This window comes from Rissa tridactyla, chromosome 7, assembly GCF_028500815.1.
Source record: "Rissa tridactyla isolate bRisTri1 chromosome 7, bRisTri1.patW.cur.20221130, whole genome shotgun sequence".
Lineage (NCBI taxonomy): Eukaryota > Metazoa > Chordata > Aves > Charadriiformes > Laridae > Rissa > Rissa tridactyla.
Genome location: NC_071472.1, coordinates 6,727,036 through 6,799,124, shown reverse-complemented (window position 1 = coordinate 6,799,124; position 72,089 = coordinate 6,727,036). Strand labels below are relative to the sequence as shown.

Below are 72,089 nucleotides of genomic sequence, written 5' to 3'. Positions count from 1 at the left end.
TCAACTACTTTTTTTTAAAATCAACAAATATTTCATTCTAGTTGTCTTGCCACTTGTTTAGTTAATTACATGGTGTTTACTGGGGCAGTGTGCCCTGGTTATAGTCACCTCGCGATATTCTGTACAAATTTTAATCAAAGGTACTTAAGCAGAATATTGAGACTGGCTCTCTGGAAGAATTATCCTGATTAAAAAATGCTTTAGTTTGGATGTTCAGGGGGTGTTGAGATGGGGGCTGAGCAACTAAAGTAGCACTTCGCAGGTGGCTGCACTTTTCCAATAAGGTGATACTTTGGGCAGTTAGAAAAAGAAACAAAGATGTAAAAAGTGGGGGTATTTTATGACTACTTTATGTTAAGAGGAGGTTTCGGTTTAATGTTGAGGAATGCTAAAGGTCTGTTTCGCTGTTGTTTTTTTTTAAAGTCTATAAAATAATCAGCTGTTGAGGGTACTTCATGTATAAAACGAAGAGCATTTCTGAGTTGGGTTGACTTGGTGTAAATAACCATCTCGCTATCACTGGTCAGAGTTATTCTGTGAACAGTCATTGTATTTACGTTAAGCCAGTGCTATCAGCAAGTCCATCATCTCCCCTCCTTGCTTGTTTGCAGTGAGCAGACTGAACGCTTGCTCCCGATTCCTCCAAATAAAGATGTGTAGAGGAAGGTGCTGTTGCACTGAGACTGTCTTTAACAATAATCCTTGTTTGTGTTTTAGCATGAATTACAAAGGTGGAAAGAAGTTTTTCCTGGTATGAATGTTTTTCTTATTTCATTCTTTTAAAAACAAACACAAACCCCAGGCCTGGCTCAGCAGTGTTCAGTGCCACTGAGACCACATCAGTAATAAAAATGAGAGGCTTATTTAGCTGTACGTAGAGATTCCTATCGCAGAACCATCAATAGTGCGGGCGTAGTTTTGTAATCTTTACTTGCTTCTCATAAGGCTAAACCTTGAGTATCAGAACTGGCTTCTGTTCCTGCAGATAAATGGGGTTTAAACATCTATAAAGGAGACGCCAGTTCCCCCGGAGAAACTGTGCTGCCTGGGAGGGAAGCGAAGGGCAGGGCTGAGGCATCACCGCTCATCTGCTAACAGTTAATATCCTTGTATGTGGCTCTGTCAAAGCTATTGATTCTGCAATTTTACCCTAAATAGTGAAGTTGAGGATGAAGGGAGGGGGAGGGCATTGTCCACACCAGTGCTCTCCATCTCCAGCAGGGCAGTGGGAACTAGCAGTTGAGCCCCGGTGACGCTGGTTATTTTCGCGGTGAGGGGTACAGCTTGTATCTGGTCTTCAGCTGTCGCATCAGTACTTTTTTTTCCACCAGTAGAAATGCTTGGATTTTTTCTAACCAGTTCTCTGACTGTAATACAAAGGCACTTGAGCATGCTGCATCATTGGAATTTGCCGCTGAACATCCTGTTGGCTTGATTCCGAGCTCCATGCATTTAGGATTAATTTCCCTGTAGCATATTTAACTCTGAGTCCATGTGCATGCACACCCAGCAAAGATGTCCACTAGGATTTGTTAGGAGCTCGTTCAGGCTTAATTCTTGTGTATGAGCCGCCACAGGTGGGAATGTCTTCTGCAAGCCAGGAAAAGAAAGGGGCAATTGCAGCTTGCTCATGTTGTGGAATTTTGTGTCTTAAGCAAATATTTGAAACGGAGGGTTCATCAAATAATTGATAAATAAGAGTGCGCATAGGTGAGGAGTGCTTTTATTTCCAGTGAATTTGAGCTGGAGGGACTTGACACCTTCTTCACGTCGTAAGCTAACACTCTCCCATTTGCACCTTGCAATTTTATTTTTTTTTTTCTTCCGCTCCTGGGTAACAGCTGCCGAGGGAGCAGGCGAAGAGAAATGATGGTAAGAAATAGATCCCGTCTCTGTTGTGAGCGTTGTGGTCGATAGCCTGGTTCTGAGTAGGCGTATGGCAGAGCTGCCCTCCCTGTGCCAGGGGAGGTCTGCAGGAGGAGCTGGGAGGGGAACGGGCTCTTCCTTTGGTCCTTGCCCAGGGACCGTGCTGATGTGATGTGGGTCCTTCTGGAGCCCCGTAAAGGGACTTGAACAAAAACACGTGCAAGAGCCCACATGTTAAAAGTGACGCTTGCCAAAGTGACTGAGAAACATGTTAGGCATGAGTATTACTGTCTTACTAGTTTTCAAAACTAACAGTTACAGAATCTATTCCTTAGATTTGCCTTTGCTTGGAAAAATCAATAAAAAAGAACCATTTTTCCTTTTAAAAAAAAAAAACCAAAACCAAAAAAACCATGTGCCAGTAGTACATGTTTGAAAATGTAGAAGTAAGGAAAATGCCAAAACTCAATCAGCTTCAGGGGATTATGTTTAATATAAAAAGTGAGCATATGCAAAGTGAAGGAAAGGAGCTCTTACAGCAGATCTTAAACCTTCACACTTACAGCTGTTAGTACGGGTTCAGAATTCGTCACACTCGTCGAAGCTTTGTTAAACACTTCATTCAAATGTCTGAAGTGGAGGAAAAGAACGATTAGAGCGCAATCGCAAGTTTGGGGGCTGCGGCCAACTGTTAAGATGCTTCAAATTGGTCAGATTTCCAATGAGTGATGATTGTGACCGTGCTGCAACGGTTTTGAAAGTCCAGTCGTACATTTTGCCAACGCCTGGGAACAGAGGCAGTTTCCAGCTTCCTTCAGCGAGAGCGGTAGCCGGCTTGCTTCCTTGCATCTCCTCCTTCGTGCCGGCAATGCCCCATTTCCTAACTGTAGTGCCCTCTGGCTGGGGAGCGCTTCTCTAGGGATGTAGAAAGAAAACTCTGCACTTCATGTTATATCTGTTACTAACATCTCTCGAAAGTAATTTTACAAGCTGGACTGACAAAATGGCTGTGAAGCATCCTTCATCTGCCTGCTCTTGTATATCCCAGTCATCTCATATTCTGTGATCACCTGAAGATCTGCGTTTTTTGTATAGAGGGTTCTACACACTGATGGAAAATTATCGTAAAGTTGTTCGTTATGGAGGTTTTAAATTGCTAGCATAAGGCGCTGCTGGTGCGGTTTACCGAATTGTCACTGGGTACATAAACCAGGGGGTTCAGTGAGGAAGAGGCAGGCGTGACGACGGTACAATTCGTTTTCTGCAAATGTTACTATAGTAGAATATCTCCCTTATTACAAAAATGCATTAGCCAAATACACACGCATATTTTGAGCTTCAGTATTATGCTTTTGTATCCTGCAGTAGATTAAAATGTCAGTCATATTCTCCATATTTCATAGTCTTCTAGAAGCCTCGGGGAAGGGGCGCGTGTCTAGTGTTACTTATGTCCCACCAATAAAACAGCCCTCTAGAAGGAAAACTCTGCAGGCCGTACAGCAAGATGTCAAATTAATTGTACCGAAATAATGAGTTAGCACCAAATACTAATTAAATATTGATGAAAGTCATACTTTCAATTATCTTCATTATGGTGCAATGTTTTATGTAGACATGCAATGCTGGGAATGTGGGCATGTATTATTATTAGTCTTGTCATGTAAGAATACTAGAGTTATTTCTCGTCTCCAAAATCAATTTTAAATGTACTGGAGGTCCACGTATAGTATCTTTTTGACATACTAGATTTTTTTACTAATTTTTTTTGTGTTTGTTTTTTGTTTTTCTTTCCATTAAAAACCCTGCGAAGCAATCGTCTTTAATGGTGTGGCTTTGTAAATAGAGGTGCTGCTGCCGCTAGCCCCTGGCAGCCAGCTGTGCTCTGCCCCCGCGGCTTTTCTCCAGTCAGCACACGAAAACCTGGTGACCCTGGGATGAGCCTTACAATGATTTTTAGCAAGGGTTTGAGCTGACTACCTAAAGTCCTTTTGGTTCCTGAGGAAGTAAGGGATCTATTTCATCTTCCAGAAGGTTTCTGAGCATTTATTCTAATTTATGCCCTCCCTGTCTGTCCACTCTCCTTCTTCAGGAGGTTTCCTTTGTTCGGCTGAAGTGAGGTGGAGACCAGGAGAGCTCGTGGCAGGTATCTCGCCGCAGTTAGGGTACTGGAGCAGAGCTGGAAGGGCCAACCTCGAGCTCAAAGAGGACAGTGGCTGTAGGGCAGCGTAGCAGGGAGAGGAATCCACGAGCGTGAGCCTTACAGCAGGACATCGAGCTGAAGCAGAGAGGGACCAGTAGGTAAGATGTACGCCAGGCTGCTGTCCTTTCCAGAGAATGGGATGGGTGAAAGACGCCCCTCTACTGGTACTGGGGAAAAGGCTTCGCAGCCTAAGAAATTAGAGGACAGTTTTTCAGGAAGGACTTAATTGCTCAAAAGCAAAGGTTCAGGACTATGAGTTGCTAGGACTTAATTGCCTAGAGACTAAGTAGGTGATAAGAGTCCCAGGAACGGTCCTACCACAATATTGTTTTATATGCAGTTGCCTTTGGGGAAGGTGGACAAATTTGCCACAAAATTCACGAGTCAAACACATACAGTAGCGTGCAGTCTTGTTCCTCTCAAGTTCCTTTGGACATTTCTAGAAAGACAGAAAAATTACTTCCCAAGACTTCCAAAGTTGTCTTGGAAAATGCTGTCCTAGAACTTTTTTTAAAAAAAAAAAAAAGTAGTGTGTTTTTTTGTTTTCGTTTTTTTTTGGTTTTTTTTTTTTTTAATCAGTAAATAGAAGGCATAAACTGAGGTGGAAATGAATCCTTTCTGGAGGGGAAAAGCCCGTATGGGACTGCTTGGGCGGGCTTCTTTCCCAAGCTGGGCTGGAGGAGAGCTCTACTGCCATCTTTGAGTAAGGCGATGTTAAGTTTGTGCTATTTTTTTTTCGGTGGGGGGGGAAGTTTTAATGCTGTTCTTCTGTCTCTCGGCCATAATTGGCAATCTTTGCAGCTGGTGAATACTGGGGATGCGTCCAGCAAAGCCTGCGTGAGGTACTGGTGTGTGTCTGTGCCTCCGCCTGGCGGATGGGCAGAAAAAAGCCCAATCCCCGAGAGCACAAATGCTCTTTGTCGCTTCTGAGGGCACTGAAGGCTTCAGAGTGGAGGCAGGTGGGCGATACGTAATTAGAAAGGAGGGTGCGGAGCTTTTTATTGTAGAGGGTGCAGCCTTAGTGCCGTTGTCTAAGTATAAAGTGTTCCTAAAAGATAACTCTGATATTATTCACTGTGGAATATCTGCGAATCCAGCGAGAGGCATTTGAAAATTAGCGGTGGCGAAGCACGGCAGAGCGAAAGGAGCACTTGAGCTGGAGAATAGATAATACCCAGCAGAGCAGAACTGCGGTACCAGCTGCTGAGAGGGTAATTCAGTGCTCATAATGATTTTCAACTTCACTCTAAAACTATCACTTTGGAAGTATCCCTCATCTAAAGTACAAAGTTTCCCCAGACCATCGGAACAGAATCTCTCCACACCCTGAGCATGTGAAATTAATGACTGAATATTATGCTGAGAGCCATTTAATTAAAAACACTTTCATTAATAATGCAGTTGGAGAGTGTATGTGTGTTATGTAATTAAAGATAGTACATCGGTAAATGATACTATGCAAAACCAATTCAAAAAATTCAAATGAGTTGGTGTAACATAAGGAACTTAATTCAAGTGGGAATAAAAGTCAACGTGAAATAAGCTCAGAGTTTTTCCTGGAAGCTGCAATTAATCTGCTCCTGGCAACACAGTTCAATACTCGTATTTTAAATAAGAGGCTCTGCTTGTTTTATAGATAACTGGTGTGGTGAATCAAAATATATCTCTCTCTCCGCTCCTTTTGCCAAATAAAATATGTATCCCTTAATGTCTGGACACACGGCTGGCTGTCCCTCCATCCCTCCATCCCTCCATCCCTCCATCCCTCCATCCCTCCATCCCTCCATCCCTCCATCCCTCCATCCCTCCATCCCTCCATCCCTCCATCCCGCGGTGCCGTTTGTACTCGGAGCAGTCGGGTTGTGCTTGGCTGTGGCAAAACCCTGTGGCTCTAGTATTTATGGTATATTTTCTTTAAAAGCAAGGAAGAGAAAGAGGGTATTCCCTCAGGACAGAGTAATCGCCCTGCGTGGCATTGCCTCCAGGAAGCTCTGGTGAGCAGGCAACTTGTTTTACTTTGGCTAATCCAAATCTTCAGTGATTGAAGTCAGAAATGCCACAGTTAAATATATCCGGCATAAGAAGTGGATTGGAATTAAGTAGTCTTAAATACTATGGAATAAATAGACTTGCTTATCATCTTCAATGTGACAACTTGAAATATTTTTAATCCTTTGGTTTACCTGCTCAGAAATCTGTGTTAAATATTCTGCACTGGCGTCCCAGGTGAGCGGTGCAAGTCCGCTCGGCATCGCACCTGCTCCAGATACTCCGTAAATGAAAAGGTGGTGGAAGAGGGGAAGTGCCATTGGCTTAGAATAGACGGAAGGCTCCTCACTGACCCGTTCTCGTACTAAGCCGAAACACACGTGCTCGTGCTCAGGTTACAGCAGCTTGACACACTTTGAAAATCTGATTTTTTTAAATTTTTGGTTTTTTTTTCTTTTAGGACAGGCTAGAAGGAAATAATGTGAATTGTTAGGCAAATAACTGTAGAAGGTAATGCTGCTGTTGCCACGTCCCTGGGTTAACCCAGAGCTTGGCCTTCCAGAGCCGGCACCGGTGTGGGGGGCTGGTAGCCCGTGGTGGGAGCCCTGCCGGCTCCTGCAGCTGGGGTCTCCTGGCCTGCACCATCGCCCGCTCCCCGCCCCCGTGGGGCCCTGGCGTCCACTCTGTGGGTCAGCAGGGGCGTCTTGTCTGGGGTGGAGAGCCCCACATCCTCTCCCGCGAGGAGATGCCGTTGTCATTCTCTAGAATGAGCTCGGGGTGAGTTGCATTTCATCAGGGGCTTTTGAAATTGGATGGAAGGGGGTGCAATCACTGCCCACCCACCTAAAAACCCCATAATTGGGACATTTATCTGGTCCTGGGGTTGCTTTGGTGTTTATCACTTTCATCACAGGGATGAAAACAAGGGTTGCAGGAGACCTACTGTGATGTTCCCGTGTCCCGGTTGGTAGCAAGAGGGAGGTGTTGGCTTTGAGCTTGCCTGGGGCTGTCTGAGCTGTAGACTTCAAAGAATTGTCGAGGTGTAGATAGGGACACCTGTGGAGCCTGGGCACCTGAACTGTGCCCTGGGCCAGGCTTTGGCACCCCTTACCCTGTGCCCCGATGGGACTCTGTGCTAGCGAGCACAGGGGATCTACTTCATCCCCGGCGGTTGGGAGCTGGCGGCATCACTGCTGTCTGTAGGATCTCTGGATCCCAAGTCTTGTTTCCTGGGAATTAACACCGGCTGGAACGGAGACATAAACCTGACCAATGCTAGAAGATCGAAGCAAACACCCCCATAACTTTAGGTGTGGGGGGTTTTTTTGGCCATTTTTAACTTCAAGGCTAATTCAAATAATCTCCGTGTCTCACATTTCGCTATTCTCTTTCCTGCCAATTTGGAACCAATTATAACGTATCACCTTTCAGGAAGATCACCAGCTTATTTGGAGCTGTTAAGATAAGGTAGCCAAAGCTTAATTGACTGCGTAGCGATGAAAGAGCCACGGACTGTCTGGGAATGAGGCAAGAGAATGGAGAAAGGGGATTTGCGTCTGAGGTGGCTGAAAAGTGGAGCTGCCAAGGGCAGATGCGCAGGATGATGATTGAAAGGAGATGTTAGTCTGGGATCGGGCTGGTAATAAAACTGTCTTGTTTTCCGACAACAGTTAAAGTGAGTGGAGGAGAGTGGTGGGATGTCTGAGAAAATGTTTCCGAGGTGGATTTTGCGCAGTTTCTCCTCCGTGGCTCCGTCCCGTGGTGTCCTGTGCGCTGTTCCAATGGCCCGTTTCTGGGTGAGATTCCCCGATCCTGCCTGCTCCCGAGCCAAAGAGACCCCGCTCTCCCCGTCTGCCAGCTCCATGCTTCCCGCATCGCTCCGCTCCCTGCAGGTAACGGTGGCTGAGCCTTTTGACTTAAGCATCCCTTAAAGCATGACTTAAGGGATGCTGGTCATCCCTGAACTCTCAGTATAACTGAGCTTCCCAGGGCTGGGTGAGGAATCCTGGACGTGCGTTTCTCGTAAGACGAAGAAAATATATTAAAAAGTCCCTGAACTAGTGTTGGGTTTTTTTCCTCTTTTCTGACTTTAGGACAAAACCCGAGAGCCGTGTAAAATACTGTCTGTTTGACCCGCTGGGCTCTTTATTAGTGTTGAAAAGGCAGGTGCTGGGATTTCTTTTGGAGTCTTGTTTAAGAGTCCTACCAATGTTATTTAGGTAGATTTTTTTCTTCCCTGAGTGAAGTGTTTTCCCATGAACATAGCTGCTTTTTAATTGGGCTGCAGCTGGATTTGTGCTGAGTTGGAGACTGAATTACATCTGTGGAAAAACAGTTTTTGCGGGTGGGTTTTTTGGGGTTTTTTTGTTTTGTTTCTTTTTTTTTCCCCTTCAAAATTCAGTCTAAACGACTGGGGTTCTTGCTTGAGAGTACCAACAGCTGGAGGCTTGCTTCTGACTGAAACCCCCCCCGGTATTTTGGGCGGGAGAGCTGTGTGACGTGGTCAGTGGGAGCAGTCCCGGCAGGAAGATGCTGTCCCGCGCTGCCGGCAGCATCCAGCAGAATCTGTTCACTCTGCATCGCTTCTGGCCGCAGATCTGAGCGGGTTTTGCAGACCTGTGCTCGGCGACCCTCCAAGTGAGGTGTGGTTTGACTGAAGCGGGATCTTCCATGACAATTCACCTCTTCTTCCCTAAAACCAGTCCCTCAGATCCCTCTTCCGTGGAGCCGGTGTGTTCCTTGCACCTGCAGCAAGCTGGGCTGCATAGGCAACAGGGAGATCACAGAACAGTTTGGGATGGAAGGGACCTTTAAAGGTCATCTAGTCCAACCCCCTGCCATGAGCAGGGGCATCTTCAACTAGATCAGGTTGCTCAGAGCCCCGTCCGACCTGACCTTGAATGGTTCCAGGGATGGGGCATCTCCCACCTCTCTGGGCAACCTGGGCCAGTGTCTCACCAGTCTCACTGTAAAAAATGTCTTCCTTCTATCAAGTCTAAATCTTCCCTCTTTTGGTTTAAAACCATTACCCCTTGTCCTGTCTCAGCAGGCCCTGCTAAAAAGTTTGTCCCCATCTTTCCTGTAAGATACCTGGTGAAATGTGGTTTAACGTTTGTTCAGTGACTCCGGAGACCCGAATCCACCAGGGACAGAATCCCAGATTGGCAGGGGTTGGAAGGGACCTCTGGAGATCATCTAGTCCAACCCCCTGCCAGAGCAGGGTCACCCAGAGCAGGTGGCACAGGAACGCGTCCAGGTGGGTTTGGAATGTCTCCAGAGATGGAGACTCCACCACCTCTCTGCGCAGCCTGTGCCAGGGCTCTGCCACCCTCACAGGAAAGAAGTTCCTCCTCATGTTTGGGTGGAACTTCCTATGTTCAAGTTTGTGCCCGTTACCTCTTGTCCTGTCCCCGGGCACCACTGAAAAGAGCCTGGCCCCATCCTCCTGACACCCACCCTTTCAGTATTTATAAGCGTTGATAAGATCCCCCCTCAGCTGTCTTTTTTCCAGACTAAAATGACCCAAATCCTTCAGCCTTTCTTCATGAGAGATGTTCCAGTCCCCTCAGCATCCTGGTAGCCCTTTGCTGCACCCTCTCCAGCAGTTCCCTGTCCTTCTTGAACCGGGGAGCCCAGAACTGGACACAGGACTCCACGTGATACAAATTTGTGATTTTGGTTTTTGTACTCCTGTGAGGGGGTTACCTTAACTCCTAGGGTTTTGGTCTAATATAGTGGAGGGAATATAGTGCTAGTTGCCAATCCGTAAGAAACGTCACTTTATCTGCTCTGTTTCGAACAGGAGGCTGCTGCTGGCGGCTGTGTGTAAGAGGTGTTCACGGGAGAGACGGGAATGGCAAAGTCTAGGGTTTTTTTCAAATGAGACACCCTACAGCTAAAAATCTACTTGATTGATGTGTGTTTCATTGAGCTACTTAGTATATGCGACTTGTTATTGTCTTTGCAACTGTGCATATTTGAATAGGGACAGTGGTAATGACAAATCATTATTATACTATAAATAAAACATTATCCAGATTATGCTGGTCAACAGAGTGTAAAACAAATAGCAAATTCTAATGTCCTTGAATTACAATTAAAAAAAAAAGGCAGCAGCACAGGATGCTGATTTGCACTGAACACCTTCTCCTGGTTCTATGGGAGGTTTTTCCGGTTGCATCGTGGGGTTGTTCTTTTAGCGCCATCCGGGAAATTCCCCCGAAAAAGAAAACGTAGCAACCCCAGGGAGCTCACAGCGAGCGATCCTCTGATCCTCTGCTTTTTGCCTTTTTTTTTTTTTTTTTTTTTTTTTTTCTTTTTCCCTGTCTCGAACACCGCTGCAGCCCAGCGTGGCCACGGGATGGGAGAGCCCGGGAACGCGCGCACGCAGGCGGGCAGAGCCCCGGGTCCTGCTGACGGAGGGGCTCACGGCAGCATCCCACCACCAGCCGGGGCTGAAAGGAGATGAGAAGGGTCCAAAGGATGAAATTATTGAGGGATTAAAAAAGAGAAACAAACAAAAAAAAAAAAAAGAGAAAGAAAGAAACAAACAAAAAAACCCCACAAAACCCCAAACCAAGTTATTTCCCTGTTTGAATGGAAATGATTAAAAAAGGAAATGCTGAGCGCGCGTGGTTCCCGCGGCACCCGACGGTGGGGCCGTCTGAAGGAAAAACGCTGATGCTTATGCATGGATCATGAATTAGCTTCGGGGGGGGGGGGGGATTTTTTTCTATGTCTATCCATGGAATGGGGAGAACAAGAAGACGGGTATTGAGTACGGCGGTTGAATACCTATTTGCATCGACATAAATGCATGCAAAACCATACTGTTGAGATTTGGCTTACATTAAAGTACAGGTATTAAAAACTTTTAAAGTTGCTGCGGTCCTAAGTCGTCGTTGCCCACTTGAGACACTTTCCAAAAAAATGGTATTTAATCTTCCACATTTTTATTTTAAAATCCTTTGAATAAGAGTCATGAGAGGAACAATCATTGAAATTTGAAACTTGTCTAAAGTAGTTAAATAGGAAAATGTTTGTTGTTTTTTTTTTGTTGTTGTTGTTTTAAATACAGCCTGTCCCGTGTGAAATCAAATTAAATTTAGTTTTATTTACATGGGCAGTGTGAAATTTGACCTAATGAACTCTGTCACTTCCTTCGATTCATCGGATTGTGTTTTGCTTACCTTGCTAGGTGTAAATAATTTCTTCATAATCTGATTTTTAACTGCAATAAGATTGCACGTGCTTTTTTACAGTGACTTTCTTACAATTGATCTGAAAAAACACACCCATAAGGCTCTTGAGCTGGGTTTTTTGGGTTTTTTTTTTTTTGCTTTTTTTTTTTTTGCTTTGTTTTAAATATGTTGATTGGGAAAAGCGTGGTGGTGAGTTCTCTGGCGTTGGTGGGTTTGGTACCGAGGTTCCCTCCCTCCCTCTCCTCCTGCTCCTCGTGCCAGGGCTCGGTGGGAGGAGAACGCTGCGACCTTCTCCCGTGGCCCCCGCACCAGCCCCTCACCGCAGTGGTTGGATGGTGCCGCAGAGGCTTCGCTTCTCCCTGGGGAAGACACTTGGACTGTGTTAAAGCCAACAGTAAGTCTCCAAAGGCACCTCTCCTGGCTGCCCGGGCCCTCCGTGCCGTTGCTTCTTTCAGCAAACTTTGGCTTTTGACAAACCGGTTTGTGTTTATGAGGCGCGGAGGAGCTGAGCGGGTTTGAAGATGGTCGTTCCTTTATCGTTGGGAGGTTTGATGGTCGGTCCTGTATCATGAGGAGGTTTGGGGGTGGGAAGGCTCCTCGGTGGGACTCGCAGCTCTTCCCCGTGCTGTGCTGGAGGTCAGGCTGCGGCTGGCTCCCAGGGGCAGGTCTGGCAGGGCCCGGGGCTCCGTTTCTCCGCTGCTCTGATGGCACGGCGCCGTCCCGAGCCTGGCTTGGAGCCCGAGAGTTGGTTTAGGTCAAAAGCTGCGAGTTGGGTCCGTGTCTTCTCCGTGTTCAGGGGTTAAATCTATTAAAACGCTTGTCCCTTGATTCATAATAGCTTTTCCCTGTGAATCTCCAGGCGCCTCCAGAGTGATGTTTCTTTGCTCAAGGTCCCGGGTTGTCTCCCTGAGGTCTAGAACCCTCAGCCCGGGCCGTGGCTGTGGGAGGATGTCCAGGGGGGAGAATCCAGCTCCCGCTTCCATGGGAAACTCCAAGCAAGGGCTGAATCGGCAGCGGCTGCCCCGTCTTGCAGCACCTTCCTGCTTGGGAGGAGCTGAAGCAGGTTTGCTCACTTGGACTGAATGTGTCGTGCACAGTTATTAAACAGTTCACGATTGTCTCCGTTAAACCATTCACTTCATTTCTCGAATATCCCGACTAGGGACAGCACAGTTCACTGCAGCACGTACCTAAATATCTCCCAGAAAAACGAATTCCAGCTGGGGAAGCATGTTCAGTCAAGTGTGGCAGTGTCTTAGTTCTACTTTGTGTCTTAATATATATTTTAAAAAAAAAAAACAACCAAACCTAAAATAAAATATTCCACAAGCAAGTGCCAGATTTAGTAAACTCTCTTTATTTACATACAAATACATGTACGCATATATTCTGTATATGTACACATATTTAAGTGTATATACATACATGATTTCCACATACTCTACAATAAATAGCATGTAGGGTTTTCTTTGAATTGCCTACAGTGCCCAGTAAAAATACATGGCAATAAAATCATGGCTTACAGCTAAGTTACAAAAGCATCAACCACTGAACTCCTAGCAATAAATCCAAGCTTATATACAGCCGGAACGAGGACACGCTATACAGAATACAAAGTAGACCATCTTGTAGGAATCGACAGTAATAGACAAACTAAAAAACGTCATTTAGACCCGGAGAGACTCTGTATGAAATAAGATGAAGGAAAACATTTAGATTATTGATCAAACTAAACCACACATTTAAATATGTCACCTAAAGAGAAAAACAAATTAGCCGGTTACTTGTAGTATATTTTTAACGGAGTAATTTTTTTATTTTTTTATTTTTTTTACTTCACCAAGGAAATCGGAATTAATCTCCTGAGTGAGTCCTTGCGAGCTGTCAGTCGCTCGTCTGCGTGCACACCGCTTGCATGGGGTATTTTAACGGTGTGTAACCTCTTGGGCCCTGCGCGTAAGTTTGGTTGGAGGCAATAAAAAGCACTTCCTCCGCCGGCTTCTTCCACGGCCCCTGCGACACGGCGCTGTCACGGAGAGCTAGGGGAGCACATTGGCAGCAGCGGCAGAATCGGCGCCCGAGGAGAGCGCCTTGGTGTGGGGCCTGACGCCGGGAGCGGCCTCGCGGGAGCCAACGGCCGCAGCGGGGTTACAGCTAACGGCGGTGCGATGGTGCTGCTCTGTGCGAAGGGGAAAGTCTGGCTGGGTGTTTTTATGTTGATGGTAATTGTTTGAAACCGGCTCTACGACGTGAGGACGCATAGATTTTTGTTGTCCTCTTAATTTGTGGTTGCTTATAATTTGACTTAAGGTACACAGTGCAGTGCTAAGGAAGACAAGGGGGTGCCGTTAAGCAGAAAGCTTGCGCAGGTGCTGTCCTTATGCTGTGATGTGTTCTCGTTACTGCAACACAGTGCTACGAGGGGTAGACAGTAAGATAATGGCTGCTTTTACGCGGCAGCCAGCCCCTGTTATCGTCGGACTTAAACAGAGATTATCCGTTTCCAAGGTGTGTATGTTCCCTGTCACCGTCAAACTAGAACTGGTGTATATGTAAACAGTCGAGAAGAACCGAAACCAGTGGTGACCACAGAAGAAAGACGTGTACACCAAACCTGCACCCCTGGTGGGCCTAATAAACTAAAGCTCGTCCATGTCTAATTGTATCATTGCATATCCATGGGTAAGAAGTCTGAAGGAAGAACTCACTCTTCACTTCACTGACTACCTACAACTACTACAACTCATAGAAATGCAGATTCCTTTTTTTTTTTTCCTTTTGTCCTAGAAATAGCTCTTTCTCTTAGTATTTGGCCTTGATTCCTTGAGCCCTGTGCATGTAACATTCTTAATGAAATTAGTGGCAGAGCTGTTTATTTGGATTTTGTATATAAGCAGCTGGGAGTCTGCTCCACCGTTTGTTCCTTATATTGTCATCTTCTACAGTTCCCAGTGAGAAACAGGATCCTGCAACGTGCTGTCTGAGTCAAGTAAAAGGCAACCTCTCTGCCATCGAGTCTAGTTTAAAAAAGTGATTTGCAAGACCAACGTTCGGTGCAGACATAATTTTGTTTGATTTTTGTCATGTGCCTGCCTGGTAGTTCCCTTATTAATGACGAGAGAGCTAAAATGCGATGGTCTCAAATGAAAATGAGCGTGATTATTTACGATACAGCACATACACAGCTACGTTGGGTTTTTTTTTAAAGACTTTTTAACCTGATAGGAAAACATATTCTTCTCCAAAAGGTTAATGGGAATGCTTATTTCTATGCCTGCTGCTGTATCTCTACAGTTACCCGCGATTGTATCAGCCGGAGGACAAGTACGGAGTCTCACTATGGTAATTGTAATCAGGACAGACCTTTTGCACCAGTTTGTAATCTACGCTGTAGAAAGCAATGTAAATGCAGATAACTTTAAATGGTTTGGAACACAACCAGGAGACATGGCTTTGAGTCTGCTCTTGATAGCAGATCTTTGAAGGGTCAAAATTGCACAAGGCAGTTTTCTTAGCGCGGTCTGTTTTTTCGTACTCGATTCGGCAATTGAAGGACTTGGATTCCTTGGTCTCCAGTGTTGACTGTGGAGATGATTCGAACTCAACCACTTTGGAAGGTGGCACCAGGCTTACGGAAACGTTTCCCAGACCTGTGGAGTTATGTCGGAAATAAACACTGAAGGTCCCATTGCCGTGATCGACGATTTTCCCTGTGATCAGGAGGTTCAGCTTAACAGTTTTGATGTTAGAGTGGAAGTCGCCCCATCCGAACATTTTCTTGAATTTCCCAGTTTTTACTATAGGCCTGCGTTTAGTTCGTGCGAGAGATTCCTGAACCTCCGTGATGTTGGACAACCAATCCCAAAAATTTTCTATGCTGTCTGAGTAGGACACCTGGCCGTGTTTCAGAACTGGAGACGGTTTAACAAACAGGCGCAAAGGATTGATGATCCTGGAGTGGACCACGTTGTCAACCAGTGTCTCTGCAGCATCCTTGTCTTCCCACTCCAGCACGTCTGTGGCTTGTACGACCTGATTAGCGTCACAAAATACCTGTTCCGAAACAGAAAGAAAGAGTTTATGTATAAAGTGTGAAAATAAAACGGTCAAAATACAAAAGGAGCCATTAATATTTATTTTTATACCAATAAGGGTGACGCAGTGCAGTCACTCGGACTACTGTAATGAGTAGCTTCTGCTGCCCCATGAAAGCTTAAGGTTTTTACTCAAAATAGCTTACAGAAGATGCAGAAAGCTCAATGGGAGCCATCCATGGTGAGAAATGGATCAATCTCTGGACAGGTTGAGGACTGGGGACAGACACCTTTTGCTCGCACATTTGGTAGATAAAATCATGTCTAAGGATGTTGGAAATCCTGAACAGCAAAGTGGCACCTCTGCTAAAAGATGGCGTGAAATAGAAAAGCACAATTTTCCATTCCCCTTTGTTGGTTTTTTCCCCCACTTAAATTCCCAACTACTTTAAGCTTAAAGTCCTCTCTTATTCAGCTGCTTCTGGTGTTGTAATTAGGTACGAAAATGCTTATTGTACATTTGTCTTTTCTGGTGTTTTCCATTTTTTCCAAATTCAACATGCCCATTTGTGCTCTTAATTTGAGACAGGCCACCCAAAGAGCCACGTTTTTGGTGTGTTGGTTTTGGGTGCCAAATTGCCTGTATTTAGCAAGGCCCAGCCTTCAAGACGCGCTGAGCGATCCCAGCCCCAGAGCACAGCTCAGCGTTTTTCAGAAACGTGACTAGGCCAAGCTAAGCCTAATGCAAAATTGTTTGCGATCAGGAAGCAAATAACTACTTCTGGTAGCGACGGAATGGCGTTAGATTTCAGAGTCAAACACACAAGTTTCAGTGAAGAGCAGATTTGCAGTTTAATGTAGAAACACGTTGCCCACGTACATTCTTCCTGTACGCTGTGAGAGAGGTGTCTTGCTGGAAATGCAAGACTTGAACATGTGCTCACGAGGTCAGAAGCAGGATCTGTGTTTCAACAGGTTAGAAGTGATCACCTAACTTTTTAGGCCCTTTAAAACTTGAATATAAGTTTTGGAGAATGTGTAGAGCAACCCCTTTCAGGGTTTGTTCTCTTCAGGACTGTCTTATGCCATCATAGACTCATTATGGTTGGAAGAGACCTTTAAGAACATCAAGTCCAACTGTTAACCCAGCACGGCCAAGTCCACCACTAAACCATGTCCCTCAGCACCACATCTACACGTCTTTTAAATACCTCCAGGGATGGGGACTCAGCCACTTCCCTGGGCAGCCTGTTCCAATGCTTAACAACCCTTTCAGTGAAGAATTTTTTCCTAATATCCAAACTAAACCCCCCTGGCGCAACTTGAGGCCATTTCCTCTTGCCATAATGTACAAAGAAAAACTTTTTTGGCTGCAATTATTCCTACAAAACGTGTGAACAGAACAAAAAGGTGCTTAAAATGGAAAGAAGAACAAACAGTGTTGTGCTGCCCTCATCCCCAGACTTGCCCCCTTTTCCTTCTGGCAAAATGCTGTTCTCGCAGTGCCAGGGTCGGGGTGGTGGGCTCCCAGTGTTCCTACCGCACAAGATGCAGATGATGCGCTGATGCTGAATTCATGGGATGAATCCCCCTGTCTTGCTAGGGAAACTGCAGTGCTGGGCTTGCTTTTCCTTCTGCTGACCCCAAAGGGGTCTTCTACGCCATTAGTTCCTAGCAGTATTCCCTTTCTATAATATTCAATTGCTTCTATAATCTTCAATTTTTCATCTCATCATCTGGCAAAGATCAGAAACTCCAAAGCCCTTAATCTTCACTGGGGCTGGTTTAGAGCAATAGGCCCTAAACCAGAGCCCAAACCCACGTCCCTCGTGTTCTTCCTGATCGTCCCTATCATGGTAATTAGGATTGAATGTTGAGAGGCGGCCATCACTACTGCTAAATAAATCTATGGCTGGATCGAAATGTAGGGGTGAGGTGTGTCTCTGCAGAAATACATTATTTTCTATTTCAGATTAGAAAGGTGGGGGGGAAAAAGACAACGATCACTCCCAGCCTAAGACCTTACATGTCAACTTTCTGCCTCTACGCTAGGTTTTTTTATGGCTGAGCTATGAACCCAGGAAAATAGGAGATTCTAATGGAAATGGTGACAGATGCTTATCTGCACCAGCACAAATAGCGCTGTCATAACGATGCTGGGGGAAGCATCGTTTCCGCTGTGATGGAAAGCTCCTGGTGAAGCAACGTCATGTTTATGCATGCTTCTCCAGCTGCTTTTAAGCCTGCTCACAAGCTCCAAATCGGCCGGGTGATGCTGAGAACAGCTGGGCATCCCCACTGCCGGGGAAACAACTCCCCTGCTGCAGGGCGGTGACTCTCTCCAGGTGAGAGAAGAGCTGATGCACACATTCACCCATCCTTCATAGAATCATAGAATCATTTAGGTTGGAAAAGACCCTTGGGATCATCAAGTCCAACCATCATCTCCACTCTACAAAGTTCTCCCTTACACCATATCCCTTAACACCACATCTAAACGAGTCTTAAACACATCCAGGGATGGTGACTCCACCACCTCCCTGGGCAGCCTATTCCAGTGTCTGACCACTCTTTCTGGGAAGAATTTTTTCCTAATGTCCAGCCTAAACCTACCCTGTTGCAGCTTGAAGCCATTCCCTCTTGTTCTATCGCTAATTACCTGTGAGAAGAGACCAGCACCAACCTCTCTACAATGTCCTTTCAAGTAGTTGTAGAGAGTGATGAGGTCTCCCCTCAGCCTCCTCTTCCTCAAACTACACAGTCCCAGCTCCTTCAATCGCTCCTCATCAGATTTATTCTCCAGGCCCTTCACCAGCTTCGTTGCCCTCCTCTGCCCTCGCTCCAGCACCTTGATATCTCTCTTGTATTGAGGTGCCCAGAACTGGACACAAGACTCAAGGTGTGGCCTCACCAGTGCTGAGTACAGGGGGACAATCACCCCAAATCTGACCAGAGGCCTTTAGAAGGACAAAAAAGAGGCTTTTTCTCCTGCATTTCTAGATTCCAGCTGGGACCGGGGGCCTGGCAGTGTTGAAATACCAGAAACTTTTCTCTGTGTTTGCGCGGCTGAATGATCTGATAGCTAAAACGCTAATGACCACTCAAAGCCGTGGGCACCTATAGTTGGTATTTTTGTCGGTAACTGAGCCACAGGGAACCGCGGTTGGAAATTTTAGGGAGAAATACATAGAACCGAAGCCGCTTCGTTCGCAGGAGGTTGTAACCTTGCTTGTGTCTGCCCGCAGCTCTGCCTGTCCTCTGGCAAGGGCGCAGGAGCATGCACCATTCTCCTTCTGGGCTACTTTTCTGCTGCAATGTTTATTGAAATCCGCACAATGGCTCTTTGGCTTTTCTCCCCTCTGCTTTTATGAAGAGATCTGGAGAGCATCGAGTCGTGTGTTACTGGTAATACTCAATGTATGTCTCTTCAGGGGGCTCTCACTCCAAATGAGCTGGCAGAGCATTGCTTTCGGAACTGCTTTTTTCAGAGGGCTCTGATATCGAAAGAAGAAATATGTGGGTACAAGGTTCGGGATGGCTGGAGGGTGGGAAACGTTAACGCATGCTAAAACCAGGTGGGTTTGCTGGATCAATAAGGTATTAGGGCACAATTCATTCAAAACGGCGACGGAACTGCAGCGTTGCATCACGCTAAACCACTACCACTTTTACTAAGTACTCCAATTGAGGTGTACTTATAAGTACACATGTACTTACTACACGTAAAACAAGTCCCCAGAGCTACAGTGACACGGACTATTTCCTGTGGCGACGAAACAGCTTTCGTCATATGGGCATATGAAATCATTAATGTGCTGAATTACAAGGATGTGATAGTCCTGTGTAAGGGCTAGATAGCAATCGCGAGCCGCTGCTGAAAGTTGTACCTTACGCTTAACCCAAGTCATTGTTTCTTCCTCCTCCTCTTTGAAATAGTTTGCAGGCTGTAGGATTCATAGAATCATAGAATTGTTAGGGTTGGAAGGGACCCTAAAGATCATCTAGTTCCAACCCCCCTGCCATGGGCAGGGACACCTCCCACTAGATCAGGTTGCTCAGAGCCCCATCCAGCCTGGCCTTGAACACCTCCAGGGATGGGGCTTCCACCACCTCTCTGGGCAGCCTGGGCCAGTGTCTCACCACCCTAATGGTGAAGATCTTCCTAACGTCCAGTCTGAATCGACCCATCTTTAGTTTTAATCCATTCCCTCTAGTCCTACTATTACCCGACATCCTAAAAAGTCCCTCACCAGCTTTCTTGTAGGCCCCCTGAAGATACTGGTAGGCCACTATAAGGTCTCCTCAGAGCCTTCTTTTCTCCAGACTGAACAACCCCAACTCTCTCAGTCTGTCCTCACAGCAGAGGTGCTCCAGCCCTCTGGTCATCCTTGTGGCCCTTCCCTGGACACGTTCCAGCACGTCCATATCGTTCTTGTAGTAGGGGCTCCAGAATTGGATGCAGTACTCCAGCCTTTCCTTAATTCTTGACTGTGCTTTATCCTACTGCTGCCTTGTTTCACTGACTTCATTATAGGAGTGAGCTTCAGAGGCCGGCAGAGTTGCCAGCTCGCTCGGTTGCAGGGAAGGGGACTTTGCGGGCTCTCGGTAGCTCATGTCTTGTGTTTTGCAAATATTCAGTAAAAGGGGTGTCAAACAAAGAACCGCCTGGTTCTGCTCAGTGCCCAGCGCAGGAGCAGGAATGAGGGTGCATTGTTCAAAAATGCGAATAATATTTGTGCTTTTTTAATGTAAAACCTTCTTTGTGCGTGTGCAGATTTTTTTTTTTTTTCTATTTTGAATAAAGCTTTCTGCAGTATAAGAGAACCGAACTCTAATGCATCATTCTCCTTTATACATCGCAAAGGCCCTTCGCTTGATGGCAGCTTTTCGCTATTAGCACGGATGGGCCCGTGCTCTTTGTTCAGCTGTTTATTCACGTTGGTTAGCAATTTCCGGGAAATAAAAAAATGTGTATTAAAAGAATGCAGCACATGCTGGAAAAAATGACTTCCTCAGCATCTTCCCATTTCACTGTAATGCTTCTCTATAGCGGAAAATATTGCTAGTAGGGTATTTGAAAAAATACTAGCTTAGGGAAGTTAGCGTATACATTTAAATAGATGGCTATTGCTGCAGTTCTTCTCTGCTGCACCTGCATTTTCCCATTCCCTCCAAACCATCAATTGCCAAACAGAAGAAATCACCTAATCTTTTTCCATATTACAGAGGCTGTAAAATGTCACCCAGTTACCCCCAAATTTCCATTAGACTGTAGGTATTTTCCAGTAAGAAGCATAATCTTGGACCCATCGAGATGCTCAGAGTCCACAATGTGCTTTGCTGTTTTCTTTTGCCACGTTAACCGCAAGAACAGCTGAAACCAAAGTACGAGGTGCTTTATATTTATGTAGTTTTAAACTTCGAACCATTGGTTCTTCCTGTGCCCTTCCCTGAAAGATTAGGATTGCTCTTCCAAGCCTTCCTCTTCCATGGCTGGTCCTGCCCATGGTAGAGCAGCACAGGGTTAAATAACGTTCCCTGTGAATTATTTTTGAGCAGTGAGCCTGCGCTGATGAGATGCTGGTATCAGTAAATGCTGCATTTTCTCTGTTTGCCCAAATAAATTTGGAACTTGCTCCCACGCCTTTCTCAGTGGGCGAGGCGCTACATACAAGCAGGTGTACCCGAGCAAGAGTTAATCATTTTGATGCTTTGGGAATTTTATCCAGGTTATTCATCAATCACCAGCAATCATTTCTCTAGCTTCGCTCCTGCCAGGAACCATTTAAAAACTCTCGGCAATTAGCTGAAATAAATAGGTCTGTTGGGATAAACAGCTCTGAAGCACCTTTTGGCTGCTGGCTGGTGCCGCTGTGAGCTTTTCATCCCAGCGACGGAGAGGAAGGGGTGGTAGGAGGGAGGTGGTACTCGGTAACCTCCTCCCGCCCCCAGTTTCACCAGTGAAAAACTCGTACGGGGAGGCTTCCAGTGGCCTTCAGGTGCTCTTCCATCCCTGAGGCTGTATCTCCTGGGTTTATATTCATGTCCCTGCCGCAGCAGCACAGGATACTTCTCTGTTTTCCTCCTGCTAATTCCAGTCCCTTACGAGCCGTGTGCTGCACGGATAACGCAACATCACCGAGCGGCTGCACAAAAACCTCCCTCTGAAGGGGGCTGGTGGGGGGGAAGAGAAATAGCTCTGCTTTGTCTGTTTGAAAATTCAATGATTTCAACACATTTATCAAATTTTAAATAATTTATGTCTTGACAGGCCTTATCAATTTTGCAAAGCACACACATTAACCAGATACAATGATCTCATATTAGCTTTTTCAGCATCTTACACTGGAGCCCAGAAAGATTAATAAAAACTCAGCCCGTCATCAATTAAATGGAAAAACATAAAATTGTATTCCGTTATAGCCTCTTTTTTTTTTTTTTTTTGCTTTTGCAAGAAAATGATGACGGGTTCTAATAATTCATCACAACAAGCTGAGCTTGAACTTTACTGATTATTAAATAGGCTTTTCCCAAAGGCAGAGGCCGTGATGGGTTTTGTGGCAGCAGATGTGATCGCTGTCAGGAATGCTTCAAGGAATTCAGGAATTAAGCAACGTCTTCTTTCAGCAGGACTGCATAAAAGAGTCCATCTAGTCACGGCCTTGTTTTTCGGCATGTTATAAACTTGCGTGCTTTTGTAATTGTAAGGTGGATTAACCTTCATTTACTGCTGCAGCTTTTGCTAGGAATGAAAGCTGTGACTTAACAAGTTGGGTTACCACGCAGAAAAATCCTTAAGGATGCCAAGATCTTCAGATGCCCAAGCGTATGCTCAGCTTTGTGCTTGGAATTTTTTTGATTTTTGATCCCTTCTCCCAAAAATTCTGCTGGGAAGCTTTTGGATTCCCTTTGAGAAAACAAAATAATACAGGTCAGACTGCCCTGAGAAACAAGGAGTTGCTTTGCACTGAATTAAAAAAAAAAAAATCTTTCATTTCCAGGCAGGTGAAAAGATTTGTTACTGATTCCTCCTCCTGCTGACTTTGCAATCAGCGCCAGCTCCCAGCCAAGTAGCCCCCAAGCCAACGGGAATCACAGAATCATAGAATGTGTTGGGTTGGAAGGAACCTTTTAAGGCCATCTAGTCCAACCCCCCTGCAGTCAGCAGGGACATCTTCAACTAGATCAGGTTGCTCAGAGCCCCATGCAGCCTGGCCTTGAATGTCTCCAGGGATGGGGCCTCCACCACCTCTCTGGGCAACCTGTGCCAGTGTCTCACCACCCTCATTGTAAAGAACTTCCTAACGTCTAATCTAAACCTGCCCTGCTCTAGTTTAAACCATTGCCCCTCGTCCTATTGCTACATGCCCTTGCAAACAGCCCCTCCGCAGCTTCCTTGTAGGCCCCCTTCAGGGACTGGAAGGGGCTATAACGTCTCCCCGGAGCCTTCTCTTCTCCGGGCTGAACAACCCCAATTCTCTCAGCCTGTCTTCATAGGAGAGGTGCTCCAGCCCTTGGATCATCTTCGTGGTCCTCCTCTGGACTCACTCCAAAAGGTCCATGTCCTTCTTGGACAAGGGCAATCAGACAAGGGCAGCTGCAGTGAGGGAAAATGTAGTGAGCACTCTGCTTTGTAGGATGCGCGTAAAGTCCCGCCACGGCTTAGGGCTTGTGTTTTTTCTCAGAAGGTGTATTTTAAATAAGTATAGAGGAGTTGATATAAGCTACTTATTAGAACATGGTTTTGTAAGTTAAAAAGTGTACGTGATTACCTGAGGCCCTGACAGCAGGGCGTGTGGTTCTCACACTGGGAAAATAACAAGAGAGCTCCAAACAAATACAGCAAACTTCTGTGTTTTATTTCGATTATGGAGAAAGTGCAAAAATGGCTTGAAAGGTTTGAAATGAAGTGGCTGCAAAAACTTGGCCACGTATTTGGTTGCTTGTTTTACTTCCTGAGCTAAATTCTGCTGTGGTTATGGTGTGGTTGTTGAGAGACCCCGAGGTGCTCAGGGTGACCGTCCCCTCCCCGGTGGGTGGGCGACCAGGGGGCTGGGGGCTGCCGATGGTGCTCCCCAGGTCCTGCTGATGGCAACTACCTGCCTGGCAGCCTGCTCTGACCCATGGGGAGCCCAGGAGCCATCCGTGTCCTATACAGTCCTCCAAGCACTGGGCTGGTGGGAAGGAACAGAGTGAGCAGGGATTTAGTCTTGTCAGAACTTCAAAAACCAAAAGAAATGACAAAAGACATCTCAACTGGAGGCTGAGAGCGGGGTCTCTGTGTCCTGTGTGTCTCTGGAAGCAGCACCTGCAGTTTGCAGCCTGCAAGAGAGGAGAGGTCCTGCCCGATACCTTGATCAGTTGAGCATCCCCAGTTTCATTATGCATTTGTCAAATGCTGGGAATTAATTATTTCTCCATGTAAATGAAGAGACGCCACAGAACTTGCTGTCACCACTTATCCATGCTAAGCGGGGTGGTGGGATGTGAATATTCGGACGCCCTCGCTCTCCAGGCACCCGAAACGCTTCCCTGCGCTTGTTCAACCTCTCCCTTGCTAAACCGTAACTCAATAAATACCTGCTAGTTGTTGTGACTGCCTTTCGCTCTCCTTTGGGCAATGAGAGGCTCTTTGAAACACTCTAGTGCAAAGATAAAAAAAAGTAAGAATTGGTTGATTTCTGTCACATTTTAAAATGGACCAAAAAGAGGGACTCTGGGGTTCACCATACTAATTTCAGCGAAGACAGCCTTTACGGGGGGAACCTGCAGAGCCAGGGGTGGATTGTCAGAAGGGCCGAACTGAAGCTGGATGTTAGCAGAGTACCCAGACTTCTCAAAGTCCCCCAGTCCCAAGTGACAAGCGATAGGACAAGAGAAAATGGCCTCAAGTTGTGCCGGAGGGGTGTGTGTGTGTGTGTTAGATTGGATATTAGGAAAAATTTCTACACCAGAAGGGTTATCAAGCATTGGAACAGGCTGGGAAGTGGTGGAGTCATCATCCCTGGATGTATTTAAAAGACGGGTAGACGTGGTGCTGAGGAACATGGTTTAGTGATGGTTTTTGTCCGGGTTAGGTTGGTGGCTGGACTCGATGATCTGAAAGATCCCTTCCAACCCCGCCAGTTCTATGATTCTGGGTTGGTGGAGGTTGCAATTTGGAAAATTTTAAAGGCTAATGCAGCTATTGCTACTGTCTTTCACTTGGGAAAGGTGGACAGGAATCCCCTGTTCAATAGCTAGTATAATTGGATTGCTTTAACAATTTTGTCCTGTCTCCTGTAGTTAAAACTAAAATGACAAGCTGCTTCAGCAGGAAAAAAAAAAAAAAGCCTTCACGACCGAACCTTGCAGCCCATTAAATTTCCTGCGTGTAAATGAATCCTACAAAGAAATTCCCCCCTGCAGAGGGATGCTGTACAAGCATCCCTGCCGGCAGAAGGGAGGCGATGGTTGCTGTACCACGTCCTGCTATCAGGGAGTGGCGATGGGGGATGCTCCAAACCCATCGCTCTTCAGCATCGCTGGGAAAGCGTCAGAGCCGCGTAATAGGAAAGTGACAGAAAAAAAATGAGGGATGACAAGAGAAAACTATATATCAATATATTAATTGTGAATATTAATACTTCCTGACATACCGTTGTCTGAAAGTCAACTAATACTGCTAAACACACGCACACACTTAAACACCCGACAGAGACACGACAGTACGGGTGAGCCTGAAGCTTCCTCTCACTTTTTAGCCTTTTGCCTTTCAGGAGTTTCAAACCGTCACAGAAGGTAAGTCGGAAAACATAAATTGGAAACATGAAAGCCAACGTGGGACTCAGCACTATTTCTCCATCCTATAACACGGCAAGCTCCTCGTCAGCTCTGCCGGCAGGCGTGCGGGGAGCTAATGAAGTGCGGTTCACAGCGCACTGCTGAAAGGTGCTTTGCCATTTTTCCTCAAAAGATCTGAGAGAAAAGGAGCTCTATCTACATCTGTACATACCTAAAGGCTGGGGAAGGTAACAGGTAGAAATCTTTGCTTTAATGAGGATATGAGATGATAACGTTCAAATAACCCACAGACAAAAATACAAATCTGAAATGAAGGGGTATGTTGGGAGAAGTTCCGATTCAGGCTACGATTTCATTGCGTATTTTTAACCAAAACAGATACTTCAAACTTGGTATCATATTTTACAGAAAAAAAAAAAACAACTTAAAAATTCTCCACTTTTTGTTTGTGAGAAAGCAAAATAGTATTTTACTAAAACAGCACTTTAGTAAAGAAAGAAGGAAAGGAAGGAAGAAGAAGCAGAAGAAAAAAAGAGTAAAAATTAAAAATAAAGCCTGCACGGATTTCCTTTTTTGAAAATGCATTTGTGGAAAGTACGTGCCGTCTTTCCCGCAACCCTGATGAGGGGGGTTAGGTTATCCGAAGTGTTCCTTCCAGCCTCAATTGGATAAACTGCTTATAGCACAGACAGCTTTTAATTGATACCCATGCATTGACTTGATCTACCTTTTTGCTGAGGGAACAGACAAATTGTTCTGAGAAACGCTTCTTGCCAAAATTGCACAAATTCTATTCTTGAAGACTTCACCTCTTTCTACTTTTTGGTCCCCGCCCCCCCCCAAAATCTAAAATAGAGATCTCTGAGGTAGAAAATAGGTATCTTATTCTGTTTGTAGAGGAACGACTCCTGTAATTTGGTCTGCTATAACTAAGTAGTTTTTCTCTTTACTTTATATGAAGCATCCAGCTCTTCTTGAAGGCTGGAGAAGTAACATAAACGTAAACCATTCTGTGAATAATCCGAAAAAAAAAGTCCTGTTCAAAAAGATCTAATTCAGTTACGATAGCTATGGAAAACTTAGCTTATATATAAATATATTAAACGTTCAAGAAGAATTTTTGGTTCATAACAGGACAGAGGAGGCAATGGTGTCATGGAGTGGGTCAGTGGTGCCCCTGTCTTGAACTGTGTTAGAGATTGACTGTTCTTCAGCAGAAAAAATAAAAAGGGCATCGAGTCTATGACATACTAATGGAATAATCTAGGTGGTGGGACTTCTGAAGGACTTCTGAAGATAGATGGCTAAAAGCTGAAACTCTGACTTCAAAAATCAATGTGCATTTATTTCAAGAACAGTTTCTAACCCTGGTAACTGGAAGGGAGAAGATGCAACCTGAGCTGAGCGTGTGGGTTCCCTTTCGGTGATGGCCTGTGTCTTCTGGCCATCTGAGCGCGTGTCCAGGCTGTGGTGTGGAGGATGTTTCATTTGGTACCTCTCCTTGTTTGCTCCTGCCTCTACACAACCCCCTCCTTAGACCTGGCATGACCACGGTGCCTGATGCAGACCAGTTCAAGGTACTTGTCCATCTTTAAGAAGAAAACACAGTTCATGCTGTGACAACGTATAGACAGGAACTGATTTTCAGGTGCTTTTTGAGTCACTGTGTACACGTCCTTGAAATTCAGGTCGCACTCTTGCAATCTGTTTTGCACAAGTTATGGACACGCGTATTGTGGGACTGAGACTTGTGCTTTTAGGATGAATCTGGCATCCAAAATAATATCCAGTCATTTTAAGAAGACATTTCTGGTCACCTGGAAAGCTTGTGAGATGCCCCAGATGTTTTCCATCTCAACGGAAGCCACCGTGCCCCTGGCAGAGGCTGCTCAGCAGCTTGCAGGACCCAAACCCGAACGGGCCTCCTCTTACCGCAAATTGAAATGGGAACGGTCAACTCCTTTGCCAAGACAGCACCTGCCCACCGTCCCTCTCTTGAACTTTACAGTTAATAATGTTCCCTCCCGCTTATTTCTTTAATGCCTGGGAGATTTCGCTTTACATTTGCTGAGATCAGTTCATTAAAATACTAATTTGAAACTGTAATTATCTGTTGGTGAGCGTTGCTGGTTGGAGCGGCGGTAGCACCGGCGCGCTCCCCGCTGCTGGAGATTTCACAGATGCTCGGGACCCTGGAAGCTCCGAGCGGGAGTCACGCTGGCACTCAGCTTGCAAGGATTTTTGGGGGGGGAATGTTTTAAGAGTCATAGTTAACTATTAAAATTATTTTATGGGGTGCGGAAAATACATTAGCAGAAAACTGCTGTATCTGTTAGAAATGAACCTGATTTTACTGAGGCTGTCATCGAGGTTTGGTATGCCTTGTAAATTTTAAATTAAAAATCAATTACGGAACAGCCCTTAATCTCGTCTTGGGAGTTGATTCATATTTGGACGTGAACTCTGAGACCCTGAGTGACCTCCCTCCCCGCTAAGTACGACACAGCAAAGGGTGATTTTCTGTCTCGCCACTCACGGGCCATTATTCAATTTTTTTTGCTGCATTATGAGGAAGAGAGTTTTAATAATCGAGCCAGATTAAACGAATAAAAGGATGCTTCTGACAAATTAGAAACCGAGAGAAGCGGCGCATTTCTAGCAGCTTTCAAGCTCTGTATTATTACAGCACGTAAGAGATGATTAACAAAGAAAAATATTACAGTTATCTGCTGCCTTTGAGAATCTAACTAATGAACCTCGAACAGCTGCTGTTGAAAAATCAGTAACACTATCACTATCAATTTCAAGACAAAGCACAGCTGACAGATGTTTGAGGTGATAAATCAGGCTGCGCAAGGATTAAAATAACAAGCCCCAAATGGCCTTTAAAAGACAAAGGTGCTGCAGCAAAGTATTTCCAGCCATTTTGGATACTGTCAAAAGTTAGATCATTGATACAATTATCTTGCAAAACAGTAATGACCAGAGTAATACGTTACGAAAAATCTAACAATGGCGATACTTGAGCCAAGTTTTTGAGAAGAACAGGTTTTATAGTCATTTGTGCTTTTAATGGCAGAACTGAGAATGCCGTGCTGCCCCGAATATTACTTCTGGGAATGAGTTATGAAAAGTATGCACGGAGCTGAAGCATAAAACATAACTGAATTGCATTCTTGTACATTTTAATTAATCCAATTCTAAAGCAAGAAGTTGCATTTTAATAGGCAATGAACGCCATTATTTAAATAAGGCATCAGTTTTTTCTGTTGCTTCACTGCAGGCTGCATCTTCTGTCACAGCCGTGATAGAGAGAATTAAAAGAGCCCGTTGCTGGAAGATAGAGCGAGCTTGCAAACTGCTGCCTTGCACGGGAGACAGCCGTAGTGAGCTGCAAGAAATTCCAAGTTTCTGAACTTTATCTCGGCTTCCACTGTTCAGTGCATCTTGTCAGAGGGTGAGTAACTCTCTGTCAGGTTAGGGAGGAAACGCGCAGGTTAAAGAATAAAAAAATGGTGGGTATTTTCCTGGCTCAGAGAGGGTGCTGCGCCGGGGAGGGATGGCAGGATTTGCCACGTGGCTGCGGTGCCAAGCTGGATGGAGGTGGTACCCGCGGAGAGCTGCCGTGTCCCTGGCTGGGCACAGCTCCCACCTCCTTCCCACCGCGGTTTAGGCAGGGCTGAGGGACACCGCAGAGCTCAGCCCGCGAAGCTCCCAAAGAGCTGCCACAAGTGCTTTTTGTGCGGACATCTTGGGAAAGCTGTGGTCACCCCAAGTCCCTGGGAAATGCCCCTCTAGCAAAGAACCTGTTAATTTGGGTTATTCCGTGTCTCTTAGCAATTCCTCCTGGATCCTCCTGCTATTTGAAGAATGTGTGTGGATGTATCCAAGAGGCCATCAGCTGAGCAGGGACTGGGGGCAATGACGAGTAATCTCAAGTTCAAAGCTTTCTTCCAGAAAACACATTTCATTGGTTACTTCAAGGAAGATGTTCCTTCCTGGAAATCCTACTTCCCGCATGCGCTTTTGTTAACGCACCGAGAGGGGGACAGTCAGACCCAAGCCACTGCAAACTGTGGGAGTTATTGGCATGTCCCTAAGAAAAATATTTCTGCTGAAAAGCTTGGTGATAGAAACACATGGAAATTGCAAGAGCACACTGGATTGCTACCAATACAGAGGGAAAAAGGTGACCTACAGCTCAAGAAGAAATGCTCTGTGTTGGGGGTCGGGCTGCCTGGGGAGGGCAGGGGCACAAACACGGGGGCCAAGGGAGATGTGAGGGTCACACACCGAGGAGAAGCCCCTCCATTTACATCTTTTCAATGAAGTGGAGGTCATTTAGGAACATTCCCAACGTTCCCAGGACTGCCCTGAACACACATCCCTTTCCGAGGGGTACCGAGCAGCCCATTCTCCCTGCCTTTCCCCACCTGCACCAGCAGGGACGAATCCATCGCACCCATTCGGGATGAAGAAAAGGCTGAGGCTTGTCTTCCTCCCCAAGGCTGAGGCTTGTCTTCCTCCCCAAGGCTGAGGTTTGTCTTCCTCCCCAAGGCTGAGGCTTGTCTTCCTCCCCAAGGCTGAGGCTTGTCTTCCTCCCCAAGGCTGAGGTTTGTCTTCCTCCCCAAGGCTGAGGCTTGTCTTCCTCCCCAAGGCTGAGGCTTGTCCTCCTCCCCAAGGCTGAGGCTTGTCTTCCTCCCCAAGGCTGAGGCTTGTCTTCCTCCCCAGCACGCAGCCTGCTGTGGAAGCTGGAGCTGGGCTGGGAGCTGCCTGTGCTCACGCCTGGCTCACAGCTTCTCTCCTCCCCGCGGTACGTGTGAAAGACCACGGCAGTTTTCTAAATTAAATTAAAATCTTTTTCCTTTTCAAACCACTTAGCATGAGGTAGCACATTGGGGCACTTGAAGATATTTTATTGCTGCCTACACACATGCATGCACGCTGCTTTCCTAAATGAATTACTCTCTTAAAGAAGAGAAAATCATTGACTGAAGCTGCCTTGTTATTAAGTTTTAAGGTGAAACAATATTAGCCTTTGCCTAGCAGCAGCCAGCCATGCCTGCAGCCATTGTGTGCTGCATAATGGTAGAGGAACAGTGACTTCATACTGTAAGGTCCTATTGAAGGCCCATTTTAATCCCTTTTAATTTATTCAGCCATATTTTATGTCCCCAAGAAGAGAAAAAAACAGAACTCCTTTCAGGCTGAATTTGTTTGTGCTTTGAAGATTTGGGGAAAAGTTTGAAATTGGTCAAATCCTGTCTGAATTAAAAACTTCCTGAAATAGAAACATTTTCCTTAGCGTTTTTTAGCTACTTATCAATTTAAAAACTCACCTTTTTTGATTAAATTTTTATAGCAAACAAAAAAAACCACCCAAAGGAATCACAATTAGTCCCATTCAAGACTAGTGTTAAGTACGTGGAGTGCTAATTCCAAACCAAAATGACAGGTTTGAGACACGTAAAAAACGGTGAGGTCCAAATTTGAAATCCAGTCACCATGTAAGTTTTAGCAGGGTTTAATTAGAATTTGGTTAATCATCTGTCCTGATAAAATAAATCCATGACCAGGGTTTAAAAAAGGGAGAAGAGATGAGTTTGATATCCAGTTGGACTGGAAGAATGCCACGACACACGCCTGGCTTGTTCCCTTTCGGTAATTTACAGAGATATTTAATATCTAGGATCTTCGTACATGCCGTGGAAGAACAGAAAGAGGATGTGAAGAAAGAAAGGCTTACATCAGATGAAAATGTTACGTTCTAGCACAATAGGAGTTAATACAAATTGCTGTCATTTGCATATAAAAATATAATTTCAAACCTATTTGCTCCACATATGTTGTATCTGTATCAAACAAAAAGGGAATACATTCAACACATCTTTACATCTTTCAATCTTTCTTTCACTGTGAATTACTGTGCACATAACCCCGAGTATTAATTTGGTCTCGTCCCACGATGCATTTGATGTGTTTCAACTGGCATATAAAGAATAACATTTTCAGGTTGTATAAAAGAACTGTACTAGCAGGGGGCTTGCAGTTGGTGAAACAAGCACTAAAGGCAGAGAAATCACCCGCTGGAGGGCTGGGGGCGGGAGAAATGGGACTCTCGCACGTTGCTTTTAAGGCGCACACGGCTAAGACATATACCTCAGAAAATGTACAATCCTAGAAACAAGACAGCAGGAAGCATTCTCTTCGGATGCATACTAAAGGTGTTTTAGAGGAAAGGCTATAAAAAAGCATAACCTTAAAAAGTCTTCCCTGTGTTATCAAGAATAATGCAAATTAGGATGCAAATTTCAGTGGATCCATGTGTTGTAGCAGCAAAGAGCATCCCAAACCTTTGACTGCAAAACCTCCAAAGGCCTAAATATGAGGTCAGTTTGGATAAGCATTCAATGAGAAATCTCGGCTCTGTTGACTTTGTTGACTTCACTCACAGCAGACCTTTTTTCACCAAAAAAGTTTAGATACTGCCTACATTATCCACATTCCTCTGTTAACAACCCCTCTGAATCTCTTCCCTGCTCCTGCACTTGACCACACACGATAACAAAACCAAAGTGTTCCTTTTGCACCTCCGTGTTCAAATTTCTTTTGGGATTTTTCTCTTTCAGGGATCATAGTCTTGAGCTCTCTGGCAGATAATGCATTTGCTTCCAAAATGGAGTTTGCTAATTTAAGGTTTACTCTGAAAATAGCCACTGTGCAGTTTTTAAAAGCAGAATGAACCAGTTCAGAAGAATCCATAATTGCAAATATGACTTACAGGTCACTGCTTAATTCACGCACTCTCTGAAAGGGTTTAATATGAAATAGATCTTTTTCATTAAATAGCCAAGTCTGTGTAAGAAACCTAACCACAATTTATGAATGGGCTTAGGCATGAATGTTAACAAGTGGCATGAATATCTCAAACCCCAAACAAATTTGGATTAGGAAGAAAAACTTTCTAAAGCAAGAGATAAGAGATGTGAGCTGATATAAGCAGAAAGTACAAGGGCTGATGGTGTATAAGTGATGTCAGGCTTAAAAAGTCAGACATTCCTTCTTGTTTCTAATGCGTGTTTTCATACGGATTGTGGAGATCAAAGGAGGAAACAAATCTAAATGCAACTGCTGCCTAGACCAAAGCTGGTAATAAGCACATGACAGACAACGAAGCAACTCTGTTGTAAATGTTTTAAACTGCCTCCTGTGGATGCAAAAGGTGGTTCTACAGGGACAACAAGTAATCCCTGGTATTAAAATTGAATGTGCTGCCCTACTTGATCAATTACAAAGACTTTCTCAGTTCTATAAATATGTATGTGCGTGACTGAATCGGTAATAAAAATGTGATTTTATAAATCTGAGTCTCCATGATCAGGCCAATAAACTGTGTTACAGCAAATAACATTACAGCCTCTGATATCTATGAAAGTGCCATTGGCTTGTGACGACCCCTTTCAGGAAGGGCTTGTTTGTCTGTCCTACCTGCCCGCAATGCTGCAGGGTAAGGATGAAGGGAGCACAGCCCCGTGCCAGCTCCCTGCGTGCCTGGATCACCCACCGCTACAAACTCAATCTGGACCAGGCATGACCATCAAATTAGGCAATGTATACGCACACTAGCGTGCTAGGGAAAATTTGTAAATCAATCTGGTTTTCCTGTTCATCTTGGCTGGGACTGAAGCAGGGGACCTTGCAGCTCCTGTTTGAGGCACAGCAGCTTCTCCATCCACAAGTCGCGCACAGAGGGGAGCAGGATGGCTGGACTCACAGTGAGAAACAAGGATTGTTATCACCTACATCCAGAGAACAAGAGGCTTGAATACGTTATTTCACTGAACAGAGAGTTGGTATTTCCAAATCACGCTCCACAAAAGAAAATCTTGGCAGATCTCCTTCCAGTCAGCAAAGGGCAACACCTCATAAGCGTAGATAAGATGTACATGGCTTGTGGTCGACTTTGCTTAGGGCTCAGCTGAATTTCAGCCAAAATTCTGATAGCTGAATATGGATCAAAATGTCTAAACAATTTTGATGTGCACTTCCTTGCTGCTCAATACTCGGGAGGAGATGTTTTCTCCAGGGTGCCAACAGCATGCTTCACTTAGCTGCTTTTTTGCCCCTTGTCTTCATGGTCGCCACACAGGAAGAACGTTGCACAGATTGGAGGGAGGAGGAGAGGTGGCTACGCTGCTGCTTTGCTCCACTCCCTGGTTTGGGATGATGCTTCCCTGACCCCGTAGCCAGACCATCATGTTCCTCACCCCTGTTCCTCTCTTCTCAAGGTACAAGAGCTGCTCCCATTCAGGTCTGGCTTCAGGAACGCAGGGTCAGCCACTTGCCAACAGCTTCCCTGCTCCTTGTATTCCTCCCTGGTGCCATCCTGCCTGGTGCTGTACATTGGGAGCATGTCACTAATACTGGGCTTTGCATTAAAGACAGCCTGTCTCCACTTCTGTGTCCTGGCTTGTCACAGAAACCCTCTCATTGCCCACCATCAGTGAAGGGGCATTCAGGCATGCACACACAAAACAGAGAAAGTGTTTAATTTGGAAGAACGTAAGAACTAAAAGGTCAGATGAAGTCAGATGTTCCACATTTAGAGACGTACTTAATTTCCTGTACATTAAGTCCAAAGCTAAATGTACTACGTCCAGATCATTTTTTGTAATAAAAATCTTGTGTTTCGCATGACTGTTTGAAGAAACATCCCCTACCAGAAGTCAGACCCACGCAGCCATCCATGAGTTTCAGAAAGAAGAAGCTGGAAAGCATGTTGGCTGCAGATTTAACTTCTCCTGTCTGATAGCTACAGGCTAGACTCGTGCAAATAACTGATAGGTGTGATTGTGACAAAAGCAAATTATAATACCAGGTAGTACTGAGACAACATAAACTGTTGCAGGTCAAGAATGGCTAACCACTGTCTTTGGTTTTAATTAGTCATATTACATGACAAATGACTGAACGTGTGTTTTTTATTGCTCCACCCACGGCTTCAACCGAGCATCTCTTATTTTTTGCTGTGGCCAATATTGAAATTAAGCCTTGGTATACAATCTGGCAATCCATAAAGAAACCTTCTCAGCTGTGCTGCACAAAATATTTCTTACGGAACCGTTCCTTTTCTGGTTTCCTTCACGCCTATATTATTTACAGAGCAAACAAATAGAGGGAATCAAATCACACAACCTACAAAAAGAGTGAAAAATGGGGCCTTACTTGCTCCCAGTAGTAAAGAAATGTAGCGTTAAGACTTGAAACTCATTTCCAATTTTCTGTGTTCGTAACACGGTCTCTAAACAGTGCATTATCTCACATACCAGATGTGCAGCAGTATCTAGGTACAACAGGGTGCGATAAGTACGGAATTTCAGCCCTATTTCTTCTTTTATGTCTTAAGTCAAATCCTTACTCTGATTTTAATTTAGGTTTTTGTCTTGTTTTCAGTGTGCTTTGGCGGGTGGAAGAGAAGTGGGGAGTTTGGCATTCAAGTATAGAAATGGAAAAGAAATCATCTGGGACTCAGAGTATCTTAAAAACACAAGAGAAATCAACATCCAAACCTCTAATTTTATTTCAATTGGTGTAAAACTACAGTATAGAAACAACTTTTGCTGATGTGATTAACTCCACTTAAGTGGAATTTGCCCCCAAGACAGCAGTCCCTTGGCTGACACAACAAGCTGCATTTGGAACTGAAATAAAGGGGAGAGATCTTGAAAGTTATTTGAACCACTGTCAAATGAAATATCCAAATAGCACCGAAAATGCTATTTGGATATTAAGGAATCTGAACGCATTTCAATAAATAGCTCCCTTACTTTTGTGTTCCTAAGAGGTATAATAATAATAGTAATAAATATTACTGTTCTGTCTCAGCTGAGAGGTGCTAACCTTGTAAAGCAGTCAAATGGTGTTGCAAGAGCATGTTTTTCATGTGTAAGTAGTCATCCTGGAAATACAGGAAATAAAACTTTGCACCAGGATGAATATAAAACTTGGATACAGCACACTAATTTTCTGGTATGTTAATAGTATTTGGAAATTGGAAGGTGGGAGTTTCAGCTCAAGGGAAAAAAAAGACCACAGCGGGGGAAAATGAGCTTTATTCTTCAAAGCACATTTTTGTCTTGCTGTTTCTCCAGGAAGGTTCCTTCGCCTGCAAGGAGCCATCGAGCGCTCTTTGGATTCAAAGGAAACTTCTTACTGGTTTCTGTGGACTTTGACTGGGGCCCAATGCCAGAACATCAGCGTGGTGCTGATGGTCCTGTAGGTGTGAAGATGGTTTCTATGGAAGCTGATTCCTTGCAGGATCAAATGGCTGCACACCTTTAAAGAAGCCGAGAATGATGTGCAGTGCTTCCAGTCATCCACAAATGAATGAGCTAATTAATTTTTTTTTTTTGCTCTGATATACTGCATAGTCCAATCAAGTTGCTAAGCCAATCATCTTGAAATAAATCAACCATATTGTTACATAATTCTTTTTAATAAACAGAGATATCATTATATGAACTAGGTTCTAAGGGTGCCAGATGCTCCTAAACAGGGAGTCTAATTTATGTAATTGATTTGAAGAAGCAACCTATTCATGTGTGATTGCTTTTATCATCCAAAATACTAATTCTTATCTGAGTTTGAAGTACATTTCTGTCTTTCTCATATATAAATGAGAGCACAGAAGAGCTAAATATGGACCTTCCTTAATTCTCCATCACACAATCACATGAAACTGTTGTCCCAAAACACTGAATAAACATCCTTTTAAACACGATTAATAGGATTGCAATAGAAAAGAGGCCGAAAATCCCTCTCAGAATTATTCAACCCAATATGAAGAAAAATCATACGACCTTCGAAAACAAAGGCTTTGCTGAAGAAAGAGCATGTGCTGGAAGGTTCGCACCCTGTAATGGGAAAAGGGGGATGAACTGGGCTCGTTGCCAGCTGCGGTGCTGCCCAGAGCAGAGCATGCTGGTAGCCAGCGGGGACTGCACGGGTTTAGCATCTCAGACACTGGGAAACCTAGTTCCCTCTGTAAAAATAGAGATTACGTGCTTTAGTTTTGATTAACGTTTCAAGGGTACTATTAAAGGAGATGGGAAGTAGAGATGTTCCCTTCAAATACTGTCAGTGACGTAGGCTCCTCCAGAGGAGAGCACAGTGCATGCATCTAACCCAGTAATCAAGCAATTTTATCCTTCTGCCCTTGTTTTTTGCCTTTTTCTCCCATAAAGAAGTTTATGCAACACAAAAAATATTTTGCTTGTTTTTTGTTAGCTTCATTGAAGGGTTGAATGAGTCATAGAGAAGTCAAGGCATGCAAAGTAGGTTTAGTGATAGTCCTCTTCTAACCTGCCAGCAAGTGCTTCCTGAAGAAATTGCTACTGAACATCGACAATCTCCACCCCTCAAAGATGCGGGCCAACAGAACACCATTGAGAAGAAAGAAATGGTAATTACTGAATTTTTGCTGAAGAAATTGCTACTGAAATTGATAATCTGCACCCCTCAAAGTTGCAGGCTATCAGAACATCATTGAGAAGAAAGAAACGGTAATTACTGAATATTTTTGGTGCACCTGTACCTACCACTCCGATTTGTTCCTGTTTATTTCAGACCTCAACAAAACAGCTTTTGCTTTGTATTTTTACTTGGACAGTGATGATTGAAAGCTATTTCTCTGGATAAAAGTTGAGGGAAAAACCCCTGTGGTTTCCATTTGGACATTAGAGGGTTGATGTGTTTTGCTGTCACGTTCTATTTTTAAATGCATGACACTGCACAGGTGTTCAGACTCCAAATCCTTAGCTAAATCTGTCATCTCTCCACAGCTTGTCACTACATCAGCTAACAAACTGAGGGGACAATGAAGTCCCCGTATGGTAGAAAACTGCAAGTGCTTGACAATGGTTAACGATAATTTCTTCCCATAGCTGAAAAATATCACTACACTTGACAAATTTTCAGGTGTTATAATTGCTTTGAGGTTCGTTTGCCTATGTAGATTTTCTCAACTTAATAATTTATCTACAAGTCCTTAATATGTAGGACACAAACTAACAGATGATTAAAAATGCAAATCGCTTTTGCAGGAGCAAAAGTTGTTAGTCTGACTCGAAGCACAGGCTGGCAGTTTTACCTCTGTGCTTGCTATCCATAAAACCCTGGCTGAATTCAGAAATATGAGATTTAAAAAGAATTACAAATCATCTCCCTGTGTCTGCCTTAAGCGTACATTATTCCTCTATCTGTGGGTATTGCTAAAATGTAACGCAGCAAAGAATATAAGAATCAGTATTGCTGTTCTTGAAATTTTTGCTGAATCTTATACACTGCTGATGTAGACTTCAGGGAAAAGTCTAGTGCGTTCAAACTATATGGGGATAGAGAAAGACAGGAGAATGAAGCAGTTCTTACGGGGCTGGTGCTCCAGAGTCACCAAGAGGATGCAGGTTGCTGCTCCCCCCTGGAGCACCCTCATCCACAAGGAACATTTCCAGTGCCCCAGAAGCACTTTTCCTCCTGCCTCTACAAGGCCGTTCTCTTTTGCAATATTGGAAGACCAAATTCAACACCTACCCTTATAAGTAAAGCTTAGATCTCCTAAAGAGACCAGATGGAACCATCATGTCCTTCTAGTTAATTTAGAGAAAAAATTGTGAATGGCAACTATTCCTTTGCAGATGTTTATTTAAATTTTGGGTTAATGATCATTTAGCATCCATCACTAAACAAAAACAGTGGTGCTTATCTCAGTGATATTGTATTGAACCTTAAAGGATGTATTTGACTCTTGCACAACTAAGCACAACTAATTCAAGTCCTCTGAAGTTTTGATTCTATTCCCTACGTAATCCTTACTATCGGTCGCAGAGGAGAATTGAGTCAGGGATGCCCTGCGCAATCTGATCCCATACATAGTCCACAGGGATGGATGGGTACCATTCAAGTGTGTTGAACGAGCTGGCTGATATTGTCATGAGGCTGTTCACTATCAAGTTTGAAAGGTTTCAGAGATTGAGGGAGGTCCCTGATGACCAGGAAAAACTCAAATATAGTGACCTTTTTTTAAAAAAAAAAGAAGGCTAAAAACAATCCGGGAGATTACCAGCTGCTCAGACTCACTTCAGCCCCTGGGGAAATCATGGAGCAAATCCTCTCTAAAGTTCTATCTGGGCACATGAAGGGGAAGATGATGACTGGGAATAGCCAGCATGGATTTACCATGGATTTACTAAATTTACCATGCTTGACTAAACTGATTGCCAAATATTTATCAAAAGACTAGATCTGTGGCTGAGGGGAGAGCAGAGGAATGTCATCTACTTTATCAAGGTTTCTGACCCAGCGTCCCAAGCACCTTTGTCTCCAAGTTGGAAAGTTCCTGCCTTGACGAATGGACGCAGCTGGATTCAGGCTCAGAAGGTAGTGGTTAACAAGTCATACTCGTACCGGAGGTCAGTAACAAACGGAGTCCCATTCTTCTGTAGGACTATAGAGTGAATTCACAGAGGGATTTTATAGGCTTAAATTTTCGTAATCACTGTGATTACTAAAAATTTATGACGTAGTTCACTGGAAAACACAGTATAAACAACCCCCCCCCCCAAAACCTAATCTTCCCAAAGAAGATGATTTAAACAATCTTGTTTGCTTCAAATTTCATTATAAAGTTATTTTCAAAATATGTTGTTGAAAGTTGTTGCTGTTGGGTTTGAAGAATGAGGAGGGGTCCTATTAAACATGCAAAATTTCCATATTAATGAAAATATAACTTTCAATTCAACAGACACCGATGGGTGCTGAGTATTTAGGTTAGCTGCTGCTTCTCAGCATGAGTAGCGTGCTTTTACCCCTCAAAGCCCACTCTTACGCCAGCAGTGCAGTGTCACTGGGAGGGTGGACTTCCTTCACCAGGTTAAGCAGGCACGGCTACCACAGAAGGGACTGCTGCTGCCTTCCTCCCACTCTTCCCATACACTGTCTTTCCTTCATCCAAGAAATGCTTGCAGTAAAAGACTAGATACGACCCATTTTAAAAGAAAAAAAAAATTCCTAGCAGCTTTATTTTTTAAACATGATGACTCAAGGTCAATTATCTCAATTATAGGCTTCAAATGGCAGTATATAAATTAATTTAGCAATTTTTTTCCCCTCGTTTCTAATGTATGCAGACATTATGTATGCAAAGACAAGTCATATTTGTATTGTGTGCTAGACTTAAAGGACAGCTTTCATCTGCTAACTTCCCAGGACACTGTCTTACACAGATATACTGAATGTCTCATAGGATGAGATGTTCTTCCTTGCTGGCTAATACAGCTAGACACGGACTTCTTCCTATTTGAGTTGTCTGGAAGACAGTGCACTTCTTGAATAGATGGCTGAAAAGCATTTTGAAGAAAACAGGTATTTTTTTTGTGCCTGATTGATAGACTTAAAAATGCCCCCAGTGCAGACATACTACTAGCACCATATGAAAGAAGAATCTATCTCAAAAGTTAACTTTTGAGAACTGTATTTCTATTTACAAAGATAAAAAAATAAGATTCATTGTGATCTACTGACATAGTCTTTCACCCTAGACATGCTTCCAGGATTGTGACACACCACAGAGAGAGCTTGGTCCCAGAATTGAGACAGCAATCAGAAAATGAGCGACCAGGTCGGAAAGAGAGACACATTTATTTACTTTTATGAATTACCTCAATCAGTTGTATTTATTTATATTGTCTTACAGAACATTAGTAAATGCATAGAATGTTAATACATTTTTAGAGCAGTGTACTTTATAAAAGGAAAAAAAATTTAGGAAAATCTCTGATGCATCTACTATTAAATTTTTGCTGAGGAGGATGAGTTAAACTACTCCCCTTGCAAACACTACTTAAAATTGACAAAGTACAGCGTAGGAAGGTTATTCTGTATCTTATCCCCCAGGGTCAATAATTCTATACTTGGAGCCTTCTCTGAACCGATTTGTCTATATTTCAGATAGGCATGCACCTTGATGTTTCTAACCAAATTGATGAATTTCTCCCACACATTTATTGTTCTTAGTTCTGACTACTGCAAGAAAAACTAGCACCCTGTCTAGCTCTTAATGGAAAGTTTATCTATTAAAGATGATGACTTGTATGAGAAACTGGAGGTGGTTCCCAGTAAAAGGACTATTGTACAGACTACTCCAAATGTATTTCTTTCAGAAATAGGAAATTATATCAACAGAACATGTGATTATTTTTTTTTTATAGCATCTTTCAACAGAAGCTTGTCTTACACACTGACAGTACAAAGGTTGTCACTGCTTGCAAAGAAACACGTCCCTCAGGAATTCATGGGATATTTCTTTAATCAGAAATTAGAGACTGACCAAAATATTTAGATATACAATCTGTTTATGTGCAATTCCTGCTGTTATTTTTCTTTTCAGCCACTACTGTATTTACTCAGAGCACTGATGTGTGCTCAGTCCTGTACACGAAGCAGAAGGCACCCCTGAAGAGCTTGCAATGGAAGTAATACGTCAGGGAGACTGGTAATGTTTCTAACTGGATACGAGAATGTTCTCCCGGAGCTGATCAAAACCTGTACTTATCCTGCCTTTTGGTGTTGTGCTTGTTAACCTGTGCTTAGTGCTAGTATAGTCCCGTAGTTCACCTCTTCAGAATATACACATAGCACGCATAGTGTCCCATCCACATGGGCTGACTGCAGATGTCCAGAAAAAAAAAGGTACCCAAACTGCCGAGATAGCATGCCCAGAGACAGATAAAAAAAAAATATTTGGTAGTGAAAGCATTGCAGTTTGAAGTAGAAAAATATTCCAAGACAATTATTTAGAATATAATGTCTTCCTCCCGAATCTAGCCCATTTTCTTCATCTGCAAAATTGCCATATCCTCCAAGAGTCCTCTATGCTTAGACGGTATCTTTTAACCCTAACAAGTTGGGTCAGCACTGCGGGTATCTTTCCATTAAGATCTTCTGTGTAAACCAACAGGAAAAAGGGAAGAAAAAAAGATGTAAGTTACTCCAAACACGCACGATCAGGAGAAAAGATCAATAAAGAGACAAAACTTGCTGTGACTCACAATGCTAACATCATAGTTCTTTGAGGAAGAAGTCCCCAGGAACAGGCAAATGATGCAGCCTAAAGCAAAGTGTCTCAAGAGTGATAGAAAAGAAGATAGCTAAGCACAACAGGAAGGAATTAGGAAGACTTTGTGTATTAGGAAAAACTTACTAAACAATATGATACCGTCAGCTGTGAAACTTCCTAGGGATTATCATGGGACCTTCTGAAAAAAAAAAAATGAACAAACAACTAAGGAAGAATACTAGGAAGCGTTCAGTATGAGTGATCCTACATCACAGGAAGGTACTGGGTAGCTTTTCCTGGTATCCATCTGCTAAAGAAAACAACAAAAGAGCAGGGAGCGCTTGAGAGATGGCAAATACAGTTTTTCCACAGGCTCATACCAGATGCCTGGATCCTAAATCTATAACCTCTAAAACCCTACTGAAAGACATGACCCAAGTAGACCCAAGCAGTCATTATGTTTTAAGAATGCAAATTCCCTTTGCTTTGGTTTGGAGCATGCCTCCCAGAGCACCTGGGCTCCTAATCCATGTATGGGCTCTCTCGGGATACAAGTCTAGGCATTCCTTCATCGATTTCTGCTGAAGGGTCCAACTCAGGATGTGGTTTTCACATACCTTTGACTAAGGTCAAAGAAAGAGGAAAAAAAAATCCTTGCAATGATAAAATCATAGAATGGTTAGAGTTGGAAGGCACATTAAAGGCCATCTAGTTCCACACCTCCAGGGATGGGGCAGCCACAGCTTCTCTGGGCAACCTGTTCCAGTGCCTCACCACCCTCAGGGTAAAGAATTTCTTCCTAATATCTAATCCAAATCTCCCCTCTTTCAGTTTAAAACCACTTCCCCTTGTCCTATCGCTCCACTCCCTGAAAAAGAGTCCTTCCCCCGTTTTCCTGTAGGCTGCCTTTAGGTACTGGAAGGCCACTATAAGGTCTCCCTGGAGCCTTCTCTTCTCCAAATGATGCCTCCATCACTTTTTTCTTTTGTTTCATTTGTTAGTTTTGTTTAACCCAATGTCTCCTTGCAGGAGCAAGTACAGCTTCTGGTAGGTGTGAGAGGAAAGCCACTTTCCAGCTCTCACTGAATTTGTAGATACATATCCCACCTCAAAATAAATAAGTAAAGAACAAATTTGTACTTATTCTCTCTCTTCCTCCAAAAGGTGGATCCAAGCAGCTTTCAGTCCCTTTGAGAGCAGGGACTGAGCACCCTCCTGTAGCACACTGCCTACCCTGATGAATATGATACTGCCTTGAGAGACACAGGCTCCTTTCCCTTCCACTACCCTAATTAGGGGATAAGAGCCGCCTAATTTGCAAATAGAGAATGGTGATATTATCACCTATTTATTCATTACTCTTTAAAAGCTGTTCTATCTTAGGCTAACCAGCTTCCTTTAAAAAGCCTGCTAATGGAAGTGAAGGAAGGCATCCTGCTGCCCAGAGGAAGGCTCTGAAGTTTCTAAAAGGGACACATTTTAAGCTGCTGCTCCTTTCTTCTCAGGACCTTGCTAGGTTTCTCCCTTCCTTCTGCATAGGGAGCTTGCTGAATCTCATTCTCAGGCACCGTATGCAAACTGTAGGTGTTTAATTCAAAGCTCTGATACAGGTAATTTCTGTGCTATTTTTTAATGAATTTGAATTTTTCCAGAAATGTAGAAAAATTCCTGACCACATTTAGTTGTTATTCTCAAACTGAAGAAGTAAGAAAAAAGAAAACACAACTTGTATAGGTTTTCTTATCCCACTGAAATTGATTACTATTTCTTTTCCAGTTGAGTATTTTGAAGAGGAGCCTGAACCAAACGAATTACACAGTAGCCCACATTTTCATTACAGCCAAGGAAAGACTAAAATGTCTTTTGCAGCCTCTGCATGTTATACAATAATGACCAAAACCCTGAAATGTGGCCACCTTAGGAAGTCCTGGTGAACTTCTGATTGAGGCAGGTGTGTTTTAGTTTTCAGACTCATTTCTGTTTCAAATATTATTTTCAAATATTATTTTAACTCTTTTCTTTGCTTGCTATGATGCTGTTGCCCATCAGCTGTACGTCAGTCCCACTCAAATAACTGTTCAACCATTCTGTGCACTTCAATCGGATCTGACAGAGCTGGTGATCTCAAGGATAATCAGATTTCTATTAAATAATTGTAATGGGTAAGAGAAATCGCAACATAGGGTGCATCATCATAGTAGAACAGGCTTTATGAATACCAGCTCACAGACCAGTTTACCTCAATATTACCTGAATGCACAGAAGGATGTTAGTATCACTGGTATGGGACAAGTCAGTGAAGCGACTACTCGTTTGTGTTACCAGCACTACAGTTTGAATACCTAAATAGAATCATAGAATGGTTCGGGTTGGCAGGGACCTTAAAGATCATCTAGTTCCAACCCCCCTGCCATGGGCAGGGACGCCTCCCACTAGACCAGGCTGCTCAAAGTTGAACATTAAGTTGAACCTCCTTCACAGTTACCAGCTTTATTGTCATCAATTAAAAATAGATCTAGTAGTTAATCTGAACTGGACAAGACAATCCATTCATCAAAACCCAAAACCTATTATATTTGTATTTTTCATCATATTAATCTTGTTATTCCACCAAAAATACAACTGTGCTGTCCATTGAAAGAATATTGCAAACTCATCAGAAGGCAAATTTCTGCAGAATGGGATTCTTAGTCATTGCAAATACAAAGTCAGCTATTTCAAATTCCTTCCTTCCCCCATTGTTCAACATTACATATTAAAAATGGCAATGCTGAACCTTCAGTCTAAGCAAGCAGAGTAAAAGATCCCATCCAATACCCACAAAAACGTTTTGTTAAATAAAACGTGGAGTTTAAATTCCCTAGTCACAGCAGTGTTAGGCTCTCCATTGCTGGTAATTCATAGGTCGTGCATATCTGAATAAAAGGATTATGGGGTGAATACCATAAAATGGATCTGAGTATGAGGTATGTCATGTTTTTTTCATTCTTACGTTTAGAGCCATTTCATTTATTTTAAATCAAATTGGTCCTAACTCAACAATGAATTTATTCTCCTGGCAGACACTCAGCTACCTTGGTATTATTTTAAGCTTGCTTCAGTAAGGTGCCAGGATCTGGATACTGCATTTTAGTAAGACGAAAAATAAGAAGAGGCTCGAAGAGCGAGATGGATGAGGATGGCTCTCCTGCTTTTTAAGGACTTTAAGGAAAAATATCAGCCGTGATTTCACCAGAACTTCTGTAGAAAAAAAATAATCTGGAATTTGGGGTTCTAGGGGGAAGGAGAGAAAGCGTAAAGAAGAAAAACACACCTTCTGTGCCCCCAGAATGCAAATGTAGTGGAAATGGAGTTTGTTTTATCTCTTGGACTTGATCTAAATTTTACACAGCAGAGCTCACGGCCACAGCAAGACCTTGATAGTGAGAGGGTGTCAGAAGGGAAAAATATGCTTTTTAGAGATATAGTGCAGTGTCTACAGCATCTGCAGTTCTGTAAAACTTGCTTCTTAAAAAAAAAAAAGTATGACAGCCCCCACATTGTGTTCTAGTCTTTTGCTTGGATAGTGAATATCCACTCAGATTTTGCCTTGTAACAACTGAGTTAAAGAACAGGCAATTTTAAATGGAAACCTTCTAGAAGTACTTTATACAACCTAAGACTCAAAACCGATAAAGCCTTTGGATTGATCTGCTACCAGAGAGTTCAGACAGAGAGCTGTCAGCCAGGGGTGAACTAAAGACTACTAACTGTTCCTGGAAAGGTGGCTCTAACCATTTAATTTGTTTCCTGTGCAAATACAGTACGATTTGCTTTAAAAAACAAAGTTGAATTATTTTTTTCTACTGGGCAGTGGAAAGGAAGGTAGCCCTCCTAAGTGGTCCTGGCTACCATGCTTTGGATCAGGTGGGCATCTCCAGGAGGAAAAGGAAAAGTGAGGAAGCTGCTGCTTCTCCCAGAAGAATGGAGCATCCTCTGCTTGGGGAAAAAAAAAATTCCAGAGGATGGAGCAGGGAGGGAGAACAAGAGGTGGCAAGCAGGGAGCTCACAGCACAGCACGGCTTGCAAAAGCTCTTTGGAGGGCTAGAGATTTCCTTACAGACCCTACACGGAGAAGACTGATGGATTTGTCATTCTGCACAGAAGACCGTGCAGCTTGATTCAAAATTAACTCAAAAATGGACGTTTCCAGTACTGGAAGACTAATTCGATGACTGTAAACTACACAGCGGCTCAGCAGTGGGATGACGCAGAGTCTGGCATACAACTGCAGCTGTATCACAGGATTTGTCCCAACCCAATAAGGAGTTTAATATCATTCTTTTCCTTGCCCTGAATGGCCACAGAATTGAAATTAGCCGATGGACAAAATTTAATCTGTTTTAAAAGAAGGTGAGGTGCAATATAGTGAGTGATTGTCACATATAAGTATTTCAACCATTTAATTTAAAGTGGCTCAGGCTAACACACCCAATAACTCTTCAGTGGTGCCACAGTGACAGAGGTAACATTATCTACTACAAATTTTTCCACAAAGCTGATTAGCATTTTGTTAGTTTAATAAATGGAAAACAACACGGGCCTTCTCCCTGGCACACTGGTTGCACAAGAAACTGAAGAACTGGCTTTCGTTTCTCCCTTGCTTCACATTCTGTCACTTCGAAAATGCCCTCATCACCAGCCAATGATGAGTCAAGACTCAGCAGCTCTTTTCAGCTACTATGGTGCTTTAATATTATTTTTTTTGTAATTAAAAAAAAGGTTTTAAAGATTGAAGTTTCAATCTTTAACTTATTTAAGATACTGCTTTCCAACTTTTTCCTTTATGTTGTTGCTGAATATCTTAGAGATTTTTATTTGCTTTTAAACCAAGCAGGCTCCAAACTAAAAGTGTGTTTTAAGAATCCATAACAGACTAAAATATAAGAGGGGGATTTTATAGTTATCCCCAAATTAAACATTAATATTTGTGAAATAAGGAGTTTAGTTTCTCACATGCAATACTAACATTCCTGACACATGGGAACACATGTCTACATGGTCTGCCACTAGCAGTCGTACAGCTGTTTCTACTGTATTTGAATCTACATATGTACCTGCAGGTTGCTTGGACATATTTAGGTTTTAACCTCACCACTCTGGTCTCTCAGCAGGATTTAGTGGCACTGAGTCATGCTACTGTATTTGCCTTCCATACTGAGTTGGGTTGAACCCCATAAGCCAAGGAGCACAGTGGCGTTTGTACGTGCTCATGTAGACCACAGCCTCATAATGCAACCTCTGCCCCATAGTATATAAAATAAATATATTATAATTATACCTTGACCTGAAATTATATTAAAGTATATTGTAAAGATATTCAGGAGGGTTTTCTCTATTTTTTATGTTTTTCTCCTCAAAGTGCCACTGAAGGGTAGGGATAAAGCTATTTCTTTATGCCATTCACATATTCTCCATAGTACAAACCCTGAATTTACTCAGTTTCCAAATACATGGCTCTAACATGACTATAACCCACATACAATATACTGTACTTTAAATCCACACTCTTAATTATACACTTTCTTGTCTATTGCAGACAAAAACAAACAAACAATTTTGTAATTATATTACAAGTGTAGATATATTAGAATTTTATCTGAGAAAAGCATGTGGTACAGCACTAAAATCCAACTTGGAAAAAATATGTGCTGTTTCACCTTAATAGTCATGGGTTAAAAATTGTAAGCAGGAAGTCACATTAATCAACCTATGGTGTTTTACCATGAATGCAAACACAGCACAGAAGTCAGCTTCTTCTCTGACAAAGTTCATCCCTGCCTCTGTCTCTGTCTCAAGATGGGCCAGTGAAGGAGATGATCTGTTCTGTTATGCAGAATATTCTTCTGGTCCATAGGAGGTGAAGCTGAGAAACATACCCCGAAGCTCTATTTTGTTATGCTGAGCCAGCCTTTGTTCCCTTGGTTTCCCAAAATAATGATGGCACACATGTAACACATCTTGGCTACAAAATACCGTGAAGTCCAACTACAGAGTACTATAAAGCTACTGTTTGTACCTATTCCTGCACTACAATCTCTGGAGGTTTCTTCTTCTAAGAAGAAACCCAACTGCTTGGAGTAAGGAGAAAATTCAACTTAGGAATACCTCGTATGGTTAAGGCTGTCAGTGGTGGAGGAACACACTCATTAGTAACAGCTACAGTTGAAGGCTGGAGAACAAACCACTGGCCATGAGATCCTCAAGCCTCACGGGAAATGGCAGTTCCAACTTTCCAAATCCGTTTAACGAAAAACAGAAGCAATCAGCAGGTGTTTGCAAGGACAAGAGAGCCAGGCAGCCTCAAAGGAAAAAAAACTTCAAAGTCCCATATTTTATCCTCCTGGGGTGCCAAGCTCTGAGGTTCCCTATCACCCTTCACGGGATGAAAAAAGTAACAGCACGCAGAACCGCTCATGGCAGTCACCAGATTCTTGCACTTGTACAATCAAAGAGATGGACTAAGCCAGAGCGTTCAAATCTTCCTTCTTTTTGCTTTCCCCTACTGAGGGGTTGGTTGGAAAAATCCCACTTCCAAATTCGCTCCAATGGGAAGAAAAACAGCAGAAAGGACCTACCACAGCCTCTCACATGCAGAACTTGGTGTTACTGTGGGAACATTCCTTGTGACCGTTAGTCAGTCTGTCTGTCCCTCTCCTGCAGTAACTGCTCAGGCTCACTCCACCTGCCCGCGGGGCTGTTCTATTTCCATCATCTTCCTCTCTCTCATATTCACCTCTTGCTCCCTCAGCCAAGTCCCAGCACTTTTTTTTTCTTCAGTCAGCTTCAAGCACAGCTGGCTCCTTCTCCATCAGAACCATAAAAAGCCCTTAAATCTACATAATAACAGAACAAATCTAGAAGCACTTCTATGCACAGTGGTTTATTTTCCTAGAGAATGGGTACAGTAAGGTGAAATTAAGGTTGTGTTTATACTGGTGATTCATGGTATTAGAAATCACCAAACCCAAGTATTACAAAGTCAGGAAATTCTTGACTGATCACTGATCGTAAACATAAACCAAACATGCTGGATCTGGAAAAGCAGAATTAGGGCATTCTAAGTAACTTCAACTCCTCACTGTAACGACACAATAACCATAATTGGTCCCAATGCACATAAAAACTGATTTTAAAGACATTAGATTCTTAGTTTTATTTTTTATTTCTCCCTATTCTTTCATTTTCACTTCCCTGCTAATAATAGCTTCTATTACTACCAATCGTTTGGAACAAAGAGAAAACCTATCTCAAGAACTACAGCGCTTAAAGGTCTTTAATTCTACCTTAAATTACAGTCAAGTTGTTCAAATTCTGTATTTACAGCAAGTACTGCCGTTCCAGGGAGAGCAAAGTACTATACCAGCACTGAAATCTCTGCTGCAAGAACAAAACTACTTAGTCTTAATTGCAGACCCATCTTCATAGCCCTTTATTTCCTCTCCACTCTTAATTTGTTTCCTTGAACCTCTTCGTTAAGTGCGACTGAGCTTATAGCTGACACAGAACACCAGCCCACAAGGAGATTCCCTACAGGAAAGGGATTAACATTGTTTTCCAAGTTCTGACCCACAGACCTCATAGCTGTTGTGTGAGATTCATACAGAAATTCATCCACCCACCGTCCCATCTCCTGCTCACCTGGCAGAGTGCTGACAACTCCCATATTTCTGCACAGGACCCACAGCTTTTCCAGCATCCCAGGCATGTGGAGTCTGGGAGCAGGTGAATGTCAGGGCTCCAGCCCGTGCTCCAGGCTGCGAGGAGTCCTGCCGCAAGGTGCAGACTCCTGGGCTGCAGCCTTATGTTGAGGCTCCTCCATCGGTTCATTTAATGCAGGGTGTATCCCAAGTGCGTGACTTGATGTGCGGGCACGACCGCGTTGCATGACTCCGCACAGATGCTAGCACATTTTCAGTGCTACAACAGTTCAGTAATAGTTTCTGAAATATGAGCCGCCAGGAAATAACTGATAAATGGGATTAATATAGATAGACTATCAGAGAAAACCCGCAAGTGCGAAAAGCGCTAAATTGGGGGAAAGGGACTCTAAGAGGGTAAAACGTGACGGTCATGGACTTACTTAACAGTCGTGATGCTCTGCCGGAAGCAGACGCTACCTAGCAGCTCCACCTATTATTTTCTTTAATTCCGATTGATTCTTTAACAACCTAAACAAACCACAGAAACTTCAAACATGGTGGGAAATGGAGAGAATTAAAACAAAATGGGAACAATGAATGGAGTTAGGGAAATATACACAAGTATATTTAAGATTTGAAGTGAAAGGCCAACACTGCCCCAAAATAGGATGTTTGGAAATCAACTTCAAAATGAATTTAAAATGGTCACGTGAATGAGAATTTTCACTTTCCTCTCTTCCAGTTCTGCTAGATTTGAACCAGTTCTGCAAGGTTTGCTCTAGTAAAAATTTCAAGGCCGGTATCTTTGCTTTATAACAGGTAGAGCAAAGCAGTGAGTTAGAGAGGTGGGCAAAACCAGGACTAGACAACAGATTAACAGAGAAAACACACAGTCCTGTGAAGTACACGTGCTTTCAAATAGTCACTTATCACAGCAATTTTGTGATAAAGGCAAAAAAAAATCTTCCTTTTTCCTCATGGCATTTGGTTTCGATACCTTGACAAGTACGTGTGAAAGACTCAAAGTGACAGTCTTCCCTGAGCACCAGAACAGCTCGCTCGGTTTCTCATGAAGGTGCAACCCGCATCTATGGTATTACAGCTTTTGTCTTAAAACCATTCAACATTGACTAGCCCTGACCTTCTCTTCTTGCCACTATTTACCAGAAATACCCCAAAATTACCATGTCTTATTCGATACTTGAACCAAACACAGATTAACATGTCACCCACAGACCACAGGCTACAAATGACGGTTACTGCCCAGTGCTCATTTCCCATGCCGTGCCATGCCAAGTAGCTCTTGCTTCTCCTCATATATTTTTGTTTGTGAACTGTTGATTAAGGTTAAAATTTTCAGCAATACAGGAGGAATTCGTGCACCTAGAGCAGAGTTGCACCTCTCTGGGTCCTTACGCCCTGAAAGTCCAGATCAGCGAGTGGTTTCTGCTGTTGCACCCTTTCAACACCCATGTGTGAGTTCCCTTCTCGCAGAAGCCAAGGCTCAAAAAGAGCCAAGGCTCCAGGCTCAAAAGAGAAAGGTGGGATCGATCAGCGCATCCCAATTTAGTGTTTGGGCTCCACCGATCTTTCTATTTCACTTCTGTGTCAGTTATACTGTGCTACTGGTAACAAGATGTACTTACAGCACATCTCTGAAACAAATCTCTCAACACGCTTTACAATGGCAGAAAAATACTTTCCATGTTACAGGTGGAAAGACTGAGACTTGGATTTTACACGCCCTGGGTTATGGAAGCCTGGAGTATCTTGCGGTCTAATGGACATCAGTCAAACAGACTTGCTGTAGAGATTTTAAATAGTAAGTATAACCTTTCTGTGCCCCAGTCAATGTACAAATGAACTGAAAAATACCCGTCACCAATTCCACAGAAGTAGGTTACAAGATGTGACGTAAGGACAAGTTGAGTTTGGTGTTGCATATCAGCCTCCTGTGTAAACTAAACCTAGCCCCATCCACCTTAATACAGAACCCCGCATTCAGGATAATAAATTCTCAAACTGCTGAAACCAGCAGTTGTTGAGCTGTCTTCAACGTCAAACTGCCAGCATTCCTTGGGTTACTTATATTACTTTATTACACAAGAATGAGATGTAGGCTTACAATGCCTACAGCATCGAGAAAAATACCAAAATAAACTGAATGAAATGTTGGGCCCAATATATTTCATGACAAAGATCTCCCTGAAATTAAGTGGGATGGAATTTCATCTCCGCACTTCAAGATGACCGGAGGGAAGCGTTTACCTTTCCGAAACAGAGTTGAGAGTTTTGCACTGCGCCCATTTCTGATTCTCACTGCAAGGGCATGTTACACAGACCACTTTTGCAAGGCTACGGAGAGAAAATTAAAGTGGCCAGGAGGAACATACCTCTGTGTTTCTATGCCTCACGTGGTGTACATATTTCAAATGGAAATGCAGCTTTATCTCAGTTTTCAAGCTATTTCTGTGTATGAAGTAGTCAATGTCTTGTACTACAGCAAGTTATAAATGTTCTTTTCAGCTCAAGTGGTTAAACTCTGTTTTTAAAAAAAAAAAGCTCTGTAAAAATTTTGGCTTAATTGTCTGACAAATTGTTTTCCATTATAGGTAAAAATTTCATCCCTTGAAAAGTCCAAGACAAACACAATCCATCACTGAATTTCACACTCATCAAATGCTATACTTCAATCTTGGTGGAGAAAAAAAAAAATATAACCTTAAAATAACATACTTTGTCTTTCTTCTAGTTATTTCTCATCTATACAAACACCACCACAAAAAATTAACTGCTTTTAAGGGTTTGTAAAATAATTGATTCCTAGGTTTATAACATGGGGACAACTCTGCCCATTGATAATGTTAGAAGACAGTTTCTTGATAGGAATGCTGATGCAACTTTAAGTATAGGCACTAGAAAATGCTGCTGTAATCCTTTTTCTTTTTTTTTTTTTTAATTTCAGACTAAGATGTAGGAATAAACAAATAGTTAAGGTGCCCGATTACCCTACAGAACCACAGGTCCCATCTGTGAGCGTTTGTCTGTAACTACACCTTGCCAAGATAAAGTAGTGGCTATCTATAGCTAAAGCAAACTCTGCTTCTTGATTCAAAACCTACATACAACCTTCATTCCCCTCCCCACTTCTTTCTTAAAGGAAAGGGGGAAATCTCATATTTTGAAGACCCCATATAAGCTATTTAAAACCATGTTATGAAACATGACATTTTAAAGGTGCAAATTAATAACATGAAAAGAAAATACTGGATACTGACAACGCGTTACATTTTTTTTAAATAAGATTTCTTTAAAATAACAAACAATATCTGCAGGGAAGCAGCAGAAGCCCCCCTCCCTTCAAGGCATTTAAAGCTAACTTAACAACACACTAGTCGGCATTCTATAAACCATATAATCCTAATGCTTCAATCTTTTTAATCTCCAACATGTAGAACTCCATTATTTATAAAGAAAGAACTAACAGGGCATTCAGCAATTATGTGACAATTAAAAAAACTTTACTGCAAATTAATAATAAAGAAAGAGTACTTGCTAATGATAATAAAATACAGCAATTTTTGGTCTTCTTATCAACAGCAGCCCAAACATACTGACTATGCATTGCAAATTATTGTTTTGATCCATATTGACGACATAAGGCGAACCTGACTTCTAAAATGAACGCACCTACACAGAAGCAAGTCAGCACCTCAACCTGACTCAACAGCAGGCTTCATTACTGTTTAATATACCCAAATATGCAAAGTAGTTTAAGAAATACATATGTGCTCATACTGCATGCATACTGGTACAAAGTAATAAGCCAAGAATATGCTGCAAAAATATATCCATACTTTATTAAGGAAGTACTAAACATGAACTTCTGATCGAACAATATTAGATACAGCATATAAACAATCACCTAACTAACACTGCTTTCAGAAATTCAGTGAGATTGTCTGCCATAATCTTTAGCACCTTCTCAAATTTGTGAAGTTTTACATGGTTTTTATCCTACATTTTTGCATCTTTATAAAACAGGTAAGTAGATACCACACTTTGGTATTTGAAAGCCAAGCAAGCGTTTGAAGTTAAATCTAATTTTAAAAAAAGTACTTCTACCTTCAGTAAAATGCAGTGCCAAAATACTGTGCATTCTAACATCCCTGATTTCATAAAAAATTAAGATTGCACCATCAGGAAGGGTTTGATGATAGCATTTCTAGGTTACTAGAATGCTGCTGTATTGCAACACAGAAACCCACAAATTTTTCTCTCTTGGCTGAAATGCTGAGCCTTTAGTGTTGTATTAATATTAACCACGTTGATCTTTGGCTTAAAACAAACAAAAAAAAAAAAGCAAGAATTAGCACCACCAATTCCTGCCTGCTAAAACTGCTAATTAGATTCCAGGAAGCCACCAGTCCCTCCAAATACTGGCTAAAGAACAAAGAATAACACAGAGACTTTTATTCAGTGCATTACTACCAGCATCAAGTATTTCCAAACTCAATTTATAATAAGCTGTAACTTTATTCAGATGTTAACCAGATGTTCTGGTAATAGTATGCCAAAAATGTATTTACACAACTTTTTAGTAACAGGTTAGCACTGAAAGATATACCTGAAATGCCTCAAAAATCTCACACATTCTCGTTTTGCTTTAATTTATTATATAAACTAATTTATGTAAGCTATTGAAGTAATTTACTCCAAAACTTTGCTGGTTTGTGTATAAAGAAAGCAGAAAAAAATGAATGCTCCCGGGTGAGCTGAGTGCCACATCCACCTGAAAGCCTGCACTGACTGCTCATGATTTTTGTGTGATTCAAGACAGCAACTTTGCTTCTTTCGTCAGCTTTCACTCAAGGCATGTGAGACCACAGCAAGCAACTTCCCGACATCATCCATAAAACATCGTGTAACAAACCCCGATCCCTCTTGATACAAGTTTCAATCAATCCCTTTGATATCTGCTTAAAAAAAAATTATATATATATATAGAAGGAGGGTGTGAGCGAGTGAGAGAGGTTGTAGGTGTGTGGAAGGAGCGTTTTTATTTTGTTCCCTTCTGCTCAGCAACTTTGTAATCCATTTACAGCTTTCCTTTCCCATCTCTCACCCCTGAGTGTTGTTCAGCTGGAAACTGGGCTGCAAGAATGTGAAGAATGTAAACAGCCTTTTATTGTCCAAAAGGATAGGAGTATGAAAGAAATGTCTGCCTTATCGCAGGGCTGCAGCTCGCCACTTCATTGCTATGATAAAGTGCTGGAGCAAAAAACATTACACGACAAGCACAATCCAAAACCGGATTAGAATTTGACATAAGCTTCCTCAAAAACTAATCAATCAACTCATGCTGTAATATTAGACTCCAGTTCTTAAGGAGGGTGTTTAATCCCTTCAAGGTTTATTACACACTCCCTATTGACTACAGTGACAAACTTTCAGATAGAAGCCAGCTGGGGGAAGAGAGGCATAACTTCTGCAGCACAAATCAGAGATAATTACGGGAGTAAAAACCAAAACTCCCCCTAAAAAAAATTTCCAAGTAACGTTTTAATACGAGAAGATTGCCAGGCTCTTTTGCAAATACACTTTTTCTCTTTTTAACCTCTCCCGCCACATTAACGCGAATATTAAGACCATTTGTTTTCCACCATCAATGCCCCACAAACAGGACCATTTGCTGGTTTAGGGACAAGTGGTGCCCTCCGCGTCCCTGTCCCCAGCCGCGCACCTCCCTTTGCCTTCCCCCACTACGCGTCTTTGAGTTCCGAGATCTGCATTTCACCTTGTCAGCCCCCAAATTCCCCCACTACGTGCAAAACGCGCAGCATAACACAGGTACGTGCGACAGTTTATAATAAAAATCTAACAAGAAGCCTGGCGTGCGCTGCAGCGAGCCCAAACTACCGAGGGAGCTTTCAAACTCTGCCTGCGCATCCCGCTACGTCGTGTACACGAAAAGAGGCGCTTGAGGACAGCGGAAAACTTTCCGGGCACGGACAGTTTGGGGTGTTACCGGGCATCCCCCCCACCCCCCGCCGCGGTACCCGGCTCCGCGGCGGCTCCCGGAGCATCCCGCGGCCGGGGCACCCACCCGGGCTCCCGGGGCCGCTCTTTGCTCGGACACCCGAGTGCCCCGCGGTCCCCAAACAATCCCGCCGAGCGGCAAACACCGAGCAGAGACCCGCTTTTGAAATAAATAAATAAATAAAATAGGCGTCGGGTGCGGAGCGGGCTGCCCCGGGTGAGCCCTGCCTTCGCCTCCCCGTGCCCGCCACCCTCCCCGCCTCCCCGGGCGCCCGTTCCCCCGAAGCGTCGCGGGCAGGGGGCCGGGGAAGGAGACTTACGAGCTGGAGGAGGCCCTGGACCACGACGAAGGGCAGGGGCCGCAGGTGCACCATCCTGGCTGCCGGTCTAGGAGGCGACTCCCCTCGCCTGGGTCTCGCACATCTCCGCTCCGGGGAGGAGGAGGAGGAGAAGGAGGAGGAAGAAGGGAGGGGGGGTGAGGGGGGAAGAGGCAGGACCGAGCGCAGGGACACACCGCCCCGCTTGTCGCCCCTTCACGGCAGAGGGACCCCGGCGGCACTGCCGAGCCGCTCCGCGCCGCGCCGCTCGGCTCCGCGGGCGGCCATGGCGGGGCGGGAGGCGGGAAGAAGAAGGCGGGAAGGGCGGGTGGCCCCGGCACCCCTCGGCGGGGCGGAGGGAGGGTGTCCCCTCACCGCCCGACGCCGCGGACCGACGGGGCAGCAGAGTTCCGGAGGCCGGAGCCCGCCGCCCCGTTGCCCGCCATGGTGCCGGGCTGAAGTTAAGGAGAACCGGGTGCGCTGAGGAGACCCCGCTGCCCCGGGCGGGGAGGCTCGGCCCTCCCCGGCAAGTTTAAAGCGGCGGCTCGGCCCCTCTTCTGCCCGCGGCCACCCTCCCCCCGCCGTCCTGCCCTCAGGGGAATGGTGGCCCGCGGGGACACAGCCCGGCTTCGCCGCGGCGGGAAGCCACCTTCCCACAGGGAGCTTTCCCCTCCGCCCGGCCCGGCCGCTGGCCTCCCGCGCTGGTGTAAAAGGAGAGGCAGGTGAACGGTTTGGCTTCACGTTTACCCCTCCATCCCGTTTTTATAGGAAACCCACTGTCACGGCTCCATTTCTCTCAGGTGGATCTGCCCCCCCTGGCACCCACAGGTGGGTGGGCGGCCGTGGTGCTTGTGGGGAAACTCAACGTGTTTCTTCTCCCCAGCTGTGAGGAGACATGAGCTGCCTGCCCTGGCACCTGCCTGCCCAGCCGGGACCCTCAGCTTGCCCCGGGAACACCTGGCAGCTGGGGATGGTGTCCCCTTGAGTGGGTGCAGGGACAGGGTGCAAGGACGAGTTCAATGGGCTCCTCGCATGGGGCTTGAGCTGGGCCGGGGAGAGGGGAAGAACGAGCAGGGCCTGAGGAATGGCGCCCAGGCAGGCTGGGAGCCCTGGGAGCGGGAGAATCCGTCTCCAAAGAAGTCACTCTGTGGTTATGCCCATTTAATAACATAAATTAATACGCTCCAGACCTGTTTTTGAGATTGGTATAAGCAACCTGAAACTTTTATTCATGTGCCTTCTAGCTGCAGGAGCGACAACCTTGTAACACTGTTGAAGCTGGTTTCCGTCTGAGCCCAGCCGCGTTTGGCGCACGTGCCTCCCACGCCGCCTGGCACTGAAGCGGTAGCACCATCACCCATAATGGAGATGCCAGCGTCGAGTCTGTCAGCGCCAGCGTTTGCTCATCGGTAATGCACACATGATGTGATACACAAGCTCCCTGCCACGGGGCTGAAGTGAAGGTGGTGGTTTTAGTTTCCAAACCCTGCCTGTCGTTTGCAGATTAGTTTCCTCTTAATTCTCGGTTGCCCTGTCTCATCTTCTTACTAGGTCCATGTTCAGGTTAGGTTACATTTTGGCGACCTTTGTATTTTCAACTGCTAAAACCCTTGCCAGTGGGAACAGCTTTGCAAGCCCTTTCATTGCACTTGAGAGCAACCATGGTGTTACCGGATGACGATTGTGGTTATTTAGTTGTTAAATCCCACTGGTTCCTTTCCTAGCTCTGCTGATAAGCGTCTCATAAAATGTATTACGTAGAGGTGATCCAGCCACAAAATCCATTAGAATAATAGAATCATAGAATTGTCTAGGTTGGAAGGGACCTTTAAGATCATTGAGTCCAACCATCAACCTGACACTGCCAAAACCACCACTAAACCATGTCCCTATTGGGTTCAGAAAAGATGCTTGATCTATAGCAAAGGAAACTATGTATAAACTGAACAACTCTAAAATGGGTTAGTTTGCAGCAAATTCAAAGAATCAGAGAAAAAACTGAAACGGTGATGGTCACTGAATCAATATCTTGTAATGTAATTCATGTGGTTACCTTTTGCATCACTGTTTAAAAGTTCTTTTTAAAGTGTTTATTTTCGTGGTCTTCAACCTGTTGTGCTACCATTTGATTTTATTTTTAGTATGGAATGACCAACATAAAATGTGTCAGGATTTACCGATTAGAATTTAAATCCCAAAGTTGTCTTCACATCCCAGATGGAAAATAGTTAAACGCTGCTATGCGTGTGTTTAGTATCGAGAAATGGTATTTTCTATGGTACTGAAATTATATTTTTGCACGTGTAAATGAACCGGTTATTGGCTATACCGTAAGGAAGCGCCCTGTTGGGCTGCCCAAGGGTCTGGTATCGAGCACCCTGTGCCGGGATGAGCCGGGGAGGTGGGATTTTACCGTCTGCCGGGCTCGGGTCCTTATCATAAATGGAAATATCTTGAGCGCTATCTACTGCTCGCAGGCGGTACTGCCCGCAAGTGCAGCGCGAAGGTTTTACTTCTTCATGACGAATTGCATTATGCAGCTGGGTGAAAAGACTGTTATGCAATTAGTTAGAATTATGAAGACTAAATTCGGATGAAGTATTTAGATAGGTCTTTTTTAAAATGAAAAGCTGTGCTCTATACATTCGAGGGAAGCTGAATTTCTGTAATTGGCTTTTAATGGAACAATAGTGTTTAAACGAAAGTAGTGTAGTTCTATCCTATTAAATACAAACAAGCTCGATTTAAATGACATTAACTTTGTCACACAAGCTATCAGAAGCTGGCCTTAAATCATACTTTTTCAAGATTAACTAGCAGTAAATGTTTGTAAAGCGCTTTGAAGATGAAAAGCACCGTGCACAGTAAGTGGTATTATTGTTATTTGTATTACTTCCCAGAAAAGTCACAGTAGTGTTAGTTAAGAACAGAATGTAAGGCCTGAGCTTTGCATTCCCTTGCTTTGGCATGTTAGCACGATCTTCAAATGTCATGTAAATGGTGAAGGGAAGATTTTCTGTTCTAATTTTAAGGCACAATAAAAAATAGTTGGTTCATCTCAGGAAATAATGGTTGTATACCACAAGAATTAATCCTAATCTCTCTAGAAATGGATTAATGAGCCAGCTGTGAAAAAGCTAAACTAAGAGCTCAGGGTCCTACTAAACCTCGGCTGCTACAAGACAGTGAAAAATATCTGATTAGCACATGATCTCTAACGCTTGTGCACAAAGTCAATGGTAATTTTTATTCCTTTATCAAGTCATTTATAAATACAAAGAATTAAAACCTGTGGTTAACATCAAATCCATCTGTCATTCAACCTGAATGCAATTTTTAAATCTCATTCCTCTGAATTAACTTAAAACACTGACATCAACCTTTGCTCTTCTTAGTCCTAAGAACACTGTTTCCAAATATCAGGAACAGTGGACTGGAAAGAGCTGCCTGTGTCATTCCATTCATCTCCCTTGACTGCAGACAGTGAAGTGTAGGGTTTTTTTTTGAAACTTTTCAAGATCTGTCTTTAAATTAGCTGGTTAGGAGAGGGGGAGTCCCATGCAGTGTTAGGAGACTGCTCAAAAAATTCACCCCTCTGGCATTTGACAACCTTCTAACTTCTGGTTTCCAGATTTACTGTATTTGGTATCTGGTTTCATACACATTTGTCCTTTTGCAGTCACTGCTTTATCTTAATGAGCTCTTGTTTCTCCTTCTGACAATGTGTAGCCCCAAAAATTTCTAAGGTACAGATGCCCTCTCAAATTTTATACGTGAGCCGGGCACTGTCTCTCAGGCAATAGCGCTCCATTTCCTGTGTTAGTGTAGTAAAGCTTTTCTTTTGTCTATTCCCATTGGAATTAATCTTTTTTGAATGTGGGTGAACATCCAAATTTAGATGTTAGTAGTCTTGTGGAACATCGTTAATGCCTAATCTATCTCTGTTGGAAATATATTCTCTGATACATGGTGTTATTGTATTTTCCTTTTCAAGAATACATCACAATTATACTTTCTCTGTTCCAGTTGGTCCAATATGTTATCCAGATCCTTCACACTGCTGACTGCCTACCAATTCTGTGTCAGCAGCGTATTTCATTAGCGAGGTCCTAAATTTTATGCCAGAATTTATAATTAATTTATTGAATAGTAATGGTCCCAAGATCAGTCTTTGATAAACTCTATCAGTTATTTCCTTCCAGACCTTGAATACAACCTGTAAACCATACCTTACCCTCTTCACTACTTTTTCCTAATCACCGTCTCCAGCATGACATCAAATCACATTTTGATTGAAGTCCTGGTAGATGACTCCATTTAATTTGTCTAGAAAATCAGTAACCTAATCAAAGGCAGGTAATGAAATATTCATCATCCTAGAATAATCTACCTTTCTGGAAAAAAACCCAACCAACCAAACAAACCAAAACCGAAACAAATGGATACGATTTTCTGTTTACCCATGGTTTCCAAGCCTTTTTTTTTTTTTCCTTCCTTCAGATTGCTTTCAGCAGCTTTGCATATTTCTAAAGCACATGTTTGCTGATACCGTGTTTCTCTTCTTTTCCATATTCTTAGGGATAAGAAGGGCATTTGCTGTTCTACATATATACCATTCCTGATTTTATAGATGTATTACAAATCTCTTCCACCTGACTCGCGGTTTCCTATGTTGGTTATTTCAGAATTCTGGAGTGAAGATTGCCTGCCATCGCTTCCGCATCTACACTTGACTGAATGTATCAACCTTTGGACTACAGTTTTACCATGGGGTGTTAAAACTTCCATTTCCCTTTTCTTCTGCCTTTTGTATTAGCGACATTTGCCCTAATATTTAGAATCTCCATTCAAAATGAAAACTAAAGCAGAAGATTAATTTGAGGGCACACCTAGTCTATCTTTAGTTCTTTCTTCTTGCTAAAGAGGAGTGCTTTGGGTTTTTTTCTTTCCATATCGTCTTGTATAAAGCTGAAGAATCTTGGCTACGTTTTCATGTGAATTTTTATGATTCTCACTTTATTAAACTTTCTGACCTCTAATAAACACATTAGCTTTGATAATCAGTATTTTGCCATTTTTTGTGATCTGTGCTTATCTTTAAATATTAAGTTAATTTTTACCTAGTTAGGCCTAGCACACTTGACACTGAGACATTAGGTAGCTTAGTTGCAAGCCTCTTTTTATTTATTCATTTATTTAATTTGAACAATGTGAACGTTCTTTTTAAAAATAATTTCACGTTGATTTTCTGTGATTGGCTTCTCTAAATATCCTATCTACACACTAAACAAATAATCGCATACCAGCTTTCCATTTTTTTTGTATCGCAGTACCTAATTGTTTTCCTCCAGTCCGTGCAGGAACATTTGTAGCGTTTTTTCCCCAAGCAGGACTTGGCAAGCTGACATATTCTGCATCAGTGCTCCTGGGCTCTCCTGTTCTCCAGAACCCATGCACTGCTGCCAGAATATTCAGTTTGTTGTCTCACTGTGTATAATGACTTTCATATAAATTTAAAATCTTAAGTTCTCTACAGCTGCTCTAACAGCAGCACTTTCTGCCTCTTTGCTATCCATCCTCTTCCTTTCTCCTTTTTCTTTATTGATTGTTCCCTCATTTACCTGAGGAGCTCAGTTGTCTTTAAGTTGACCTGTAAGCTTGACGTGAAACAGAGATTGCCTCTCCACTGGAGTTTTCTACCACATCGGTTAATTTGAATTACACACACAGGCTTTTTCTCAGTGCAGCTACTGTGCTGGGTTTCTCTGTAGTGACTAGTCTAAATAGAGAATAATAGTCTGCTACTGCTATTTACTACTCCTGCTTTAATTCAGGTAATGGATCTGTGCTGTAGCACTGGCAAACTCTAGTTCAGACCCTCAGAGGAGTTCATTACACATTTAGATTTAAAGCTTATTTTTAGAAGGCTATGAGGAACCACTGTATTGAGCTCTTTTTCTTCTGTATCCGTTAACTTGAGTTTTGCTCTTGAAAAGCATTTGAAAGAGAGAGAGATGAGTCACCAGTACTTACTAACTCCTTTTGAGTTCCTAGAGTTTACATATTTGTTTGGCTTTTTTTTATTAAAAGAAGTTTAAAAAGCCAAGCAAGTGAAGCATAACATATTTTACCAATGAGCACAGATCTGTGAGTAAAAAGGTGCATCCAGATCAAATTCTACGGACAAATACAACCTTCTGGTGAAGAAAAATTTTTGGTGACATGCTGACACTACTGGAAGAAGATGGGTGAGAGCAGGTCACGAATTAAAACTGAGAGGTATCCAATAGCAGTAATCAATACATTTTAAAGCTTTTTATGAGCATGAATGAATGAATAAAAAGGGACATCCAGAAATTAGTAATCTTTAGTCAAAGTCTAATGCCAGGCAAAATACCTGTGCAAATGTTAAAGGAATTAATACAAAAGGACCCAGAAGACAATTTGGTGACTGATCTTCCTGCTTTTATGGAGGCTAGACCAAACTTAACATTTCAGGGTTTTTTTTGTTTTGTTTTTTGTTTTTTTTTTTTGTTTGTTTTTTCTAATTACATCTATTCCTGTTAATAATAATATTATGTGAGGAAGAATTTGCAGGATTTCAGCTGTAATAGTTGCAAGAAGTGTATGTTGTGTGGTGGGTTTTGTTGTGGTTTTTTGGTTTTGGTTTTGTTTTTTTTTGCTGTTGTGTGGTGTGGGCTCTTTTCGTTTGTGTTTTTTGTTTTTTTTTTTTTTTTAAATTAGGTATTTATTTATGTATTTGGTTTTGTAAATCAAATGGTTTTTTTGATGATGAGTGGTTCCCATTCAGGGAAGTGCTGCAGCCTGTATTGAAGTCATTTTTAAGAAAGTATTCCAGCGTCTGCCCAACACCACTGACTTTAGTCACCTACAAACGTCTTCAACTGAGAAACTTTCCTGAACGGGAGCCACACGAGTAACTGTGTCAGGTGAAACAAGTTATCTATTTAATCTACTGTATCACTCACAATATTTTTACATGTTTCTGTGCGAAAGTGCAGGGGATACTCTAGGCATAGATTAATTCTGATTTAAGATCGTGCTTTACACTTGGTAGAAAGTGCTCAAATTCTCCATATTGTTTATTTTAAAATCTGCTAGATGTATTATAATTTACTAGAATAGCTAAACTTCTGAAGTTTACAAACTATGGTTAGAAGTTTCAAAACAGGAATATGGAAAAGATTTTGGAAGATATAATAATGAGGAAAAGTAATGAAGAAAATTCTGCTTTAAAGGAAAATGAGTTATTTGTAACTGGGTAAAAAGAACTATTAAATAAAATTGTCTTTAGAAGTCATACTAGCCAGGGTTATTGCAATACTAAATATTCACATGGAACAATCATAGCATTTGAGCGCAGTGTCCCTGCATTAACACTCTCAGTTGATTTCTTTTCCTGCCTTCAGAATTTTAAAAATATTTTCCTCATCATAAATGGATATGTTTTTTAATCAGTTAATTTCTTGCAAAGGAATATTTTATCATTTAGAATGGATCCTCATGTGAGATTCATTTATGCTGCGGCTACTCTGTTTACTTTAGCTCTAAGGTTCTAATTTCTAAAATGCTTTTATTTTTGATGGTGTTTTTTGAGAGTTCTATTTTTTTAACTATTTTTTTTCCATAGAATATGAATAAACCATATCAGCACACCTGTACCACATAGTTTATGGTCGATCTAGGAGACAAAATAAGCAAACCTGCATTATTACAAAAATATTTACTGTGTAATTCTGCTAAAAAAAACCCCCAACTTAATATTATGAAAAAAAATAAGCACAGAGCCATGCTAAAATGATGACTGTGACTTGAGGGATTAGAATTTGCTATTGCATTCATCTAGGATTGAAAAAAATAATGTGATCTTTGGTTCAGTGAATGCTTCCAAATCCACTTCACTTTCACTTTTATTACACTTCTAAGATGTAATCTCTTATATAAAAAGATGCAATTTTTTTACTGTCAACTTTCATATGGGGAGCGATAAGAAAAAATCTGCATAGGACATGCATGATTACTAAGTATTAAGGTGAACTCTTGGTAGTTATAAAAGACAACATAAATAGAATATTTTTAATGTTTTTTAGAGTTTTAGTTGGTCAGGGATATAAATAGCTTAGAGAGATGATAACATGCTCAAGTGAACTTTTTCAAAGATAGAGAAAAACCTATCTTTTTCTTCCTTAAAGAGGTCCCATGTGGTTTTTAAAAAGATCATTTTTCTAGCCAAATTGACCAAAAATGGGTAGCTCTTTATTTACATAATTTCCAACATTGAATCACTCATTAAGACATTGTGTTCTGCATCTATTTTCACATTGTTTATCAGCAAATGTCAGATTGTATGACTCTTTTTTTATTCTTCTAAATCTACCCAGGCTAGACTGCAGCACATATCCCAGTGGCCTTTGGTACTTCACAAGATAAAATTCTTCATAAACCATCCAGAACATGCGTTGTGTTATCAGAACAATTATAGCAGGTCGACAAATAACACAAGCTCTTAGGCTAAGTACATAATAGGTTGTTTCGGAAAATGAGCACAAATTCTTTGTTTTCTTTATCATCTTCCACAATGCCAAAGCAATTATTCACAAGACATTTTTATATCCCAGGGAAACTGGGAATCTTTTGAATTTGTGTTTCCCAGATCCTGTCTGTAAGCTTGTCATTAGGCAGCTGAGGTGGAGAGTAAGCACAATTTCTCCCACTGGTTTCCTGTACTTGGTGCCACAGTTTGGGGATCAAAGAATTACAGCCTGTAATACAAGCTCCGCTGCTGCTAAATGTGGTATAGGTGTTGCAGACCATTGCAGCCTGTAGTTAGTTACTCGTTTGTGGGTTCAAACTTCTAAATGTACCTTATTTCTGCATGATAAACCAAAAGTTTCCTTTGACATTCAACATAAAATTTTGCAATTTAGATGATAAGGGAAAACCCTCCATTCAACATCCTTAACATCTAAAATGGAAATTATTTTTCGGTGTAAAGGTGATTGCGGACTTCAGCACCTTACTTTCAGCACTGAAAAGCTATCCTTTTTTATTTTCTTTTCTTTTTTTATTTTCCCCACTGTTCCTTTCCTGTGTTATTTTAAGCATCTACTCCTTTCTCAGGCACAGCACCGGCCTGCTGCATTCACTTTTAAGTTGTGGCCCAGCTGGGTTCATAGCTGCTGGGAAAGGAGGGAAGTGTCTTGGGAAGGGCAGTTCAGGAGTGGGGAAACCAACACGAGCCTCTTATTTTTTGTTTAGAATCGAGACCAGAACCACCAAGGAACTTTGGATGAAGCTATGCTTTGACGCGCTGGAGAAACAGCTTCCCCTCTATTGATCAAGAGAGTAAGAAAGGCAGACTCGAATTTCCAAGCACAGTTATTTTGGAGAACTGGCAAAGCCTGCTGCGAAGGTGCTCTCTTTGCTCAGCATTGGAATAAAACAGAGGGCCTAAAGAGTCTTCCCTGAAACAAGGTATTTTATTTTGTTGCTTTTAGTTCTGCATTGGCTGGGATTTTGTTTGAAAAATCTGTGTTCTCTGGAGACCAGGTGCTTGGACTTCAAACAAATGTGGGGGAAAAGGAGCCTGGCTGGGAGAAACTGTTTGTGTGTTGGACCAGAAGCCCAGGGGCACAGCCATGGGTTTGCAATTAAGTTTGCCACGCATTCCAGTCAATGGCATTTAACTTTGGCTCTTGTTCTGAAAAACCTGTCTCAATAAGGGCAAGCTGCCTAAAAATGGTATATTGAGAGCAGTTGGCTTATCTAAGGAGAGCAGCAATAATTTATGAGTAACCTATTAACATTTCCTATATAAGGTCACACTGCAGTTTGTTCTGTGTGGACCTTAGATTTTACTCTGCCACCCAGCTCGGGGGATAGATACCCGTGTGAAATTTGAAATACAGCAGTGAATGTTACATTACCTTTGAGAGATCTGGAACAGACTGAGATTCCCCTGCTCTGGAAAGTGAGGTAGCAATTAGTCTGCAACGGCCTTGAGGTTACAGGAGTCCAAAATCGCATCATGGGGTATGATCAGTATCATCATGTCTGATACTGCTGGACTGAATAGGAGACATCATCCCTCTGCTCACGGGGAGACAGAGCTGTAAACCTGGTGTGACTGGAAGATGAGGAACGGAGTGTTCCTGCTGGTAACTCGGAAGAGGTTTTCTTTCACTTACAGCAGAAAGAGGCATATATATGTCCTGTTACACTCATTTTTATCCACTGAGTCTTTGACAAACCTATCACACACTCATTTTTCTTGCTTGCAGAGTTCTGTCATTTTTTTATGGTTGTAAGACTAAGTTGAAAAGACCCATGAAAGCCTTTGCCATCTTTAAAAGTCTCAGAATTAGAGAAAGAAAGATTTGACAGATTAATTTTTCTTTTCTTTTGAGAGTGGAATTGGGAGGGAGGAAGAAAAGAAAATGCCCAGGTGGATGAGAAAAGTTAGGTTTCTCAAATCTGAAGACATTCCTCAGAACTGTTACCAAAATTAAAATGCTAACAGCCGCCTTTGATCTGATGATTAGTGGAGGCAAGTAGTACTGTAACTTTTCAATCAGCAAATATCATCAATAAAGTAATGAATCGAGGGAAATACGCTTTGTAGGATTAAATAATTCATAAAAGATACCTTGGGATTTCATGCAATCCTGCAGTTCCCTCCGTATTCTCAGATCACATAAGGCACGTTGTAGCCAGATTGTGAATTAAGTGTAGCAAATAGAAATCCTCAAGAGCGTGTTTACTATTGAAAGGCCTACAGCTCAAAATTCATTTTAGAAGTCAAAATCATTGGTATAAACAGAAAATGCTCCATGCCTTGCCCTCAGTAGTGACATTTCCAATCATTTCAAGCAATAGCGGACATAAGTTTAGGCAAGTGGAATCTGACATATATAGACTGCTTCAAAGTTACTTCAGACAGCTTTTAAGTTACTAGTAATTTTTGTTTAGTAATTGCAATTTCCACAAGCTTACAGCATTTCTAACAGTTTTCTAGAAACAGCTACCATAGTTAATTTTCTAGGACAACCAATATTTAAGATGAAATCTATTGATATTAGTGCTTAATACAATGTGTTTGGCAAGACAAACCTCACTGTAAAGAGTGGAAAGACGCTGGGACATTAAAAACATGAAAAAGTGTTATAGTGAGGTGGTTTGTGTCTGCTGTATTTGTAATTTTTTGCTCTCTTCGCAGCAGTTGGAGGGGCTTTGAAAATGTTTAACTACTTTTACTGCAAGCTTCTTTTAGCAGCCCTGTATATGTGTGAGTGGGAATGGTCCAAGGGCAGACCTGTGCCTGTGCCAAATGGTCTAGTTCAGTGGCTTCTGACCTGTTGTCCTGAGGTTAATGGGTTTCTTTTCAGGGATCAAGAAGAATAACTGGGAAAAACATGCTAATGATAAGTTGGTTTACGTTTGCAGTATTGGAATATTGGAACATTTTAAAGGGCCTGCCAACTAAGGAAAGGTGGAAAACACCAATTTAGCTATTCAACTTAATAAAGCAGTGGGTTTATGCAGTTAGATGTGATTACACAGTAAGATATGGAAATTTCTTCATCTCACAAGAGAGAGAGTGCCACATGTAGGGCTGTTCTATCCATTATGCCTTTTTGTTTCTTCCTCTTCTTTTCCTGCAGTGTCACATCTGGCATGTGTTGCATAGGCTGGTTATACACGGCAACCTTTCCTATGCTGATGCATTCCCAGAGTGTGCAGGTTCTTATCCGTGAGGGCTGACAGTGGTTTATCCCGCAATTGCTCCTCAGGGCAGAGGTAGTTAGCTAGTGCCTCTTTTCCTTCCATTTGTGACTGCCTAATGAGACTCAAAATATGATCAGTCACTCTGTAGTATGTGTTCAGTATTAAAAGAAAATCACTGACTGTAGGCAGGAGGTCATTCAGCATTGCCACTAACAGCTTTTGATATTTCTGCATTAAAACCCAAGCCAAACATTACAGGCACTGAACCATCTGCAGGCATAAGTAGGCTTATTGTTGCTTAACTTCTTAGTACAAATGAAGAGGTCTGTTATGTACTTACATCTGCTTTTGTGTGATCAGCGCTCCTAAACAATGAATCCTCTGCTGCTATCACTGCTGTGTCAGAGTTGAATGAGATGCAAAGAGGTTCTTTTATGTTATTAAGTGTGTGTTGCTGCTCTCTGCTCTCTCGAAGCAACACGATCTGACAATAAGAGACGGCTCTTCGTAAGATAATGTCAATAGTTTTTTTCAGAATAGGCTGTCATACCTGTAACCCTTCTCCCAGTGGTTCAGCTGTCTGTGACCCAAGACCCAGCTTGCACACAGCATGCTTGTGTAACCCTGGCTCAGACTTCTGAGAAATCTGCTAAACTGATAGAAAGAGCTGTAAAAGCCTATATAGAACAGAGCCACGTGCGACAAGAAAGGTGAAACTGCAGAGATAAGGTTGGTGAGAAGGGCATGGTTGGCAGCTCAAGGATTCAAGGGGAAAAGCAAACATGGAAAGATACGCAATCCTAAGGAGAAAACAAGGAGACCGAGGATGGCAACTCTGCAGCACTGAGGATCAGCCTGTCCCAAGGACAAGTAGAGAAAAGCCTCCTCACAGGACTTGCCTGGCTGGCAAATGTTGGTTGGATGTCATCTCTGGAGCAGTGAACTTCTCAACCATTGGACTGGTAGCTCATTAATCCTATCAATTGTTTTTGTGTATTGGACAATAATGTTTGTACTTTTACATGGTGTGTGCCCTACTTCCAGAATCTCTTTGTGCATGGTAGAAGTTGCCTAAAGTGACCTGGAGCAGAAGCGCTACAGACCCAAGAATTTCTCTGCAGAGGAAACCACATCAAATCATGCCTTTGGTTTGCCTGAGTGCAGTTATATCGTTAGCTGATCATGTGCTTACATATTTCTTCTCCTTTCTATTTCCTACTTCTCCTTCAGGACAAGACTAGGTTATTAAAAACTTCTTCAGACCTTTTGTGCTTAGGCTTTGGAAGTTCAGCTGGAGTTTCACCAGTCAGATCTTCACTCGTGCATCACAGCTGGCTCCTGCAGCTGTACTGCTTCTTCACAACCTAGGTCTGATTTTTGTGACTTGGTTTCATTTCCAAAGCGTTGGTGCATACAAGGGAAGAAAGAGAGGGACAGATACTTTATCTGAAACATTTCTGGTAGTGTCAGAACTAAGAAGTTGTTTTATAAACAGTTAAGTGAAATAGTTTTGTAGGTACAGAGACTTATATAAGGACAAGGGCTGCCTAATGCAGGCAATATTAGAAAATACGCTATGAAAGACTGGATGAAATCTGAGACATTTTATTGTAAAGTAAAATTATGAAGGATTAAAGAGAAGAGTGAAGTATTTTCTTCTTAATGTGGAGAAGTTCTAAACTTAAGCTGTGGTGATGTTGATTATACATTGCATAGTGTGTGAAGGATGTTTCTACCTCCATCAGCCAGCCACATAAACCAGATTTCCAAAAATTTGCCAATGTTAGTGGTTGTCAGGGACTTCTGTGTTTATAACTGAGACTTATCAGAACAGTGCTCACTACTGAATCTGGTTGGACTGCGGAACTGAAGTCTACTTCATTGCCATGATCTTCCACTGATGGCATTTGACACAGCTATGGAAGCTCGCTGAAGATGTGGTACGCAGTATATGTTATTAACCGAGACAAATTATAAGAACAGTGGAGCTAAAGGTTGCTTATAGGTGAGCAGTGACATAATCCCTCGTGGATGAAAAACGCCCTAATAAGACCAGCTTGTCTGAGAAGAATTTCAGGGAACTTTTTTACAGTGTAAAACTGCTTTTGCTGAAGGTCTGAAGGAAGACTGGGAGATACGGATGCAGCAGGCCTCCAGAGAGCATTTTGTCCCAGATGGGTATCCAAGACAAGACTAAATCCTTTTCAGACCTTGAATCAACCAAGAAAAATGGAACATGGGGGTAGCTTGGAAAAGCCAAAGGCAAACACTAGAATCAACATCGCCAAAATTAAGTATCCAGATTGTTTGTATCCACACACTTGTCATTATCTTTCTAATTTGTAGACTCTATTTTTGCTTCCTAATAGTGGGGCAGGGAGTGAGAATGCGGCTCCTCATAAATTTTGATCTGTTGTTTTCTAGTTGCATTAAGCCAACTAACCTAAACATTTGAAACTCTCTATATCAGATATTATTACCTGCAACTCAATGGCTGTTCTATTCGCTGGAAGTGGCACAATGATCTTCTTGCCTCTGCTAAACTGTGGCTTAATTTCTTGCATATTTATCTGTTTAGAACTGTTTCCCATGCATGCCTCAAATTTAAGCCAAATTCTGCTTATTTCTTTATGGTGTCATAGTTCATCCACATATAAAATATTATCTGTCTATATTATTTTTATATATTAAATATTATATTTATTACATATTATATATTTATGGTATATATTTATTATATATTTACCGTATTTATTAATATAGAATATATATTTATATATACATAACTTCATATTTAGATATGTGTATCATATATACATCTATGAAGAATTTTCTTGTGTTATGCAAGCTCATCGACTCTGATTTAACAAATACTATAATGATATTAAACTTCTGCTGTGTTAGCTATCTATAAGACTGAATGTAACCTTTACATTTCTAACTCTACAGTTACAACATATTTCTGAAAGTAGGTAAATTAGAACTCCAGTGGTAGTGGAGCAGATTTTATAATCTTTCCGTGCTGAGACGTGTTACAACAGAGGTTAAACTGGGCTATAATGCGAGGAGACAGAAAGCTGGCTTGTACCTTTAGGGACAGCTGGTGAATTCTGACATGCCTGCTCATGCACTATTAGCAGTATTTAAATATATAATGACATTAGATCCTGTTGCCCCTCTTTTAACCTTATCTTTGTTAAATGCTACTTCAGATAAGAGTCCTCCCTCTCCCTGGTACTACGATACATCAAACTTATTAAGACCTGAAGAATTAGGGGAGGAAACACTGGGAAAGAAAAGTCAGGGAGGAAATACAGATTAAAAGTAAGGTAATAAGGAGAAAGAGGTCATAAAAAAGAAATCAGAGGATGAGAAGAGTATTTATCAAAAATATAAAGAATTGTGTCATCAGTTGCCATGATGAATATAAGGTGTGCTCAGAAACTGAAAAGCAAGTAGGATGTATTAGGGCAGAGTAAGTGGAAAATCTGTTTGCCTGTGTTTACTGTATTAGGTTGGTGCAGACCTTTTACTGCTGTTTGTCACTATAATTGTCACCATTTAAATTGTTGTTATGTTGGGGGTCTTTAAATACCATCATCATTTTACTCCATTAATACTGCTTAGCAGTACAAAGGATTTTTACATCTTTGCAGTTCATCTGTTTCAACTCAAAGCACACTGAATTTCAAAGGCATATTGAAATTAGGACTTTTAGAGATGGTCTGTGGCAACAATTGCCTGGTGATGCTCTCCATGAATAAGCAGATGGTTTCAACTTCTGCTCCTTGACAGATGGACTTTTAGAGACTAAATAATCCTGGGAGCTGCAAGGAGCAGCTTGGGGGAGAACATGCTCCTCCTGACAGTAGCTGAGAGTCCCAGGGCAGCAGGAGCTGGGTAGGGAGAGGCCCTGATCTGGCTGCCCAGACCTCAGAGGCTTGGAAGACCCTGTAGCACATGAGGCCACCAAGAGCATAGGCAGCCAGTGTTGCCATTGATGCTGCCCACTGCGGCTCTGGTGTGGGAGCCAAGTGAACTACACTTACAAGCTCAAACCAAATGGGATTGCTGTTTTGAAAAATTCTATATGCTTTCACATGCTAGAAGGCCCTCCTGAGGCCTTGCTTTATTACGATCAATTGTGTATGTGGTATGTTGTAAGGACACTATATTGATTGAAAGGATTTTCTTTCACTACAGTGCTGAAGCGGCTGCTACTTGCAACATAGAAAAAGTGGAATTGTAGATGCTTCTGAGGGACGGAAGAAGGCTAATGAGATCATAACAAGGTATGATAAAAACACTGACAAGCCAAAGTAGATTCTGGTTTCCTTAACATGTATTTTGAAATGGCCACGTCATTCTGGCTATAGCCATGACACAGTGGTTGTTGATTCTTTGCACTTTTATAAAATTACCAGTCAAATATACTGTTAAGCTGCTCTATTGTCAGAAAGTGAAAAGGATGTACCCAGGCTACCTAGGTATAGGGTATATAGGGTAAGAGAGGATCCATGAGAAGGTTATCTATATACTGTGAAAACTATATTATAAATACACCCTAAACTTCCTAACCTGAAAGAACCACATCACATGAATTGAAATAAGCCTTGCATACGAGGGAGAGAAAAATGCACTTTTGTTATGTTGCCCACAGCATTTCATATAACTACTTTCTCATAGGAGCAAACCGCAGATTGCAAGTGCAAATAGCAGTGCTCATTATCTCAAGGCCATTTTGGTTTTGAAAATGCAAGGAATTAGGAATTTAGATGGCTGAAATCTGTACATGCTACTTACTTGTGTTTTGTTTCTGTTAAAATTAACATATGGAAACCACTTAAATGAGTACTAAAAATTTGGAGTTCATTATTTTAAATTTGTTAGGTGTATACTCATAGATATGCTGCTGCCGCCTTTTATACAGGTAGGAAAGGGAGATATTTTTAGCTATGTCTGTATATTGTTTGACAGCAGGAAAATATCTTGTGTGGTCAAGAATTGTGAAGGGGCGAGGATAGAAGAGCTGTTTTTGTTGCTAGAAATGATGTCCTGAACTGCAAATAGAGGGCTGGAATTCTAAATGTACAACCCTTTCCGAGTATCTGTACCAAGAGAC

The 72,089-nt window shown here is 42.6% G+C and overlaps 1 protein-coding gene across 1 annotated transcript; it reads right to left on the bottom strand.

Annotated features, from left to right (window-relative positions):
- Window positions 1-12,527: 12,527 nt before the first annotated feature.
- Window positions 12,528-55,734, bottom strand: NXPH2 (neurexophilin 2). Its single transcript, XM_054209496.1, has 2 exons — window positions 55,226-55,734; window positions 12,528-15,309 (listed from the first exon to the last, which is right to left on the bottom strand). The coding sequence occupies exons 1-2, from the start codon at window positions 55,277-55,279 to the stop codon at window positions 14,566-14,568; spliced, it is 798 nt and encodes a 265-aa protein (XP_054065471.1). The 5' UTR covers window positions 55,280-55,734; the 3' UTR covers window positions 12,528-14,565.
- Window positions 55,735-72,089: the final 16,355 nt, after the last annotated feature.

Excerpts from the sequence above, each read along its gene's own strand:
- NXPH2 (XM_054209496.1), bottom strand. The coding sequence starts at position 55,279 with ATGGTGCACCTGCGGCCCCTGCCCTTCGTCGTGGTCCAGGGCCTCCTC. Across the intron at positions 15,310-55,225 it reads TCCAGGGCCTCCTCCAGCTC|GTATTTTGTGACGCTAATCA; the intron begins GTAAGTCTCCTT and ends GTTTCGGAACAG.